The sequence below is a fragment of the Physcomitrium patens genome, chromosome 10 (genome assembly GCF_059467195.1).
Source record: "Physcomitrium patens ecotype Gransden chromosome 10, ASM5946719v1, whole genome shotgun sequence".
NCBI classification, from domain to species: domain Eukaryota; kingdom Viridiplantae; phylum Streptophyta; class Bryopsida; order Funariales; family Funariaceae; genus Physcomitrium; species Physcomitrium patens.
Window position 1 is genome coordinate 2,651,087 of NC_143419.1, and position 61,256 is coordinate 2,712,342.

At 34.5% G+C, this 61,256-nt stretch overlaps 3 protein-coding genes across 6 annotated transcripts; 2 read left to right on the forward strand and 1 right to left on the reverse strand.

The window, feature by feature from the left end:
• Positions 1 to 743: 743 nt before the first annotated feature.
• Positions 744 to 4,989, forward strand: LOC112287706 (uncharacterized). The gene is made up of 9 exons (XM_024531011.3): positions 744 to 1,412; positions 1,865 to 2,039; positions 2,216 to 2,381; positions 2,767 to 2,816; positions 2,980 to 3,202; positions 3,390 to 3,563; positions 3,710 to 4,058; positions 4,269 to 4,435; positions 4,555 to 4,989. Exons 1-9 carry the CDS (start codon positions 1,235 to 1,237, stop codon positions 4,858 to 4,860), a joined length of 1,788 nt encoding a protein of 595 aa, XP_024386779.1. The 5' UTR covers positions 744 to 1,234; the 3' UTR covers positions 4,861 to 4,989.
• A 1,389-nt stretch (positions 4,990 to 6,378) lies between these two features.
• On the forward strand, positions 6,379 to 10,387 carry LOC112287707 (putative lipid-A-disaccharide synthase, mitochondrial). 3 transcript variants are annotated; one of them, XM_024531013.3, is made up of 10 exons: positions 6,379 to 6,631; positions 6,852 to 6,925; positions 7,296 to 7,575; positions 7,744 to 7,843; positions 8,063 to 8,168; positions 8,379 to 8,602; positions 8,765 to 8,834; positions 8,969 to 9,207; positions 9,485 to 9,711; positions 9,877 to 10,387. In XM_024531013.3, the coding sequence occupies exons 3-10, from the start codon at positions 7,316 to 7,318 to the stop codon at positions 10,094 to 10,096; spliced, it is 1,446 nt and encodes a 481-aa protein (XP_024386781.1). In that variant the 5' UTR covers positions 6,379 to 6,631; positions 6,852 to 6,925; positions 7,296 to 7,315; the 3' UTR covers positions 10,097 to 10,387. The 3 variants fall into 3 exon arrangements, with proteins under 3 accessions (XP_024386781.1, XP_024386780.1, XP_090109546.1); XM_024531012.3 differs by having other exon boundaries at positions 6,479 to 6,631; positions 8,765 to 8,846; XM_090253420.1 differs by having other exon boundaries at positions 6,479 to 6,631; positions 7,346 to 7,575; positions 8,765 to 8,846.
• Positions 10,388 to 17,850: 7,463 nt separating this feature from the next.
• Positions 17,851 to 22,026, reverse strand: LOC112287271 (uncharacterized). 2 transcript variants are annotated; one of them, XM_024530128.3, is made up of 10 exons: positions 21,295 to 22,026; positions 20,906 to 20,972; positions 20,464 to 20,529; positions 20,079 to 20,172; positions 19,839 to 19,964; positions 19,608 to 19,708; positions 19,329 to 19,403; positions 19,124 to 19,216; positions 18,835 to 18,881; positions 17,851 to 18,597 (listed from the first exon to the last, which is right to left on the reverse strand). In XM_024530128.3, the coding sequence occupies exons 1-10, from the start codon at positions 21,303 to 21,305 to the stop codon at positions 18,324 to 18,326; spliced, it is 954 nt and encodes a 317-aa protein (XP_024385896.1). In that variant the 5' UTR covers positions 21,306 to 22,026; the 3' UTR covers positions 17,851 to 18,323. The 2 variants fall into 2 exon arrangements, with proteins under 2 accessions (XP_024385896.1, XP_090109547.1); XM_090253421.1 differs by having other exon boundaries at positions 20,500 to 20,529; positions 21,295 to 21,974.
• Between the last annotated feature and the right edge of the window lie 39,230 nt (positions 22,027 to 61,256).

The following is a 61,256-nucleotide window of genomic DNA, read 5'->3' on the forward strand; positions in this document are numbered from 1 at the left end:
TGCAGACCACTTACCGGTCTGCTGTTCGATCCAGTTAGCTGCGATGTTTGACGCACTTCATCATTTTAAATGAGTGCTATATATTTAACAAATGAGGCTGTCCAATGCCAAATCAAAACCCTATGGTCTTCTCACCCTCGTCTTAGTTTTATACGAAAGCTTCGCATGGCCGTCAAATTCTACCGCGGATACTGTGTGCAGAAAGCCCAGCAGTATTGGCGAGAAGAATTGCAATGGCGCCAATGCTTGTCACAGACTATGGCCGAGCTATGACCCGTTGAATACAGTACTATTAGGGAAGCTGGGTGTTGTGGTAGACAAATTACAAATTATAGAACAAGGGAACGCCGAAGGCCAAAAGGTATGCAGTTGGAATATGTGGAAAAGAGTGGACAATGCGAGCAGTACGTTAGGGTACTGTTGGAGGTGCGTCATTGGACTGTCTGCCGAGCTGACTTTTTGCTTGTGCATTTGTTGGGGGGGGGGGAGATGTGTAGCCACTCGCTGGGGGGGGTTTGGGGCCTCCACCCGGTCATAAATCATGTCATTCTACACTTCAATACCAATACTAATTAAATTTATGAAAACATTAGAACTCAACATTGATATTTATTAAAGCATTCATTCACTCTTCATTCACTTCTTGTGGCCCCTTTCTTTCAACAAACGTAAAAGCCAAATCAGAAATAATCACTAGATCGACTTAAACTGATGTCGCATCGGCCCATTAGCTTAGACTGAAAACAATGTCGAAAGCACTGATGCGGATTCCATCGCATCATCGCCGGACAACGTCAATGCTGCGTGGGATGTCTAAATTTAGCTTCTGAGCTGGAAGCATCTTCACTCACAAGTTGGAATCGGCATCTACGACGTGATCGTTCTGTTGCTCCGCTGAATTCACACACTCTGCGGCGAATGCGCAGTTGAGCCTGTGATGTGAGAAGTTCATTTCGTTCTCTTGTCGATGGGGAAAACGTGGGAGGTGATCTCTACTGCCGACGGGACCCAAATCTAGACTCGAAATCGTTGAATCCGTTTGGTTTAGGGTGGGCGGGGGCAGTTTTAAGCTCCCAAATCTGAAGGAGCGGGTTTCAACAACCATCTCCAATGCAGAATCACTGCAGATGCTAACCCCACTGGCTGTGTAACCGACGAGGAATAGTGATGTCTGTGTTGTGGGGTCTTTGAATAAGCAAGTTGTACAGTTTCATTTACGTCACGGAAGAACGAGATGATGAAGGCGAAGGATCAGATTCGTGTTCCGTGCTGCCTGCTTCTGTCCTGGTCTGTACTTTGTGTTGTGTTCCTTAGCGTGGATGCACAGGACGAGGGGGAGAAGTTCGTTAAGCGTTGTGAGGAGAACGTCAAAAATGTTGCTCTGAGTGCGTCGATGAACGACGGTAATTGCGGTAAATATCAATTTATCCCATCCTTTGCGTTGAAATAATTATCAATTTCATATTCCGACGAAATTTGAAGTGAATCGTAAATTTGTTCTCTCATCTCACGATGGATTGACCTGATGCATGAAGGGGGAGTCGGAACTAACTTTTTCATGTCGTGTGTGTCGGTATCCATTGGGTGGTTTTACTCAGCAACTGTGAGTACTATCAATGGTTATGTTGGACACTGTCTAGGTTTTCCAAAACTGTCAAACACTGCAGCGAGAATACTTCGATTAAAATAGGAACAGAACGGGACGCCAGCCCCTGTTTTTTAGGATGTGGCTGATTTACTTGAAAGTCGATTTCGTTACAGAAAATTCAGTTAGTTTTTCTCCCCGCCACGGTTCTCTATTGTTTGTCAAGCTGGATACAAAAAAGGCTCTAATTTTAATTCTTACTTTCTGCTGCGGCTGCAGATCTTTTAAATAATTGCAAGAGTGAGTGTTCACGAGTCGTATGCAGCCCTCTGAATGCGGATTTGCAATCATCTCTGTGCGTTCGAGTGGAAGTCAATGATATCTGTCCACCCACAGAGACCAACCAATCATGCAATCTTTATATGAAGGTCAATTACCAACGGAGTTATGTCTTGTAAGGATCAAGTTGCTTCAGTCTGATCAGTAGCCATTTCCAGTAGACATTGACAGGAGGTGATAATTACACTGTTCTTTTGAAATCTTGTTGATTGAAATACTTTTTACATGTTCAGTCTCTTGTGCAAGTGTTTAAAAGTCTGGCACAGTATTCATATTGAAAACGGTGTGCAGGCTTGCTCCACCTGCTTCAAGTCAACAGTTGTTGCCTGGGATGACTCGAGATATTTGCCTCCAAAGAAACCTCGATGGTTTATTCAAGAGTATTTCTCCGAACACGTCATACACATCCACTTTTTTCGGATCTATGAGCGGAGTCTTCAGATCTTTTCCAGGAAGGGTCTGTTCTCTTTCAGCCTTCTGTTGAATGCCTATGCATATTTAATGGTTTTCCTACATTCAATTGAGCCTAGAATGTCGACACACCATTATCTGTGGTTGAGTAACCGGGGCTCACTCAGGCCTGGGATGTTTGCAGCATTTTCTAAGCCGAAGTCAAATTAGAATCAAAGTAATCATGTCCGCTATGTCACAAAATTCATGTACAGACTGGATGTAGACTGTGATCGTCGAATTATTTCTGATGCTCTATCTTCTCATGCCCTTGTTAGACTTTTCCATCGTAGGCGGGAACCAGGTGATAATTGAACAAGCTGTAACGCTCTAGCGAGACGTTTGGATATAATGAGGATTTAATTGACGGTCTGGGAGTGTTGCAACTGCAGGAAGAACCGCCCGATAAGTGCATCACTTTCGAAACTCGTCGACGGCCCTGGTGCGTTTAAGCGTTCCTAAATCTACTTCCTAATTGTATGGTTGTTGATGATCCTACAGTTTGCGATTGAACCATGCCATGAAATTAGCCGCAAATCGGGAGGGAGGTGTGGCATGTATGCTTTCTTACTTGTCTCTAAATGTACGTCTGATTTCCAATGCAGGTTTAAGGGCGGCATTTCTGTTCAAAAGCATCTCAAGCTCATAGTGGATACTGGAAACAGTATGGGTAATGCAGTGCCTCCAGACTATCCTTTAGCCAGTGGCAAAACCTTTCTGGAAGTGACGTCAAAAATTATTCTAAAACTTTTCAAGACGGTGTCACCAGATGATTTGATCAGTGTTGGTTCATTCAACAGTAGTGGGTACTACCAACTCGGTTCCCAGGTAATACCACAACCAGGCGCCGAGGCCTTTCAGAAAGAAATGTGCTGTGAACACGTGTATGGCCGCACAATTTTTCTTCTGTATGTTCAAGCTTCAAAATCCACATGACTTTCATGCTACGTATACTCACTACACCTGGCTTGTCCAGCGCAGATGATCCAAAATTGGTGGAATTGGTTGTGTCTAGGTCCAAATTTCAAACGCTTATGATGAAAGTGAAGAATCGAACGAATTGGCGGGGCTGGAGAACATTGTGAAAACGAATCTCATACGATCTTTGCCCGGCTCCCCCTCGAACCTCACTGCTGCAATCTTGAGCGCAGTGCAAGCATTTAATGACACGCCTAGGGACACTTTGAAGGTAAGTGTCCCGGGGTGGTTCTGATATTGGCGTTACAATATGATTTCTGGACCTGATTATTTGAGGCATGAGACGAGAGTTGTGGTTTGCAAGCTTTTCTCTCGCTGGTCAGCTGCACTTGACTACAAAGTTAACATATAATGCAGGTAATTATAATCTTTACAGATGGGCAGTTTGCAGCCCTGGATGCAACCATTTTCCCTTCAGCTCAACTGCTGGCGCTGCGTATCAAGATCTTCATCTTCAAGTTGCCCCGGAACTCCGATCTAGATACTTTTTTGCGGAACACAACGCTTCCCGACGTCCTCTGCAGTGTGCATGGCACCTTTGAAGTGCTGGAACCATATTCCACCAGTAACCCACTGTTGGCCATTCGAAGCTTCTACACATTCTTAGCAACCACACATCTTGCTGTTGCCAAGAACCAATCGACTTGGAGCAGTATATATCCAAGCTTTTCTCAACGTTCCAACGGCACCACTGTTACATATCCAGGTTGGTGATTGCGATGACTAAATTCCAGCTAATCAAGGTAGTCCTGTAGATGGATTAATTTGATCTCATCGAGTCCTTTGTCTTCGAAGGCTCATGTTTAAATGACCTGTCTATTTGATCTTGATCATGGTACTGTTGGAGACAAATTGCCAAGACTTTATTCGTCTGTCTTGGAGCACTAACACACGAACTTTTATGGCTTCTGAACAGCATTTGGAAGTGATGGGCGGCTGATCGGAGTGGCAGGCATTGATGTCTTCCCCGACCAACTCGAGGGCAGCTTAAGAGATCTTGTGTACAAAGCTCTCGGAAGCCGGAGCGCCAAAGGGAATTTGCCTGCGCCATTCGAAAGCGTCAACTTAGTGTGCGATTATCAGGTGAACACCTCGGCACCTCGTCTACCACTCGTAACGCACACTGTTTTGGGCTGAAATGTCGGCACATAGTTCAGCGTGGAATACAATTTCCTAGATTGTGACACACGGGGCCATTGCAGACAGCGATGAGGAGTGAGCAGCAGCCGTGCAACAATGCAACCAGTGTTGCAAATGGTGGGATTTGTCAAGTAGAAGACACGGGGACGCCTTTGAAACAAAGAGTATGTTGCAGTGGTTGCGGAGGAACAACCGATGGGGTCAACAATGGAAAACATTGGGTGGTTGTGCTTGCTTCAGTCCTGGGAGTAGTGGGTGCTGTTGCAATTGGATTGGCTTTATGTTGTTGCTGTGTTAGCTGCAAGACGGGTGATGAACAAAACACCGACATACCTAAAAATCCCTTTGATCAAAACTCCAGCTGGTAGAAAATCATGAAACCCTTCGATCACCTCGCTGTTAATGTCAAGTTGGATCTCTTCCTGATCGTTGTCATTTTCAACTTTGAGTTTCCCGAAAATGAACGAGAACCTATTTGGGGTTCAACTTCTTAAAAACTTGGATTCTGCTGCGCATTGAAACTTGAAGTTGCATGCCAAGCAAGAGATTTGGGTAGGAAATGAAATGTGGTGTCAGGAGAAGACAAACCCCAGACGGTGTTCGTTTACACTCGATGAAGCTTCGTGAAATCTTCTGTAAGATGGAGTGGTCTCTCATTTTGTATCATGAACATTCACGAGTAAGCTTGAGATGTTTAACTTTTTTCACGGGAATTGAAGTAATTTTAGTCACTGACTTCAAGTCGAAGGGTAAGTAGTTCGGAGACATTAATTTTGATAGTTGATACAACCCAATCATCTTGTGTGGATGCTCACGAGCGAGCCCCAGAAGATTCAATATCTTGTCGGGAGGGTTTTAGGGCACACAGATTCCGCTGGTTCATCATCTTTGGGAAATGGGTTTTGTTTGCTTCTTGTTAACAAAATGCCAAGTGGAACAGGATCACAATTGTGCGTCAAAAACCTTTCGACTTTGCACACGAACCTTGAATCAAATGAGCTTCAAGCCTTGATGAATTTGATAGAGAAATGTTGCAAATTTTAACCAGCACTAGTTCAAGTCTGGGCCCCTTCAATTTCTTGAGAAGGTGATGTTTTCATCGACTCACTCAATGCACACGTCGTTGGATTTCTCTACACTAAGAGGAAGAGGTATGTTCGCAGCCGTAATGGCCATCTTCTAGCCAACAACATAATCAACACACGCATGAAGACATTGGCCAGCATTTGGGTATTTCAGAGGGGTATTAAATACGTGGGTCTCGAAGTCTGCATGCGTTTTCATGAACCATAAGCCCGATAAATTTTCATTCCACGCCATATCCCGTACGCCAAAATTCTTTCGTTAAAACCATTTCTAAACTGCTTGTTGAAACCAAATCAATAAAATAAATTCCACAAGTAGTTACACACCTTGTTGAAGACATATCTGCAACCGCATGTTCCGCGCCAAGGAACATCGAGATTGCAGTTTAGTCACAACTAAGTCAACTTGTTGAAGAGTAGACAAGAATAGAGGAGAACAGGGAATTTGTAACCAGGCTCTATACAACTCAAGCCTGATCGGTTGGATCGATGGCTTGTACTTCACACACGTGTGCCTTCTCAGGTAGGAAACTCCTGCAATTTCATGACGTCTCTTGGTTCATCAGAGGTCTAGGGAAACATCTGCTCAAGAAAACCCTGAATTAAAAATCATAATTTTGTACATCGGAGTAGACCTCCCAAAACTCACCACCGAAGATCGTCACAGACATCCCAAAAAACAGGAGTTAAATTTGGGTTGCGAATCGTCCAATATGACGAACTACAGAAGGAAATGATTGACACTGAATGTGTACCATGACTTCATCTCTTGCGATCCAATTGACTGATGGTGTAGAATTTAGTCTCTGAGGTACGGAACTGAATAATTGCAGAATATTGGCAGAAAACTTCTATCGCGTGGATGAATGCTATATTCAACGAGGCAAGGCCAGCGTGAAACACCATTCAGCTCTACCCCGCGGCTGGCTTTCTAGTGCATCTATTCGCCATTTGCTTGAGAAGTTATGATCCCTTCTGCTCAAATTTGAAATTTGGGTTGCTTTCCAACTGTGGGGGACTATCAAAGCTGTTTTACCTCCTGCGATTTCGAGCTGTAAGTGTAGGGATCCTCATGTGAAGTGTGTCAAAGAGTAGAATTAATGTTCCTTTTTCTGTGTTCGACATTGAGGCGTTTTAAAAAAAAATTGGTCTTGTGTGAGCTCTGTTGCGACTGATTTTGCGTACAAGGTTTATGCCTTGGGATGCAGTGATGATGGATTCCTCATGTGGTAATAAAATGTTGACAAATTATTACTGTTTTGAATGTTGTTCAGGGTTTTGCTCTGCGGCTATTCAATTTTGGCACTCTTGATGAGGTGTTGCTAGCGTTGGCACACAGCGAGGCTGAGTGAGAATCCATAGCTAAATCTTTATTCGTTGTTTCGTGATTTAGGGTTTGAAAGCTCCACATCGCCAAGTTGCATTCCTTACAACTACTATAGCAATTGAATGGAATCAGATAACTTCGTCACACATGCTTGATTAGTTCAGGACCATTACGCTCCGTTCAGACAAATTCAATTAACTAGACGCAACAGGAAACATCACTGTGGTGCAAGAAGAGCTGGTTTAAGTTCAGCATATTATCAAGATTTCTGATGTCAATCATCGCTATGTATGAGTAATGATCGTTGAGCAACGGATTGGTTGTAAAGTACTTTGCAATTCGGGCGATTAGGTTGAGGGCTGATTTTGGGGACGGGTTTTCATGAACATAGGAAGGAATCGGGGGTTCCTCATGTTGCGGCAGGGGTTGCTGTTTGTGAAGAGGTCGCTTGGAGGTGCTGCCGAATGGAGGATCTCAGATGCAGTTGGTCAGAAGTATCCGCGATTTGCATCTCCCTTGTCGAATGTGGCATCGGATGCGGGGGATAGTGAAGAAGATCTTCGGGTTTTTATTGTGGCAGGGGAGCCTTCTGGAGATGTCATTGGAAGTCGACTCATGGGGTCCTTGCGCCGCTTGTCACCAAAGCCATTGCGTTTTGCAGGAGTAGGCGGGTAATGGTTCTTTGGCGTCCTGGTGTATGCATACTTTTCGCATGCAGTTACGTTAAGATATATTATGTTCAAGAATCCTACCAGGGATTTTCCTTCTTTCTTCTTTTTCCATTCTCGTAGTCTTTCTCGATGATTTCATTTTGACAAGAGGTTTGGTAATGGAAGCAGAGCTAATATGGAGAAAGAGGGGTTGGATTCTGTGTTCAAGATGGAAGACATCACTGTCATGGGCGCAGCTGAGCTCTTTCCTCACATGTTTCGCATATGGGTACACCTTCTGCACTTATCGATTTCCATTAGGTCTGAACCATGTGAGCTGAGACGCAGCTATTTGGTGCTCGCTTAATATTCTAGCCTACCCTTTGGACGCTGCTCACCAGAGTATCTAATATTCTAGTGTGGATTTAGTCCGTTAGTGCAACCAATTTGCTTGTCGACGTGTTCATCGACTTATCATGCATGTTGTATGTGCTGTGTCATGGATTAGCGGCGGCTCCGTCAGACTGTTGCAGAAGCTGTAGATTTCGAGCCGCATGTAGTTGTCACAGTGGACGCGAAAGGATTCTCTTTTCGTGTGCTTCGAAGCCTGACAGGTAATGGATATTCTATGATTCGGGGTTCGGACACTTCGAGATTGGTACTGCTTGCAAGCATTGTGCCTGTTGAATTATAGCATTGTAAGAGACATGTCTTATACATCAGTTTTTATTCCATGTTCGAACAACGAGAGATTTCTTCCTCATATTCCTGTTCTTCTGCATCATGAAATTAATAAGGACCAGCGTGTGCCTTCTGTGGTGCAGCCATATACGAGAAAAAAAAAGAGCAGCCGCCCTTCTTGGTGCACTACGTAGCACCATCATACTGGGCATGGAAAGGGGGTGATGCGAGGTTGGATAGTATGAAAGAATTTGTTGACCACCTTTTGTGTATCTTGCCCTTCGAAGCTCCGATGTGTAAAGCTCATGGACTGGGAGCAACTTTTGTGGGACATCCTGTACTGGAAGACGCCTACATGAATGTACCTGTATGGGCCTTCTGGTACCTAAGCCCTCATGCATGAATTCATCCGATTGCTAGTTCTAGTAAGGCTCCTTAATTTCTAGTTCTTTTTCTTGCACATCATATTTCTGTGTTGTTTTGTTTCAGCTCACGAAGTAATTTTGAGGATGAGTAATGTCATGTGCAGAGTGCAGAGCATAGCGCACCAAGGAACTGGGAGATTCAAGGATTTGGGACCAATTTTCGAGAAAAACACGGTGTGCAGTCTGGTATGCTTTATATTTTCAACAATGTTCTCTTAATAGGCCTTAAATAAATGCCTGCCAGTTCTGGAGAAATTTTGAGTTTAGTCATTTCGAGTGTTCACTGAAGTAGATCTAATCATTTGCAGGGACAAAAATTATTAGTGTGTTGCCTGGGAGTCGCGTTCAAGAAGTGAAGCGCATGCTGCCACTGTTCAGAATCGCCATGCACCGTCTAGCTGAAGATTATCCGCATATCAAAGCTGTCGTACCAACTGCACAAAGTTCTGTTGTCACAAACATGGTACAAGAATCCGTATCCAGATGGGAAATCCCTGCCATAGTTGTTCCAGCTGCTTCAGATCTCGAAAAATATGATGCGTTTGCAGTAAGTTTCAAGCTCTCCTTTCATATTTTTGTCTGTGAAACCGACGGTGTAGTGGCTTAGACCTTCGTTTAAATTACTTGCTGCAGCTGTTCATTGTAAATGTAAATGTTTCGTGTGTTGTTTCATTTAAGAACCCTAAACCTGGTGTTTCAAGATTTAGGAGGACCTCAGATTTTGCTTCCACAGGTTGTCTAGATTGATTTGAACTTCTGCTGTTTTACAAAGCTTATCTGGTGTGTATATAATCTTATTTTAATGTATTTTCTTTCTTTGCAAGGCAAGCGATGCAGGGTTGTGTACATCGGGAACAGCGAGCATGCAATTGTTGTTAGCAAGGGTTCCAAGTGTGGTGGCGTACCGTGCCAATCCAATTACGGAGTGGCTGATCAAATCACGCACAAAGTTGGAGTACATCTCGCTTCCTAACATCTTATTGAATTCACCCGTAGTTCCGGAAGCTCTTTTTGGCGAATGCACACCTGAGCGACTCGCTTCTCTTCTGAAGTAAGTGGAATTTACCTCAACCTGGGACTTGGAGCCTAGATTCACGCGTTTCTAAACTACACTCCTGATTTTCAAAGTGCTTGTGCTTCTAGATAACTTAAAGAACTCGTAGCTGTTGGATTGTTGAGGTTGAGTAAACAAAACAAGAGTTTTGTTTCTGTACAGGCAAGTCCTTGAAGACCACCAGATGCAGGAACTGCAGCGGACTTCGGCAGACCAGGTGCTGTCCATGTTATCTCCTCCAAGTAGCAGTTTGCTGCATTCTAGTGGCGCATTGCTTATAGAAGATGAACATAGTGAGAAGCCAAGCATGGCTGCTGCAGCAACTATTTTAGAGTTTTTTGGTCTCATGAATAGCCCTAAGAAATCACCCATTTCGTACTGAGAAATAGCCATTTGAGTCACTTGAGTCGTTGTTCGGACTAATTTGTGCATCTCTTTGCCTGTTTGAGGAGCAAGAATTTTTTGTGCCGACACCCCATCATGTTCCTTGTGCTGAGTTGCTTGTAGATAAATCTGCAAACCTCAAATTTATTCTGTACTGTGTGGAGCAGTGGAAGGCATTTTCTTCAGTGCAGTATTTGAAGATTTGGGTCAAAGAGCTGGAGTGATATGAACATTGGTTTGTCAGGAAAATCGATTAATAAAAATAAATGTATGACTTACAATTAAAAAATGTTACAAGATGAGATCAAATAATGTAGTGTTACAAGAAATTGTTTGAACTCAGAAATGTAAGAAATCTTAGTAAAATGGTAATCTTTGATATCTTATTGGTAAAAAGAATGAGTTGTCTGTTTCCGAATGAAATCCAGAAATCGAGATGCGAAGGACACATGGGGTGGTGGTGTATTATCATCCAGAACCAAGTCCAAGTTGTCGACGTGTGATATCAATCAAGGATACCATTTTGTGTCGATTTCTGTGTGGTTGGTTCTGCGACGACGTCAACTTTTATTTATTATAGTTCGACGCGGTTCCAGGGCTGTATACAACGTGGTGCACGCGGCTACTTCGGGGCTGATGCCATGCAGTGAATGTTTTCTCGCCTGGACTGGCCTCACCCTAACTTTCTTGCTTTCCGCTCGCTGAAAGCTGTGTGTCCTCTCTTCTCGTTTCCACGCATCCTCACATTCTGTGACATTGCTCTCTTTGGCTAGAGCAGGTGAAACAGGCTTCTGTGCTCTCCGTGCTTCTCCAGAAAGTAGTTAGTTATCTCTAATCACACACCTCTAGTGCAAAAATTCCCAAAAGAAGATAGCTTCTTCAGACGATCAACTATGTGACATCCAACAGCACCTGCTCCGCCATGGTGCTTGAGCTGGTTGATCGAGGAACGAAGCGGAGGATGCACGACGAAGGCGAAGGTGCAAAATGCGAAAGAGTGATTGAAGAGCTTTTACGGCTCTAGGGGCAGTTGAAGCTGCACGAGATTTAGGGCACCACCATTCTTCCACAGAACATGACCACTTCCACGACCATTCTGTGAAGGAATTACTGCTGTATTTTCGTTAGTATAGGAGAAGTCTCCTCATTATTGCCCTTTTCACACGGGACTTGCGGCTCAGTCACGGGACGCCGGCGAGTTTGCTGTTGACGACGGTCTCGCTCCGGAAGTCGAATTTGAGCTCTGGAGTCGTTGTTTGTGTTGCAGAGGAGCGAGGGAGATGACCACTGCACATGTAGAGATCATCTCTTAACGATGAGTGGGCTTAATGTGTTATTTCCGGTGCAAAATAGCTTTTACTTGGTTGAGTTTCAAGGAGCAATTAACGACAACCGCGTGTAGAAGAAACTAAGCACGGCGGATGTTGTGGACAAGCGTTGCATGGTTTATTGTTCCTACGACACCCATGGTTATGCAGTAGCAGGTAACACATGTGCTGACACAGCTTTGTGGGTTGTGGAATAGAGTGATGGTATTTATGTATATAGAGATTTTTTTGATGTGGAGTGTAAAATAAGAAAACATTTCTTTTACTTAAGAAAACACTTCTTTTACTTAAGAAAATGATTTTAAGAATAGTTTAATAGTAATAATATTATCTTGGTGTAAATTATATGAGGTAAATTATATGATAGTTGTGTTTGTTATCATCATTGAAGTCTTGATTTGTTTAGAATGTTGTATTAAAAAGGATATGAACATGTTGGCATGGAATTAACATTGAGAGTGATTTTAGATTGGAATTTTTTTAGTTTTTGGAATTAGAAATTTTTGAAGAATATTAACTTTGCCTATCAAGGTTAGATTCAAGAAGTGTAGGATGTCATTGATTAGAAGTTTTTACTTAGTTATATCTTTTTTTCTTTACTTTGAATTTTATTCATATTTGCCATTATTTTTTATTCTTTGTATAGTTTCAATGCCACTATTAGTAAGCATAGCTTTCTAATGGTGTGTAAATAATCTTAATTATTTAAGAATTATTTGGTTTTTTATTGGTCAAATTGATTTTAAAAGTGTAATGGAGAGAAATCAAGCTAATTCTCGAAATGAGGAATTTGTGGAGATGTATGTTCAAGATTAGAGTACTTTGGTTGTTATAGTTTATTGATATATATTACATTTTTTTAATTAATATAAAAAAATTAGATGATATGTCTTAGGATATAATTTTTTTTTAACAATTACAATTTATTGAGCTTTGTTACACATGAACATGACTATTAAATTGTGAAGTATTTGTAGAATATTCAATTTGCAAGAATTTATCTATTCTATGTGGATGTTGTTAAAAAAAGATAGTGATGATGAAGGCCTTCTTTGGCCTTTATAGAACCATCTTACTTGTATTGTGTAGTTAGATCATTAGATCATTGTATTGCTACAACATTGTTAGTTTTATATTATATATAAAAGTCTTACAAATATTAATTGAGACTATAAAATAATTTAGAGCAAGATTATTACAATACATCTAAATTTGTAAGGGAATTGTATTGTGTGGTTTATTAAGTTGATAATGGTTTAGTTTTGACATCTAATGATGCTTAACTTTGTGAACAACAAGTATACAATTACACCAACTTGGAATATTCTAAATTATAAAGATGAATATATATTTTTTTAAAAGCTCTTACTTGAAGTTGCTTTTGGAAGAAATGGAATTCTTATGGACTTTACATTGGAATAATTCTTCAAATTACTTAAGATATTTATTTTCTTTTATGTGCCTTATGATTTTGTATTTTGACGTTAATATTTATGATGGTTAGGCACAATATATTATATTATTGATTAAGAGTCATTGATCTTGTCATACTTGCAAGTTTTTATTATATTGTGAGTAGTTTGGTAATGACATAGATTATTAGAGTACTACAGCTAAGTGTTGAAAGCATTATTATGTTAATAGTATATTCTAGTTAAATATTTAATGGTTTTTGCTAAGATTGTTTCTAAGAATTAAAATGATTCAAGATTAAAGCTAGGTGGTGGATTAAAGAATTCTTTTTTGGATATTAAAAGAGATATTGTGCAATCCCAATTATTTTCAAATTTTATATTGATGCAATTTCTAATTAAATCAATTAAGGTTGTTAAAGTATTATAAAATAGATTTTTTACAATTATCAATAGAAATTATAACAAAAAATATAATACCATTGAGAGAAGGGGCATTGAATGAAAGACAATATAAGATTCTATTGCAAAACTTTTCAAAGGATATTGAAAGAATTCATAGCATTATTGGTGCATCTTACACAAATGTATTTGATGGAGTAAAAAAAGACTTGTTTCAAATTGTATGCTAAGCAAGAGCCTTGATTGAAGAATGTTGTAAGGAAGATTGGCTTAAGATTGTAGTGTTGCACATTAATAACAAAGAAACTTTCAAAGATCTTCTTATGGACTTTGAATGTTGTTTTGATACCATTTGTGGTATCTCTCAATATTATTACCTTGCTCAAAGTGAAGAGATTATTGAAATTAAAAGATGTACGACATTTTTTCCAACATGCACTGATGAAGTTGATCAAGATTTATTATCATTGCTTAAGATGCTTAATGGAATTTTACTACATCAACTACTTGGAAGTAAAGATGTGAAACTTGCACATTATCTTATAGGACGATTAAGAGGTATTGAAAAGGCTAAAGGAGGTGGATTGGATATTATTGTTTTTCTTGATGAGTATCTTTATCATAATTATTGAAGACAACCTATTCTATTGAGTGGAAAAGGACAAGGAGATGTAGTAGTGTATTCAACAAAATGGTTGGATTTGGAGAGTGCAACTAAGGTTATTCTTATTGTTGATTTATCAAATGAATATAAAAAAGTTTTTTAAAAGTTGGCATTTTGGATGGATTAAGTCATCCAAACATCATCAAGTTTTTTTGTTGTGATTTTTTTGAAGAAAAAAAAGAGTTTGAATATGATATGGAACAAAAAAAGATGATTATATATATATATATATATATATATATATATCAATTAAAGAAAGAGGGCCACTTCTAAAAGTAATTGCAATACATATTATGCTACAAATTGCATGTGGAATGTGTTACATGTATGACATGAAGATAGCACATCGAGACTTAAAGCCTGAGAATATTATTGTTAATTTAATTGATGTTCCAAACTTAAATGACATGACATATGTATATGTGAAGTTACTTGATTTTGATAATTCAAAGGTAGAAGTGAAGGATAATCCAGAAATATGTATAGGAGGAAGAAATTTAAGTATAATTAGATATATGGCCCCAAAGGTTATAAAAAAGAATATAATTAGAAAATCTTAGCTAGATGTAAATGCTTTGAAAGTGGATGTGTTTAGTTTTGGCATGATGTGTAATGAGATTATTTTGGGAACAAAATCTTTTGGTGGTGAATACAAACTTAAAATTTATGAAATAAATATAGAGAGTGGTAAAAGACCAAATTTGCAAAATGCTTGTTCATAAGAATTACAATTGTTGATAATTGTTGGTCTTTGGATCCATAAAAATTTGAAAAAATTGACAACCAACTTATGCAACAAGACATCCTTGGTTGCTCTTTATTTTGAAAATTATCCAATATTAGAAGCACTTCCTAAAAGATGGATAAATTTTATTTCTTTGAAGGAGCTAATAATCAATAAGTATACTAGCTTGAAGATAATATCACTTGAGATCACAAGCTTAACATCTCTAAAGAAGTTAGACATATGTAGATGTGAGGCTTTGGAAGAGTTTTTAAGTAGATTGGAAATTCTAATTGCATTAGAAGTATTAGATTTCTCAAAATGTAGAAAGTTAAAAAAATTACAAAGGTTTGGAAACTTGACATGTTTAAAGAAGCTAATCATGCATGAATGTGAAGCTTTGGAGGAGTTACTAAGTAGATTGAGATATCTTATTGCATTAAAAGAATTAGATTTCTCAAAGTGTAGAAAATTTTAAAAATCCATGAAGAGTTTGGAAACTTGACATGTGTGAAGAAACTAGCCATGATTGAATATGAGGCTTTGGAGGAGTTTTCAAGTAGATTGAAAAATCATATTGCATTAAAAGAATTGTACTTATGGAAGTGCACAGAGCTAAAGAAGTTGCAAGAAGGATTTGGAAACTTAAAATGTTTGAAAAAGCTTAGCATGTAGGGATGTGATGCTTTGGAAGAGTTTCTAAGTGGATTAAGTAATCTTATTGCATTAGAAGAATTGTACTTCTATAAATGCACAAAGATAAAGATGTTACAAGAAGGATATGGAAACTTGACATGTTTGAAGAACCTAATCATGTTGGAATGTGAGACTTTGGATGAGTTTCCAAGTGGATTGGATAATCTTATTACATTACAAGAATTAGATTTTTCAAAATGTAGAAAATTAAAAAAAATCCAAGAAGGGTTTGAAAACTTAACATGTTTAAAGAAGCTAGTAATGATTGAATGTGAGGCTTTGGAGGAGTTCAAGTAGATTAGAAAATCTTATTGCATTAGAATTGTAGTTCTATAAATACACAAAGATAAAGAAGTTGCAAGAAGGATTTGGAAACTTGTCATGTTTGAAGATGCTTAACATGTGGGGATGTAATACTTTGGAAGAGTTTCCATTGGATTGGATAATTTTAATGCATTAGAAGAATTGAATTTCTCAAAGTGTAGAAATTTGAAAAACTTAAAAGAAGGGTTTGGAAACTTGACATATTTAAAGAAGCTAGTCATAAGTAAATATGAGGCTTTGGAGGAGTTTCTAAGTAGATTGAGAAATCTTATTGCATTAGAAGAATTGTGGTTCTATAAATGTACAAAGATAAAGAAGTTGCAAGAAGGGTTTGGAAACTTGTCATGTTTGAAGATGCTTAACATGTGGGGGTGTGATGCTTTGGAAGAGTTTCTATTAGATTGGATAATTTTAATGCATTACAAGAATTGAATTTCTCAAAGTGTAGAAATCTGAAAAATTTACAAGAAGGGTTTGGAAACTTGACATATTTAAAGAAGCTAGTCATAAGTAAATATGAGGCTTTGGAGGAGTTTCTAAGTAGATTGGGAAATCTTATTGCATTAGAAGAATTGTGGTTCTGTAAATGTACAAAGATAAAGAAGTTGTAAGAAGGGTTTGGAAACTTGACTTGTTTGAAGAAACTAATCATGTAGAGATTTGATGCTTTAGAAGAGTTTCCAAGTGGATTGGAAAATCTAATTGCATTAGAAGTATTAGATTTCTCAAAGTGTAAAAAGATAAAGAAGTTACAAGGGTTTGAAAACTTGGCATATCTGAAGAAGCTTAATATGTCAGAATGTGAGGATTTGGAAGAGTTTCCTAATGGATTGGGAAATCTAATTACATTGAAAGAATTGGATTTCTCAAAGTATAGAAAATTAATAAGCTTGGAAGAAGAGTTCAAAAACTTGACATATTTGAAGATGCTCAATATGTTAGAATGTGAGGATTTGGAGGAGTTTCCAAGTAGATTATGAAATTTAATTACTTTGGAAACTCAATATGTTTGAAGAAGTTTACGATTAAAGAATGTGAGACTTTAGAGGAGTTTTGGAGTAGATTGGAAATTATAATTACATTAGAAGTGTTGGATTTTTAGAAGTGTAGAATATTGTAGAACTTTAAAATTAAATCTTATAAGTTGTTACGTTTAAAGAAGATTGACACGTAAGAATGTGAATAGCTTCTAAATAATTAAGATATGATTTATATAGGAGTGAAGTTTTTTAATATTTTTATTTTTTAAAATTGACTTAACTTATCTGTATTTTTAGTATGTAGGATTCTAATGGTGTAAGAAAACATATTCTACAAGTTTTTAGTTTAAAAATCATAGTTGCTTTGATTTTAGGATTTTGAATTTATTTATAGGAATATTTTTGTAAATTTTGAATTCACCAACTTCTTTATTTTAAGATTGTCAATTCCAAATGTCTAACCAAATTATTCTAAAAAGTTATAAGTAGTAGATATTAGAATATTGGCTATTTTAGTTTTTAAGTTGAGTTTGTAATAGTTAGTTTTTTGTGGATTTTTTTTGACCAATTCATTTATTATTGAAATCTATATATCTAATGATGGATTTTGAATGTTTTACAAGTATTCATCTAAGACAATTCAAAAGTTTTTATATTAAACAAATTTATTTATTTTTTAAACTAAAAAAAGTCTAAAATATGAATACTATTATGTATGTTTGTATTGAAAGGAAAAGAATGATGAATGCAATTATAAGACATGATGATAAAAGAGATGTTGCCTAGCAAAGAGCATGCTAAAAATGTAGAGAAGAAAAAAACATGTACATCTTCCAAATAAAAAAGTTTATCTACAAAGATTTGATTCTAAGAACTAATGTGTACAAATCAATTCTTTCTTTACTACTTCTAATGTCTCCTATGTTTGCATCCTACAAATAGTAGTCCATTGAAAAAATTCATCTAAAACTCCCTACACTTCGAAGAGCTTTACAAAATTGATATTAACAATGCTCTATTGTACATAAATACTTTTACATTTTCAATATATATCATTTGCTACAAAACCTCTTCTTCATGATAAAATAAAAAAATTATATACACCTAAAAAAATTAGATCCTTCTTTGGCCAGCGATACATGCATTTGGCTTTACTATGTACTAATTATCAGATTTAGTTTAGAACCACTTCATCTTTCCATGCACTTTTCACCCCAAGGCATTTTCTCATCTATATTTCTCAGGACTTTGATTACTTTCATTCCCTTCAAACCCCCAAATTAATTATTTACATTAAAAAAAAGTCAAACCTGTCCAAACTCTTCATTTGGATGAATACTAATTTCAAATGAATTTCAAATATTTATTCTAAGCAACACTGCCTAAGATTGATTCTTACTAACCACATCCATTAATCCAGTGAGTGCAAGGCTTGACATGGAATTCACGCACCAAATGTTTCTCTACCCATGATGGCTGTACAAAAAAACATTCTACAATGTACAACCCCAAGTGTCGAGCCACTTTGCATGTTTTCATTCTTCCACGTAAAGATGATAGAAGGGACATGGCTCACCAACACTAACACGCCCCTCTAAGACTGTGAATTACATTTCAAGAGAGCAATTTGAACGTCATCGCCGACGCCAGCAACATCCACACCTTGAAACAGAAAACCAAAGCCGGTGTGTGGCTTTAAGTAGGTGATATTTGTACATCACGCAGAAGCCTTGCTGCCATTGCTCCAACCCTTCCTGCTTCCCAACGTTTGCTGAACGAAGCCTCGCTCCCATCAACGCCGCTAGTTGCTTTCGATGGCTTTCCTTCGACATTAGTTGAGGCAATTAACTTAGTTTCAAAGTCTTGGACAGTACTGCAATCTACTTCGTCAGAAGTTGATTGTTGCGAATTTGGGAACCGTTGCTCGAGTAATGATTTGTCATCATGTGTTGAATCATACCGATTCAATCTGAAGAAAGTGGCAATACGTAAAAGTTACATAGTTTGGAAAGTTTAAATACACAATCTACATAAAAGCCTACAAAGAGATTCACAGCCGCTTTGTATCCCAATTCTATTGCATCAAACTTAGCAAGACCAATCAAACCATTTCCAAACTCTCGCATTGTGCTATAAATGAACGAACATCTAAAATCTAGATTGCAAGCCACATCCGAGCATCGATCATAGAGACAAAGATAAAAACCGCATGATGTAAAGTTCGATGTTGCTGTGCTGATACTTCGCATCCATCTGCAGTTGTTCGATTCAAGTTCAGTACAAACGAAAGTACGTCGGAAGAACTATCTCAAGCAGAACTTGCATTTCTATACCAAAGTCGGACGACACCTGAGCCAAGGCCCCTGTGTGCTGATTACAGTATTATCTGTCAAGTCTATATACACTTGAAATGTAACAGGACTATGCACGCAACATTGCACCAAAAGCTCAGGATTATTCCTCACATGAACATGGATAGATACTTAGTAACCGACCTTTGAAGGGGATATCTTCTTGATTGAAAAATGACATGAAAATAGCTTCTGAAGCTGTTCCTTGACACCGCTGTCCCGAAACTCATACCCCAACTGTCAAATCCACATCGCACTAAAAGTTAAAGAACCAGGTGTGAAACCTTTGTAAAAATTGATGCAACTTCAAACTGCATAAGAATAACACCAGGCGAACAAGTGAACATACCACCAGGGTTGTCTTGGGACCTGAAAGAGCTAATACCGATTCGAGCAAAGGTGGTACTAAATGCTCCTTGTACACCTTCATACAACCAGAATTTATTATAAATATATTCTCTGCCCGGATCCCAATTTAAATGCTTTTGCAATGCAGTAGCCCACGAATTTTCATTTATATTTGTGTATGAAATTGTCTACATAATTCATACATAGACGACACATGGAGCTTCCAAGACATGCCAGAACCATGAAGAGCACAATTCTTAAGATAAGTCGAACCACGTACGACGTCTGTGCCGATTATGTAATCAAAGGGAGGCTTTAAGGCCTCAGCTTGCTGTTGGTTACCCCAGTCCAGCTCAGCTACTTCCACTGACCCAATAGGACCTGCATACATCCACCAAGAGCTATGAAAACCTGCAATAACCAAACTTCAGCGTCTGAAAACGTAAGTACATTCAGAAGCTAAGAAGGTTACAAGCAGTTATGAACTTTGAAAGCAAGACTCAAGTGATACCTAAATGAGAATATTCTGAGGCAGAGTATTTAGCCCGGGACATGTTACTTTCCATGTTTCTTCGTAGTAAGGGCAACACTTCTGCCTGGTCCGTCACCACCACCTCGCAACCAAGCAGGGCCATCCCTGCAAATATTCACTACGATCCTTCAAAACCAATTCAGAATCCATTAAGTAATCTCCACCTGTAGAGATGATCTGAACTTATCATCATACATGACCACACGAAGTATGTCCAACCTAATCCTGATAAACCGCAACCAGCTCCAAGTTCAACAACGCGCTTATTTTGAAGCTTTGCCCTGCTGAACTCTCCTTTCTTGCTGTTTTTCTCCTGCAGAGATCCAATCGACAGTACATTAGCCAAGTTTGATTTTCAAAGGCACACAACCATGGGACAGAACACCAAAGACGTAGCTTGGCTCTAACCCGCTTCCACAGTATTCTAAGCATAGATAGGAACGCAGACAATGAACCATTTATAATAAAATAATAAGCAATCGACATTTCATGTAGCACTTTCAAGAGATACACGGCAAGAACCGAAAAGGCTCGTAATGATTCCTACACGAAAGCCTGATAATTCACTATGAACCATGATCTGAAGGTAATGATGGAAATTCACCAGAAACTTGGCGAATACAATCGAGGAGTCCCATACCGTGGTACCATGATGTTGAGAATTTGGGTCCTGCACTAGTAAGCACCAAACACACACCGAAATCGCTGTAAGCTTCAAAAAAACTTGTCAAAGACGAACAATGATTCCGATCAGGTTGAGCACAGATGTAATGGAAGTCCCCAAGGGCACAACTTCCACAAATATGACTTAATTGAACTTATAAATCAGGACACGGATAGTAACATTGCCTTAAAAAAAATATGTTCTCAAAAGAACAAGCTGCAACAAATTTTGATGTACAGGACCATGTTTTAAGTGTGAAAAGTTGTTTGACAGAAGATGTGTTCATCAATCCGCTTCAAATTACAACCCAAAACATTTGAAACGCCTCGATGCAGTTTACTAGATCCTTCAGACTGTAAAGGAAGAGGACTATGTAGCGAACCTGAGCAAGAAGAAGCTTATGGCCCAGAACCTCCAGCTCAACTTTGCATGTCTGAGGGGTATTAAATCTGTAAACGTCGAAGACTGGATTTAAGTGACAACATAAGCATCTACTGGATATTACACGACTTCATTACAAACGCACCAATTTCAATGATACGAAAACTAGTGAAAAAATAGACATTGAGAGATGGTTAAATATTGGGGTCTAACAATGAGAATGCAACACAAAATAATGTGACATGGCGCAAATAATCATGTTCGTATTCCTCATACAAAATCTCAGCAAATGTCTCAACGCATTTAATGCACGGCATTGCGCTACACAAGAGCAATATAGAACATAACCCAAATTCTGAACAACACATTAAAAAAATAAAAAAAACCTACACATCCTCCATGACGGCTGGTGACCCGTTGCTCCTGTCTTTCAAATCTCTTCAGAATAAACCTTTACAAAAAACCGCCTGATCGAGTGGCTATAAGAAGCACAGACGAACCACCTCAACCCCTAAACCCTACATTGGCTAAGACCATCGACCCTGACCCGCGCAACTAGAATCCCTTGTTCGCGGTGACAGAAGCAGCACGTTCTCACGATGATCAGGCAATTGCTTCGGCTGCTCGATTTGCTTCTCCTCCTCGAAAACAACAGCAGAATCTCTGCACATCAGCTGCACTGCGCTACTTTTTTCCTCTCTACCCAACACAAATATCCACGCGAAACTCCACGAAATGCGTCATCGAGTGGCATACAAGTCACAGATGCTTCTCAAGGAACAGACTGCACAACCCAGCTCCGCAAATCTCAGGGGAAATAGAGAACACTGCCAAATCAAAGCAGAGCAACTGGAAACATGAACAGATCAGAAATTATTTGAAGCAGTGCTCTGCTGCACGACCCAGCTCGACAATGACTTCACAGACGCAACAATCCGTCTTACAAAATCACAAACCCAAGAACAAAAACTAACCCAACAACATCACACAAAATTGGCTCGAAACACAAAAAGAGATGTCTCCGAAAAAAGCATTTCTGTAGATTGGAAAACATAATTTGTTGGGTTTTTTCAATCAGCAACTGTGGGCGGCGCTTTGGCTTGGTTATGGATTTTATTTCTGTGAGTTGATGTGTGGATTTGTTTAGTTTTCCAACACTAGCACTTAACACTGGGAAAGGTCTTGGTAGTTTTTTTTTCTTCTATACATCTCGGTGATTAAGTTTTATTTGAAGCTTTTTTACTGAATTTGTGTTGAAATTGTATAACTTATTATTAGGCTATGTTTGGTTTTGAGAATATTGTTGATAAAACTCATGAATGCTTTTAGATGAATTAAGAAATTTTTCAACTTTGTGTATTAGTTTATTTTCAATTTTAGAAAATATTCCAGTTTCCAAAAAGTATTTCTTAATTTTCTTATTTTGTGTGAAATCCATTTCTTCCAGTTATGCATGCAAATGCAGTAGCAACCTTTAATTGAAAAAATTTAAATGAAATTTGCAAAATTTGTACAAAACTTGCAAATTTATAGAATCATTGCATTTGTTTATTTTGATGAACGAATTCTACTTCAAAATGCTGTATATATCTTCTTTTTATCTATATAATTTTGTTCTATTCTGAAGTGATGCAAGCTAAAAATTCAACAAAGAATTTGTACAAAAGTTTGGCAAAAAGTTTTTACTTATATTATTATTCTAGAACGTAATGTACACAATCCTTGAAAAATATCATCCAAATAAACAATTATAAAACTTATGTGAATGTTATTAAAAAATGTAATGCATCAATTGCTAAGAAATCACAAGAGTGTTGGAAGGATAAATGGCAATACATTGCATTTAAAGTAGTTACACCTTATACAATAGGTTACCTTTTTATTTGTTTCTTTTAAAAATTCAAATAAAAGTATTGTTCTTTAATAAACTATTTTGATCTTTAAAAATTAGAAATAAAAAATATATAAAAATATAAGTAATAAATAATTGTAATTTTTTACAACATAGTTAAACTATCAATAACCTACATACATGCTTGAAGATTCTTTTAAAATTTATATGAAAATTACAATTGATTAGTAACAAAAAAATCCAAAAATAGTATGATTATAAGTTTGAAGAAATTTAAAATAAAACAAGATAAAATAAATATTTTGTAGCATATATAATTGTTTTTGTGTGTACATTCTTCAAGGTATTTGAATGGTTTTACTCGAGTAGAATTTGTAGGCACCTTGTTTAAGGATATTGTGCTAACTTTATTTATACCTTTGTTAAAGAATTTTTTTAAATATTTCTTAAACTTTAAAGATTTTCTAATGGAAACTTTAGAAACCTAAGAAGAATAATAATAGATAAAAGGTTATAGAAATAAAATCACAAAATCCACAATATATAATACATTATATGCTACTAAATTTTAATAACTTGCATGCAATATTGATTGAAATAATAAAAACCAAAACAACTGAATTTGATATTATCTTAACAATGATGTACAAGATTTGATGCTTACATTCATTTTAGATTGTTCAAAAAGATTTGATTGAGGGAATCAACTCCATGTTTTCCAACAATTACTGATCTTGCCTACTTCAAAATTGTATGCACATGTGCATGTGTGACATGAGTTTTTCTCCACATTTTGGTTTGCACATGATATAGGAGCACAAGATATAGCATAGTGGTCAAATTTGGCATGTGCAAAAATGATTGTGTTAATAACAACAACAAGAGAAAGTTTGATAAATATCTATGTGATTACAAATATTTTGAAAAATACCCTTGAATGGGTATTTCCACAATTTCCAAAATTAGAAGGGTAATTTTTAAAATAATGCAAAGTACCATGATATTCATATTTTTTTCTCTTATTTATTTAAAATAGAAACATGGATTATTATAGATTGATATCAATTATGAAACTTTTATAAGAAGTTTATAAGAATTCTCTATCAAATTTTTGAATCGAATATATATATATATATATATATACATAGTTTCAATACCTATTCAAAGATTAAATTAAGAGGTGTGTACAAATATATTATTAATAAGAGAAATCTGTCAAAGATGTTATTTAATACAAAATATAAGTAAATTAAATATAGAATTGTATTTTTCAACTTGAAAATATATCTATAACATTCTAATATATAAAAAATGATATATTTTTTTTAAAAATTAAATAACTTTATAATCATCTATTCAAATGACATTTCAATATATTAAAAACAAAACAAAACATTATTTCAATTGGTAATGAAAAAATTACAAGAACTAGGACCACACACTATATTAAAATTATATATAACTTATGAACATGTAATTGATGTTTTGGATTATATTGCATCAATAAATAAATATATATATATATATATATATATATATAAATATATATATATATATATATATATATATATCAAAGATATAGAAATGTGTTTTGGAGTGTGAGGTTTTTGAAAATAACTCTATTAGAAAATATTTTTTAATTTTAATTTTTTTTCTTATTATATATATATATATAAATAATAGGTGAAAATATTGCCATATCATCCAAAATATTAAGATTTTTTTAAATAATGATATCAATATGACTACATTTAACTCTAAGAAAACAATTCATTTTTAAAGCACAAGAATTAATTTTCAACTTGATTCACCACTTTCACAAGATGATAATGATAAGAAATCTTTATTTCAATGAACATCTCTTTTACATATTTATTTTATAAAAATAAATATTCAATTTACTATAGGTATATTTTTGTAGTTATTAGTACTTTTATAGAGAAAGTAATAGTTACAAGAATTTAAAACATTTTATGAGTATATAATTTTCAAATTAACAAAATGTTATGTAAATTATTTCATTATCTCAATTTCATTTTTAAACATACATATTGTCTTTGTAATTTCTTCAAAATAAAATTTTAAAAAATAAAATAAAATATAAAATTCTGTAGAATATATGTAGTGCACAAAGTATATTAGGTATGTCAAAGGAAAAATAAAATAAAATAAAAATCATTATCTTCTAATAAAAAAATAAATTAAAATTATATTTTTATATGAAGTTTTTCAAACATAAGAAAAAAATATTTTTTTTCAAGTATTGAAAAAAAATGGGTTATTTTATAAAATATAAAAATAAATAAATAAATAAATAAATAAATAAACTAGTTCCTGAAGATAATTTATACTTTATAAATTTGGAAGTATAAAAAGAAATTTATTTGGTCTTCTAGTATACGTGCAAATATTAAGAATATATGGCATTAACTATGTGATTTGTTTTAATCTTTTTTATTTACAAAAGATTATAGTAATTGTAACAAATAAATGTTATTATTGTTCTTTTAATTTGTAAAGATGAAAAATAAAAAATTGGTTGTTTCAAACAGAATGTTCTTAGCCTCTGATGATTCTTGTTTAAATTCAGTTCTAAAATATATTTAGTTTTTTTAACATTTAATAAAAAAAGAAAAAAAAAAAAAGGAAAAAAGAAAAATATTTATTTACTTTTTTTTTAAGAGAGAAAATCGAGTAATATTCAAATAAATTGTTGAATTATTTAGTCTTTATTATTCATTGCTATATCTCTATGATATATCAGCCATATTAACATAGTTTTTTTTATTTTGAAGTAAAAGACTTTATAGTCAAGCTTATAATTTGGTTCTAAAATTTATTTATGTTTTTAGAATGCCATGCTTCTTAGTGAATATAAAGATTAGAAGAGATTTTTCTATTTTTACCAAATAAGCTATTATTTCTCCTGATGACTACTATTTGTTTATCAAAGAATGAAATGTTACATTTTCAACTAATCCACAGAATAGCTTCAAAATCTTAAGAATATTTTTCTTTGTTTCAACCAAATTAACAATTGTAAAAAATTCACCTTTTTATTTTTTATTTTTTTTTATGTTTGGCTATAAATTTTTACCTACTTGCTACTTTCTCTCAGAGGGATTTAGTTTTTAGTTTTTTATATACTTCCATATTCCAATGTAGTCGTCTTCATTAGGCCCCTGTACTATAATGTTTATTAACAACAATTAAGAACAACTAAAAAAAACAAAAAAAACAAAAAAAACAAAAACAAAAACAAAACACACACACACACACACAAAGTAACTTATAGCATCATAATTTGGAGAATTAAAAATTCACTTTATAAACACAATAGAAACCTAAGTAAAAAAGTAAACAAAAAAAAAAAAAAAAAAAAAAAAAATTATAAGAGCATCAATTAAAAATGGCCAATCAATAAATAATGCTCTAAAGATTTCTCATTCATATTTGACAGGGTCATACATAAATAGTATTCATAAATACTCAAAATAGAACAGTATAATTCTATAAATACCTTTCACTATGTATCACAAACATGCCCACAATCAAAGAGTCAATAAATTCTTTCCAGCAAGCTGGGTACTAATTCAAGTCTACTTCCCAACTCATTTCCTGCTTTGTTTTGTGCAATCCACATCCATCCATACCTGACAATTGGTAACACTTTTCATAGAATAATACCAACAAACTGATCACAATGTAAATAAATAGATTTTATTTATTTATTTATTTATTTATTATTATTATTATTTTGGCACAAATGAAACAAAGATTTTATTGTAGGCAGACATCACAAATGTTTGGTCTAATAGGGATTCAAAAATCCCAATTAGAACACAAAACTTCTTGGATCCTAAAGTATAAGGTTATAACCTCACTAATGAGGAGCTACTCAGTTACAATTGTAGTGTGTGTTGGAATTCCATCTTATTTTCCTACCTTACTTACTTCATATGATACTATTGTTTTTTCAACTTGTATTAAATGCTTTGTACCAATTGTTGAAGGCTTCATTTAGAATGTTTATTAGGCTCTTGTTCTACGAAATGTGGGCATGGTCTGTGTCTCTTTGTCATATTTGAGTTGTTATCTTTTCTAATGGCTAGTTTTTGTTGTAGAATACTTAGTCATTCCTTTCTAGCCACATCTCCAATATTGCAACGTCTTGCAAGAGAGCTCACATTGTATTAAATTCACTGAACCATTAAGGAAGTTTGTTGGCAAAGATGCATTTGGCCTATGCAAAGCTAGACATTGAATTTGAAATAAATGGTTTAATTTGTATAGCATGGATGAGTCCTATATACCATTTTTTATATTTTTTTTGGCTTGTGGATACATCCAAAATTGATAAAAGATTGATTATTGCATTCTTCAATAGAAGGAATAGAATGTATTGATGTCCTTAGTGAACTTACATAGCTAGTTGTTTATTGTAATTACTTTTTGCTATATGCTCTATATGAATGTTCTATAAGAATGCAAGACATTAAGCCAATTTATGAGGACTTTATTTGGGAGTTCATTCCTTTGTCTGGTAGAACAAAAAGATATCAAATTGTCCAAATTAATAATTCACATCTTCATTTTTTATATTGTGAATTGAAAAAATGGTGTAGATCCAATCCAACTATATCTTTCAAGATTGAAAGAGAGGTGCTTATTAGATCCATAGAAGAATTGGATTTGACTTTTTTTATTGTAACTTTCTATCATTCTCAGTTAGATAGTTTCTATTTTATACACAATGATGTCAACTCTTGCAATGTTGATGGAATAAGCCTTGTGTCACGAACATATACATGTAAGCTAATAATTACATGTATAAATAGGTAGAAGTAATTAAAAGTAGGTAAAAGTAAGTTAATTCTATAATATTTGATATAAAAGCTTCCTAAAAGCTTCATAGATACTGCTTTGACTTTATAGGTATCTTTAATTGACTTTTTGGATTAGAAATGTAGTCAATAAGTTGGCCATGTGCCACACATGTTGTTAGCTTGAAGACCAAGCTAACTATGTGGCCCACATATAGAAAAACTTGCCTTGTAAATCAAAGCATATGTCCTACAAAGTCAAACCATATTGAAGGTCCTATAGGACGTCGCCACATAGCCTCTAGTTAGATATTATATATAGAGACAAGAATGAAGCCGTCTTCACTCTTGTCAACTCTTTTCTTGCTTCTAGTCTACTTTCAAGGGTCTCTAGTTTTCTCGGCTTTTGGCAATAGCCATTTTAGTTTCTTTTTTTAATATATATATCAAGTTATTTCTATTTTGTCATCTTTCTATCAGAGAAGTCTCACTTTTTTATTTATCTTTATCATGTTTTTTTCCTTGAAAAATTGACAAGAGTATACTTACAATATCAGAGCTTTGTCTAATCTTCATTAAGAGTAGATTATCATTTTTTCTTGATAAAACATAAGCATATTAGAAGTTACGGATTACCCTCTTCTAAACTGATATTGTCCTTAGTATTTTCTTTGTTCTCAAGTCCTCTCTTATATTTATCTTGAGAAATATTAGACATCTTCTCTTTTCTAAGTGTTATCATGGCAGAACTTACTGAAATGAAGAGTCCAATGGCACAAATGCAAGAGCAATTGAGGGAGTTAATGCTTGCGATGCATCAACTCAATTTACCACCACAAGGAACAACAAGATTGGCAGGAAGTGAAGATATAGAAATGATTGGAGCTGCTTCAACATCTCTACCAAATCATGTCCCTCATCCTATGGTGGAATGCCCTTCTAGTGTTAGAAAACCAAGAATTGTCCTAATCGAGAAGTTTGATGGCACCAGATCAAAGTTTAGAGGATTTATCAATTAAGTATAACTTGTGATTGAACTTCAATCCCAAAGCTATCCAACTCTAGGATCGTAAGTTAGATTCATTGGTACGCTTCTTTCAAGTTGAGCATTATCATGATTTTCATCTTTTCTTGAACGACGAGATCCACTATAAGATAATTTAGTGGCTTTTTTGGCGGATTTTTGATCTATGTATGGAGAATATGATGCAATTTGTGTTGCAACCAATAAGTTCCATATTTTACGACAAAGTAATCGATCAGTAATGTTGTATACTTCACAATTTTGATAACTTGTAACTGATATCAAGTCGAATGATGTTGCACTAATTAGCCAATTTTTCTACGGATCACAATATGAGGTAAAAAAATTAATGTTCAACTTACCTGATCCTCAAAGATTGAGTCAAGGAATTGACTTTGTTGTGAAGTAGGACAATTATCTATTTGAATTTCAATCTGAGAACTGTACAAGTGGACCTCAACGTAACTATAATTCAATAGCAACACCAACATCTCTTCAACACATACATTCGGAAGTAGAGGATATACAAATTGATGCAGTACGTTTCAAACTTCTTACTGAGCAAGAAAAGACTCGTCGTCATCAAGAAGGATTGTGCTTATATTGTGGAGAACCTAAACACACTACTCAACATTATCCAAAGAAACAATGTAATTGTAAAATAAGGAGTACGGTGATCAAAGAAGATAGCATGTTAAAAAATGAATTTGTCCAGCTACAATAGGGACTGTGCGGCTTGAACCTTGTACAACGACTAGTGTCACGGACACAGAAATACAAACTCGAGATCTAACAAGAAGTTCAAGAAGAACTGGCAAGAACTAGATTAATCAGATGAATACAAGAACAACACCAGAGAGGTGAGCTAGAGCTCCAAGAGATGTGTTGTCGAGATTGAAGAACTCTTCAGCCTCGATTCCAATATATACTCCTATTTAGGAAGCTTCTCAAGCAACTTCTATCAACTAAGAAGCTTCTAGAAGGTTTCAGAGACTTGCTTCTAGAAGATTCTAGAAAATTTATCTCTAGAAGGTTCTAAGGACTATGTCCCTAATATCTTCTATCAACTAAGAAGCTTCTAGAAGGTTTTAGAGACTTGCTTCTAGAAGATTCTAAAAACTTGTTTCTAAAAGGTTCTAGAAACTTGTCTCTAGAAGGTTCTAAGGATTATGTCCCTAACATCACTCCTTCTTTTAGCTTCGAGGTCTCTGAGAAGCAATGTTGTTGTTAATCAGTACCAACGCAAGAAAATGAAGATCTATCACATAACGTCTGCTATAAATTTCAACTATTATTCATGAGGCAAGTGGTTCATCGGTCCTTAAAGCCAACGGTAGTGGCTCACTCCTTCAACTTCTAACCAAGCATGAACTTCCGTATCCTCATTGTGAAATTGTCTTGCAAACACGCCTTCAGGCTGACCATCTTAAGCAGGCTCGGACTCAAATACAATCACTAGTGATCGGTTACTCGGTATCCTCCATTGTCGTCGTAGTGTAGGCAGTTCTTTATCTCGGGGTCGCCTTCGTGAGCTTGTCAGTTGAGATAATCTGACTGGCATGGTATCTATCTCTTGGCTATCCATATCAAAAGACCAAATTATGGCTACTGAAAAAATTCTATTTTATCTTGGAAAAAATAACTACATCAACTACGAATTTTGATAATGCTCTCCCCCTTTCTTATATTCTTAGGTGAGCAAGCTTCAGAAGGAAGCTATCGTCAAACCGGCTTAGGTTTATGAGGATGTTGTTGATGAAACTCTTGTATCTTTTGCGGCGCATTGGCGAGATTTTTAGTTGGCTCCCACGTTTGCTCATTAATGTTGTAGCCGCACCAATGAATAAGATACTCCAACTTGCTCAACCTTCGTCGTGAATCCAGCACCTTTTCAACCTCATATTCCTCGTGGTTCTTGATCTCAATATTAGGTGGCAGACATTACAGTCTTCGAAGAAAAGACGACTCTCGATAAAGCTCCAACAGAGAAACATGAAAGACTGGATGTACCTTAATAGAAGCCGGTAATTCTAGACCGTATGCCACTCGATTGATTTGCTTCTGGATGATAAATGGTCCCAATCTTCGATAGTCCAACTTATCACATGATCGCTTGGTCTTGATATTCCATCGAAGAAGCCATGCTTTATCTCCAATTTTGAAAGTAGGTGCTTGATTCTGAAATCTATCTACAAACGCCTTGTAGGATTCTTGAGTGGATTATAATTGAAGCTTCAATGTATTTTAAAGCTCTGATAGTTGTTTCACAAATCGTTCAGCTGTTGGATTGTTATTTGTTGACGGACTTAATAAATCAAGCTTCGGATGATACCCATAGTTAGAAAAGAATGGTTTGTATTGAGTCGATGCATGGAGGGTATTGTTATATGCAAACTCGACTAGCGATAGATATGTGGTCCAATCGTCTTGCTAATAGTTGATGCTGCATCGTAAGTATTGTTTCAAGACTTGGTTCACCCGTTCCGTTTGGCCATCAGTTTGAGGATGAAAAGTCGAAGAAAGGTTGATATTCACCTTCAGTATCTCAAAGAGAAATCTCCAAAACTTTGATACGAACTGGGTTCCTCGATCTGATACGATATCATCTGGTAGTCCATGATATCGATACACATTATCGAGAAAGAGCCTTGCTGTGACTTCATTGGACGATGTCTTCTTGCAAGGGACATAGTGTGCTATCTTTGTAAGCCAATCTACCACGACAAAGATGTTGTCAAATGAGTTTGATGATGGCAGATCCATAATGAAGTCCATAGAAATTGAAGACCATGGTCGACGTGGAATCGATAATGGCTGTAAGAATCCATAAAGGCGATGTCGAGGATTCTTGGATTTTGAACAGATGTCACAGGAGAAGACAAAATCTTTCACATCCTTCCACATTTGGGGCCACCAAAAATCTTGAGAAATAAGCTCCAAGGTCTTGTTGAATCCAAAATGTCACGCAGCTGGAAAATCGTGGCGAGATTGAAGAACTCGGAATCGTGCTGGTTCTTTTGAGATATATAACCGCTCCTCAAAGTATAAAAGATCTCCCTCCACCTTGAACTTGTCGTCATTGGTATGCTCCTTAATATCAATAGCTACTGAATCTTCAATGGTCATGGCACGTACCTGATTTAGGAAGTCAGCATCAATTGGTACAATAGTAGCGCAAAGCTGAAATTGCTCTGGCTTCAACAATGTCATACATTGTTAATCAAACGCTGCTTCTCCAGCCTTTGGTATAAGATACGATCTCCTCTATAAGGCATCATATAGTCCTTGCTACTTTCCAAGTCGATAAGTGATAACAAAATCAAACCTAAATAGCAACATACTCCATTGAGCTTAACGTCGATTTAGAACTCGAGCCGATATGAAATATTCCAAATTCTTGTGATCTATGTATATGGTCACTGGGTATGTAGCTCCTTCAAGAAAGTGACGCCATTCTTGAAAAGAATCCACTATAGCAAGAAGTTCCTTATCTTGGATCTCATAATTGATTTCAGCAGCAGAGAACTTTCAAGAATAGAATGCAACCGGATGGAGCTTCTTGTCTTCTCCCATTTGTGAAAGTACAGTTCCCAAAGCAAAATCCGAAGCATCAGTTTCTAAATAAAAGGCCTTTGTAAAGTCTGGATGTATCAAGATTGGAGCCATAGTAAATGCAGTCTTCAGGTCTTGAAACACCTTCTCCGCTAGAGGTCCCCATTCCAGCTTATCCTTGCATGTCAACCGAGTGAGAGGAGCAGCAATTTGAGAGTAATTCTTGATGAAGATCCGATAGAAGTTCTTGATGACAAAACCAAGAAAGCATTGTACATCTCTAATCGTCTTTGGAACCTCCCAGGACACGATTGCTTCCACCTTCTTGGGGTCCATCTTCAAGCCTTCCGTAGTCGCAATGAACTCCAGAAACTCCATCTCTATTTAGTGAAATAAACACTTCTCCAACTTGGCATATAGTCCTCGCTTGCATAGTTTCTTCAAGACCAAACGAACGTGCTTTCCATGCTCTTCCTCATTTTTGGAGAAGATCAGAATATCATCCAAATAGATGACAACAAAATCATCAAGGTGCTCTCGGAAAATGTCATTCATCATATGTTGAAAGACCATCGGAGCATTGGTAAGACCAAAGGGCATGACATTATATTCAAAATGGCCATACCTTGTACGGAACGCTGTCTTCCACTCATCTCCTTTCTTGATTCGTACGAGGTTGTAAGCTCCCCTTAGATCAATTTTTGTAAAGATCCTTGCACGTCCAAGTTGTTCTAAGAGACTAAAAATCAAGGGTAATGGGTAACAATTCTTCTTTGTTATCTTATTGAGGCCTCGATAGTCCACGTACATTCGCAACAAGCCATCTTTCTTCTTCACAAATAAGATTGATGCTCCAACTGACGATTTTGAATGATGGATGAAGTTCTTGGCTAGATTCTCGTCGATGTAATTCTGCAACTCCACCAACTCTATCTGCGATAGATTATAGATTGGGCCAAAAGGCGGTTGTGCTCTTTCCTGTAAGTCTATGGTGTAATCATATGGTCGATGTTCCGGTATCATGTTGGCATTCTTCTTTTGAAACACGTCTTTAAAATCTTTATATTGCTCAGGTATACTTATTGTCAAGATCTTCTCTCCAGTAGTTGGAGCTGCATAAATGACAAACGGTGTACTTTCTTTGGACGATCTTATAAACGCTCTTGCTCCAATGAATAAGGATTTCTCTATTCGAGGTTTTCTACTAGGCTTGCTCTTGGATGGTTTTGTGGGAAAGGTCATCTTCTGCAACCTCCAATCTATGGATGGGTTATGCTTTTTCAACCAAGAAAGACCAAGAATAACAAGATTTGATGGAGTTCTAATAATATTGAAAATAATATGACTACTATGGCCCTTAAACGTCACTTCTATAGGTTTTGATTCATGGGTGACACTACAAGACAATAAAGGACGTCCATCTATGACCTCAAGGTGAACAGGTTTGGATTTTTGTACTAAAGGGATCTTATGACACTTCGCAAATTCTTCGTCTAAGAAACAAGTAGATGCTTTTGAATCTAATAATGCTAAAATTCTCAATTTTTGAGGGCCAATAAGCAAAGGGATTGTAAAGCAAAGGACAGGTTGAGCAAAAAGAAAGGAAACTGGTTGTTGTTGTGATATTTCACTGTCTAGTCGCACAGTTCCTATTGTGGTTGGGCATCCTCGTTTTCCTGAATAAATGCGCCCCTAGTCCTAACAATACGTTGATTTTGCTTCTTGGGATAGTTTCCAACTTTGTGGCCTTCTTCACCACAATACAAGCATAGACCTTCTTCCATACGCCACTTTTTTTCTTCGAGGGTAAAGGATTTGACACGTACCGCATCAATTTGCATGTCTTCTACCTCTGAATGTGTATTCACACTGCTTGCGAATATAGTTGGAGCATAGCGAATCGTATGTTGTCTTAAACGTTGGTCTTGGCGACATTGGAATAGGCAATTATTGTACTTTACAGCTTGGCTACTAGCTTCGTTGAGCGTTTGTGGATCAGGAAGAGTTAATAGCAAATCCTTCACATCATCCCTTAAATTCCAATAGAATTGACTCATCAATGCTTCTTTGTCCCAATTGATGTCGCATACTAATTACCTGAAGTCCAATGCATAGACTGATATAGAACGCATCCCTTGTCGTAGTGACTGGATCTTTGTTGTAGCCCATCGAACCTTGTCATATTCACCAAATGCTTGTGCAAACGCCTCCAAAAAGGTTTCAAAGTTGTTTAGTATGGACGATCGTTTTTCAAACAAAGGAGCAAACCATGATAGAGCTTGCCCTATAAGTAAGGTTCCAACAAGCCCAACACGTGACTCCTCCGTTGAATAGCGTTTGGACTGTACAATTGTTATCAACCTGATTTGATTGACGAATCCTTGAAACTTGGAACACGTACCATTGAACTTTACCAGAAGGCTAACTTGAGACTCTTTATATTGTAGAACTAGCGGTGCTTGTCGAACCTGAGGCAAAGTTGCTTCTCCAAGTGCAGAAGTTTGAGGCTGCTGCAACCTAGATTGTGCCATCCCAGATGCTCCATCATTATGAAGCCTTGCCACGACTCCTTCAATCTCTGCAGTTCTTTGCGATAACGTAGCGAAGGCATTCATGATAGCATCTAACTTGGACTCCGAACTTTTTGTTATACTAATGTCTTGGCCTCCGGCCATTCTAAGAGAAGGACAGAAATGACTCTACAAGAAGACAATATTGGTTTAGAGGAGGGTACTCCGCAACCTCTAAAATGCCTTAAGAGCTTCAAGAAAAGGGGTAATCCACTCTCTCCAAGAAGAATAAGATTCCAATATTATAAAAAAAGAAGTATCAGTTTAGAGGAGGGTAATCCGCAACCTCTAAACTGCTAGTACACTTCCAAGCAAAGGGGTAATCTACACTCTAACAAAGAAGAAACTAGCTCTGATAACTGAGGTGAGTGAAGTCTCGACAAACTGTCATGGACACAGAAATACAGACTCGAGATCTAACAAGAAGTTCAAGAAGAACTGACAAGAACTAGATTAATCAGATGAATACAAGAACAACACCAGAGAGGTAAGCTAGAGCTCCAAGAGATGTGTTGTCGAGATCGAAGAACTCTTCAGTCTCGATTCCAATATATATTCATATTTAGAAAGCTTCTCAAGCAACTTCTACTAACTAAGAAGCTTCTAAAAGGTTCCAAAGACTTGCTTCTAGAAGGTTCTAGAAAACTTATCTCTCGAAGGTTCTAAGGACTATGTCCCTAACATCTTCTATCAACTAAGAAGCTTCTAAAAGGTTCTAGAGACTTACTTCTAGAAGGTTCTAGAAACTTGTCTCTAGAAGGTTCTAAGGATTATGTTCCTAACATCTAGTGAAGGTCCTATCCTCTCCTCAGAACCCTCTCTATGTTTTACGATAAATATTATTCTAGGACCTAAATATCTCAAAGCCTCTGCCTTGTTAGATTCAGGAGCCTCAGCATGTTTCTTAGATGAAAAATTTGCTAAAAGACGTAGTATATTTTTAATAAAGAAAACTAAACATGTTCATATAGAAGTCATAAATGGTTGTCCGTTGTCTTCAAAAAATGTTATTTATTAAACCCTTCCTATAGAAATAGCAACTAATGGTCATAGTAGCTTTATAATATTTAATATCATTAGATCTTCTTCTAATCTAGTCATTTTAGATTTATCATGGTTAGAAAATATAATCCTAAAATAGATTGAACTTCTCGTAGTCTTGACTTTTTTGAAAGTATAACTAAGAATATAGTTAATTAAGTAGAAAGTCATAAGTCTAGTATAATTAAACCTATATTTGTAGATTCAAGTGCTTTCTTGCATGTGGCAAAAGAAGGATCACCTTGTGTCATTTATGCCACACCTATTTCTATTGGTGGAAAGACTTCAAGTGGCATTCCAAGCCAATATCAAGATTTTCAACATGTATTTGATTAAAAGAATACAGATACTCTTCCAGAACATCGTTCCTATGACTACTCAATTGACCTTTAAGAACAAGTACAACCGCCTTTTGGACCAATCTATAATTTATTTCAATATGAATTGGCTGAACTCAAGGAATATATTGAAGAGAATTTGTCAAGAACTTCATACGCTATTCCAAATCTCCAATAGGAGCTCCAATTTTATTTGTGAAGAAAAAAGATGGATCATTGCGGATGTGTATTGATTATCGAGGACTCAACAAAATCACTATCAAAAATAGGTATCTGCTACCTTTGATATCTGGACTTCTTGATCACTTGAATCAAGCTAAGATCTATACAAAAATAGATCTACGAGGAGCATACAATTTGGTACGCATCAAAGAAGGAGATGAATGGAAGATTACATTTAGAACAAGGTATGGATATTTTGAATACAACATCATGCCTTTTGGACATACAAATGCACCCACATCATTCCAATATCTAATGAATGATGTCTTTTGAGAGATTTTAGATGATTTTGTTGTCTGTTACCTAGACGACATCTTAATCTATTCTAAAAACTCAAAAGAATATGAACTTCATGTTCGCCAAGTATTACAAAAGCTAAGAGATGGAGGACTCTATGTCAAGATAGAAAAGTGTCGATTTCACAATACTCAAGTGGACTTCTTAGGATACAACATTTCAAATGATAGACTTATGATGGATCCTAAAAAAGTTCAAACTACTATAGATTAGAAGATCCCAAAAACGATAAGAGATGTTCAATGCTTTTTGGAATTTGCCAACTAATATCGGATCTTCATCAAAGATTTCTTTCAAGTTGCAGCTCCACTTACACGTTGTCGTATTGTAACACGTCTATATGATGAAAATATAAATGAAGGAGACTTATTAATATTTAGTCACCTTGGATGTTAGAAGCGCTGGCCAATTCTAGTGTAAATACTGAGAGGCCAGGTTCAGTCACTCCGTAACAGTCAGCCAGGGCATACTCACCAGTAACGAAATGCTCTGTTCGATTCCAATAATGGGAGTCAACAGAAAGAAAAAGGACCAATTCAACGATGGGTGAGCCTGGTTTGAAGAGCCAATTGGATCCAATTTCAGAAGACCTCGAATCCAGGTCCTATTACAAGCCTCTTATCCAATATGAGACCTGACTTGGTCGGGTAATCCAATGTGGTCCGATTACGGGCTTCGATTTTATTTCAGGTTGTTCCGATTCTTTGTACCATTCCAGGAATGTCCTTTCAGTAAAAAGATCTCTTAAAGGCGAAAATGGGAGGGAAAAAGCTCCATCAGTTGTTCCAATTCGGGGAATCTAAGACGGAAGAATAGGATCTTCTCAAGGTTAAAGGAGAGGATAGGTTAAGAAATGACGAAGGGGAGAATCAAGGTTTTAAGGGCCGGAGAGCTAGCTTCACGCTCAAAAAGATAGAGAGTTGGAGATTTTTTTTTTTCATAGGGTTTTGGGAAGATTGACACAATCATTGCTGAAAGTCAGTGATATATTGGTGAACTAGATTTTCCGTAAGAGAGAAAAAGGCTCGTACTCTTGATTGTTGTTGGAATGGGAGATACTTCTGTGGTTGAAATTCAGAGTTGTCTAGAAGGTTGAATATGCTGAATGCATGCGTGGTTGTATTAATCTAACTGTACAGATAGAGGATATCTGCCAACAGTTTAAAGAAGTTTTGGAAGTTGGCAAATTGGGGTTTGTTTAGGGTTTCTATGATAACTGGGGACCTACCAACAGGGATAAGAGGAGTATTGACGAGCGGCCAAGGGACATCAGTGCGGATTGCAGCATAGCCTCACAATTTGTAAGCGGGGTTGAACTGGAACTTCTTGAGCATTCAAAAAGGCTTGCAGAGATACTAGTGATAGATATTTCACAACAAGTCGGAAGGGCACATTGAGGATCACAGCTTGTCGAAGTTCACGATCTAAGATTAAAGTAATTAACGATAAAGATAAAATAAAATAAAATAAAAATAATAAAATAAAATAAAAATAACAAAAGAGATTGAAGTTATATAGGGTCTCTAGGCATTTTATATTGGAATTAAGCTTTTATATTGCAATCTGATATAGATTGTATTTGGGTAGTCAAGAATCCGATAGACTGCTTGAGTACTAGCGAAACACCATACTACCTCCTACAACCAGACGCCCAGTGCATTTTCAAGTAAGTTAGCACATAATACGACATAAGTGGTGAATCCGACGTAAAAGCTTGAGGTGGAAGGTATTGGATTTCGTTTGATTTTATTTTTATGGAGAACAAAAATAAAAATTTTGAAGGATCTTTGGGAGGAGTTTTTGGTGGGGGTTCTTTTAAAGGACAAGGTATGTACATGGATCCGTCTATTGCTAGTATGTTTCAAGCCTTCGCATTATCAATGCAGAAATAGTAAAGCAATGATCGAAAAGAAGCTTTGGCAACCAAAGCATTACAAGCAGTGGTCAATAAAATTGATCAATTTGATGGAAGGAATATTTCAAGGTATTTAAGATGTTATGTTCGTGAAATGGAATTAAATTGGATTTCAGAGAAGAAAATGGTTGAATTATTAAGACTTGTCAGGATATCGGAGATAAGAGACCATATTACATTGATTACGGATCGTTATGGGAATTCATGGGAGGATTTTTTACATGCATTGAAAGACGAATATTTCTTGGAAGATGCTGATCGCGTTATTAAGAAGCTGTTTTTGGAATGGATTGAACGGCCTAATAAGAATTTGCAAGCAACAGAGCTACTAAGGGAATTTGAGAGGCAGTACTCTCAATTATCGAAGGTAGAAAAATTGACATTGGAGCTGAACAAAGTTGATCTATTTCTTTAAGCTGCTGATGGAGAATTGCAAAGGAAATTAGAACTCCTTCTTGAAGACAAAAAAAAAAGATGAAGGATTGACAACAAAGTGGAAGAACGTTGAAGATGCGGTGGGGTTGCTTACAAAAAGAGAAAGGAGGAAGGATAGGAGCAATATTCTGAAAATAGTACAAGCACCCAAAACTCCAGTACATACAACACCACCAACAATGCCTACAGTTCAACCTTTGACATCCTTATCAAAGAAAGCGGATATGGGGATGGAAGAAATTATACGAGGGATACAAGATCTTTAAATCAAATTGGCAAGACTTGAAGAGAATACTTCTACAAACAATTTGAAGAATGTTTCAAAATAAAGATATGTACAAAGATGCATTTAGTGTGATGACGCTTCACATACTAAGAAAGATTGCAATAAATTTAATAATATGATACGGCAAGGAATTATTTGCTGAAAAGATGGAAAGATAGCATTAAAAGATAGGGAGGATCTTTTTCAAACCAATTTTGACAAGGGAGGAATGAGAGCATTGGTTCAAGATTACTTAAAAGAGCATGAAATAGCAACACGAGAAAGTGCAAGTTATGGTGCTAGAGTAGATGATGACCTGGGTGGAAGTACGGAAACTAGTGAGTTTTGGGCTTTTGCCATTTCTACAATGCAAGAAGGAAAATTACCTCGAGAAGCATTATTGAGGACTGCAGCTACAATACAAGGTGCAACAGGTTGGTAGGATCCCGTTGAGTCTCTTTCAGTTCATGCATATATTGCTAAGATCCAACATCAAGCTTTGATGGAAGAAAAGACACGAGGAAATTTTGATGATACGAGAGAAGGAAATTCTTCTAAGAAGCAAACTCGAGGAGACAAGGCTTGGGAGGCAGCTTCATAAGAATTGCCTATAAATGATACCTCAGCATCATTGGAAGAAAAAGCAAGGGAGACAAAAGATAAGGGCAAATCAATTACTTATAAGCTACTTTCTGACACTGAAGCGGCAACAAATTTGAAAGGGGTATTGGAAGAATGTATATTAAATGCTAAGGTGGAATTCACATTGAAAGAAGTTTTGGGAATTACAAAGAAGGAGTTTCTTGATGTTATCATTGACAGCATTAAGCGAAAGAGGTAATTAATGGGTAAAAGTAGAATGAGTCATGCTATTGATGCAAGAATATATAGAAATGAAGAAGAGGTTGATATTGGTTACAAGCAACCAACAAATCAAAAGAATGGGTATAATCAACGAGTATGTTTCGAAGATTATAGTGATAAGGAAATAGAAACTTTGAGCCATTATACTCAAAAGCATTGGGCAAGGGTAACTATTGAGGTATTGGTGAAAGTAAGAGATATAGAACAACCAATTGTTGTTTTAGTCGACCATGGTTCTGAAATAAATCTTATGTCTAAAGATCTTTATAAGAAGCAATAATGGCCAATTGATATAGAACATGGATGGATAATATAAGTAGCTAATAACACACAGAGTGAATTATATGGAGCTTATCCAGATGTCAAAATTCGGATTGGGGATGTTGCGACGGAGCAACATTTCTTTGTTCAAGATATAATGTCTTATCCGTTGATTTTAGGACAACCTTATATTACAGCAACATGGATGGAAACAAAAGTACTTGACAATGGTTCTACTTATGTAAGAGTATGTAGTGAAGATGGGAGGAAAGCTGTACAATTTCTTATAGTACCTCCTAACCATGAACGGAATCGAGATACGTTGAGGGAAAAACCATTGCTAAAGATTGTTGAAGGATTTAAGGATTTTGGGGAGGTACCACTATAAAACAAGATTATGGAGGTATAAAAGAGGAGGTACTCTCGCGACATGAAGGTACCTTTGATGCGAGTTTTATTGGTATTTTGGAGAATGGAAATATTATGTAAAAGAAAGTTGATGATTTTAAAAGAAAAGAAAGAAAAAGATTATATAATATTGAAGGAGAATTAAGCAAGTTAGGTACATTACAAGATGATGAGAGGATTTTAGGTGTTTATGAAGAAAATGGACTGGAAGATTCATTGGAATTGATTACATCTATTGGATTAGGAGATAATGATAAGATTGTTGAGATTCATTCAAGAGAGGTTTATACCATACTTGAATCTTTTCAAGCACCAGAAGTCATTGTAGAGACGAGATATAAAACGATAGATAAGAAGGTAAAGCTCGTTGCCGGACCATTACCAGAAGATTTTAAGGAACAAATGAGAAAAGCATCAAAAGAAGCAAGTTTAAGAGATCCAATGAGTATTGGACATCAGTTTACTAAAGAGACTTTTAAAGAATTGAAGATTGGTTCTGATGGTTCTTTATTGCCGGAGGAAATTACTTGCTTCAAAAAGTTGTTGGCTAAACAAGGTAGATCATTTGCCTTCGAATCTTATGAAATTAGGTTTGTAGATCCAAATATTATAACACCTATGGTTATCTTCACAGTACCGCATGTACCTTGGAATCTAAGACCGATTCCAATACCGAGGACATATTTACCTAAATTATTGGAACTATTAAAAGAAAAGATGAAGATGAAAATATTGGAACCCTCATTTGTGCCGTATTCTAGTTGATGGTTTACGGTACCTAAGAAGAATGGGTCACTACGGTTTATTCAAGATATGCAATCAGTGAATGCAGTAACTGTCAAGAATGCAGGAATTGGACTTATTATGGATGAATTTGCTGAGGCGTTTGAAGGAAGGACAATCTATTCAATGGGTGACTTGTATTTAGGTTATGATTAATTTTAACTTTTCGAAGGAAGTAGAGATATGACAACGATGAGGACACCACTTGGATTGGTTAGAATGTACACTCTTTGTCAAGGCGCGGCGAACTCAGTTGCGCACATGATGAATGGGATGAATAAGATATTAAGAGATTTTATTTCGGAGAAGACTATGCCTTTATTGGATGATGTTCCTATAAAAGGGTGCAGAGAAGGAGACAAAGATGAAACTTTAGATAAGATGGGATGTCGCAAATATGTTGTTGATCATATACAAGATTGTGAAAAGATTTTAACTTGGCTTGGAGAAGTTCATCTTACATTATCGGATATGAAGTCCGTATTTGGAGTACAAGAGGTTGCGATTGTTAGACATTTATGTGGATCTTACGGAAGAAAACCAGATCCGATTAAAGTTGATGCAATTGAAAGGATGAAAGAGGATTGTGATTCTTTAATAGAGGTTCGCAGATTTTTAGGTGCATGTATATTTTATCGAATCTGAATCCCTCATTATGCTCACATAGCAGATCCATTATATGAATTGTTATGCAAGGGCTACCGATTTAAATGGGAAGAAAGGCATATTCAGGCAATACAAAGATTGAAGAAATTATTGATATCACCTCCAATATTGAGGAAGGTTGATTATAAGTGCAATAGACGAGTGATTTTTACTGTGGACACTAGTCTAATTGCCATTGGATGGACTCTGGATCAAGATGATTCAAGTGGGAATAGATTTGCAGTTCGATTTGGAGCTAAAGTTTTAAGTATTCGTAAGCGTGCATATTCGCAAGTCAAAAGAGAACTTTGGAGAGTTGTTTCGACTATGAAAGCTGAAAAGGACTATTTGATTGGGGCAGTAATAGTAATTGAAATAGATTGCTTGCCATTGCTTAGAATGATTACTAACTGTTCAATGCCAGGTATTGCAATGTTGAGATGGATTGCTTATATCAAGTCACTAAATCCAGAATTTAAGCATGTTACTGGGAAGGACAATTTAGTAGCAGACATGCTATCTCAAGTAAGATATGAGAGGGAGGATGAAATGGTTGAAGACATTGATGATGTCAGATTGAAATTCTATTCAATATCAAATCTCAATAGAGAAGACAAGCTATTTCTTGAAGAATCTTATGAAGGAGAATTATTGGATATTGGTCATTACTTGAATACCTTGACTAAGCAGGGGAATTGGTCTACAGAAAAATTCAAATAAATAAGAAAAAAAGCATATGGATTTTTGCTTCGAGATGGATTCTTATAGAAGAGACCAAAGAAAGGAATTGGGATGCCACAACGAGTGATAGGCAAAAAGGAAGAAAAACTAAAATTATTAAAAGAGTTTCATGATAGTTTATGGGCAGGGCATAGAGGAATCTGGGTTACTTTTGCTAAACTCAAGAAATGATATTGGTCGAAAAATATGTATCAAGATGTGCTCTCATTTGTAGAATCATGTGAAATCTGTCCATCGTATTCCAATATTCGACATTGAGATGGTCTTCATCCTACGTATCCTCTAACTATTCATTTTAAATGGATTGTTGATTTGGTTACTATGCCAGTTGGGTTATGGCAGATGAGATATTTGGTCTTAACTCGTGAAGATTTATCAAATCAAGTAGAAGGAAGAGCATTGAGGACAAAATCTACAGAAGGGATTTGTAGGTTTTTGCTTGAAGATGTCATTTGCTGCTACGGAATACGTAGAAAAAATCATTGCAGATCGTGGAGAATTAAATGTACAAGAAGCTCGTAAGTTCTTTGAAAGATGTGGAATCAAACTATCACTGACTACTGCTTATAATCCAGAAGGGAATGCAAAAAGTGAACGTCGTCATCCACCGATTGTGAAAGCATTAGTTAAAGCTTGTAATGGGAAAGTTAGAGAGTGGCCATGGTTTTTGTCATTTGCATTATGGGCTGATCGAACAACACATAGTTCGGTGACAGGATATATGCCAGTAGAACTTATGACAGGTTGAAAACCAATTATGTCGATTGAAGAAAGGGTACTTACTTGGAGTATGCTACCATGGGAAGATGGATTAACAAGGGAAGATTTTTTGGCTATTAGGATTCGACAATTGGAGCAAAGATCGGAAGATGTCCAAATAGCATTGGAAAGGTTTAAAAGAACAAGGTTACAAAACAAGGTGCGATTCGATAAGCAACATCGATTGAGACCTAAAGCAATTGAAGAAGGTGATTAGGTACTTGTTTATGATAGTAGTTTGGACAACCAATATAACACTTTACGAAAGTTTTCGAAACATTGGTTTAGACCGTATGTGGTAACAACTGTTCATGATAATGCGACTTACTCATTGTGGGAGTTCGATGGCACAAGGTTAAAAATACCAATTACAGAGAAGAAAGTGAAATTATTTAAACAAAGATATGCAGAAATAAATATAGAAGACCTTAATGAAGATATAGATATTTCGCACTGGGAAGATGAAATTGATTTGGATAGTAGACGTGGTGGAAATGGACTAGACGAAGATTTGGAGAATATATTATGAATCAAATGGCAATTACGTTAATTGGTACATATCGGAGGATGTACAGGTTCAGAGGGGATGGATGTCGTATTGTAACACATCTATATGATGAAAATATAAATAAAGAAGACTTATTAATATTTAGTCACCTTTGGTGTTAGTAGTGGTGGCCAATTCTAGTGTAAATACTAAGAGGCCAGGTTCAGTCACTTCGTTACAGTCAACTAGGGCATACTCACTCCACTTGTCCTTGTGACAAGTTGGACTATCAAAGGCTTGGACCATTTTCTATTTCTACACAAATCAATCCAGTTGCATATCGTTTACATTTACCGGAGTCAATAAAAATCCATCCAGTATTCCATGTGTCTCTTCTTAAACCATTCAAGATAGTAGACATACCAAGAAGAAGACAAGCTCCACCTCCTCCTATGGAAGTGGACAATAATGAAGAGTTTGAAATGGAAGAAGTCTTAGATTCAAGGGAGCACCAAAATAAATTAGAATATCTTGTCCATTGGCGTGGATATGGTATTAGTGAACGCACATGGGAGCCAGTAAAAAATCTTGCAAATGCAGTAAAGGTGGTGGAGGCTTTTTATCAACGACATCCATTAAAATTAAGATGAAAGCCTTCTATATAAAAGAAACAAGATCTAGGCAAGATATCATTCTACTTCCAATCCTTATTTGTAGCTTCTTTGTAGTTGTGATGCTCAAGAGATGGAGAACCAACAACCAGTGGATTTGACTCAAGAACCTTTGTTTGATGACCTGCCAAATAAGACATTACGATTGTCTCAACCTTCAATACAATGCAATCGAGATGAAGATCTTTAAGAATGACATGTTCTTCCTTGAATAGATGGCAATATATAATGCATTTGGTATCACGACCTTAGAAGGGACTCTCGATGTTTGGTAATTTTACTAGAGGTAGGAACAACTCCTGATGGTGTTCCAAATGTTTTATTCGAAGGAATTTATGAAGGCCTCAACAATGATCAAATAACTAGGTGGTCTTCCCGTCCTAGTATGAGACACTATCGATGGTTGAGAGGCCCTAGCAATCATCTTCGAAGAGAACAAAGATCAAAGTATGTGGTGAATATAATTCGTCGCATCATAGATTTTTTCAACATATGATTACTCCTCTTCATAGAACTCATCCCTAGAAGGGGGGGTAATGTCACAGACATACATATGTAAGCCAATAATTACATGTATAAATAAGTAGAAGTAAGTAAAAATAAATTAATTCTATAGTATTTGGTATGGAAGCTTTTTAGAAGCTTTATAGACGCTGCTTTGATTTTATAGGTTTCTTTAATTGACTTTTTTGATTAAAAATTGGTCAATAAGTTGGTCATGTGCCACACATGTTGTTAGCTTGAAGACCAAGCTAACTATGTGGCCCACACGTAGAAAAACTTGCCTTGTAAGTCAAGGCATGTGTCCTACAAAGTCAACACATATTGAATGTCCTATAGAAGGTCGCCACATAGCCTCTAGTTAGATAGTATATATAGAGACAAGAGTGAAGCCTTCTTCATTCTTGTCAACTCTTTTCTTGCTTCCAGTCTAGTTTCAAGGGTCTCTAGTTTTCTTGGCTTTTGGCAATAGCCATTTCAGTTTCTTTCTTAATATATATATCAAGTTATTTTTATTTTGTCATCTTTCTATGAGAAAAGTCTCACTTGTTTATTTATCTTTATCATGTTCTTGTCCTTGACACCTTGTGAATGTATAGAGATGTAAGGATCTACCAAGTGATGTTAGATATGAGTTGCAAGATTTGATCTATATGTACAAAAATGTAATTTTTGGTGCTTATTTTTGTAACCAAAATATTTATTTTATATCCGATTGGAAGACAAAACAACAATATTGCTTGATTAACAATAGCTAGAGATTGTATGGATTTGATTATATGTAATCTTAACCACTCTTTAGCTTTATTCTTCAAAAAATTAATTTGCATTCAGATTCCAAATTTATCTTTTATGATAGATGTGATGGTGTGTCAACCTTGTTTTTCATCTTTTGCCATGTTGAATTGGATTTTGGCTTCTATCCACATTAGGTAATGCTTTTGGTTAATTACTTTAAAATTAAAAATGTATTTAAATCTATATTTAAATAATATGGCTATTCTTGCTACTACAAATGTTAAATAGATTGATATAATAAAATTTGGATTAAGCCACGTGTGAATATTATTTACTTTTAAATATAATTGTGGTCTTTATTACTACATGATCTTTGACATCTTTTGCCATACCGTCTCAAATTAGGCCTATATTTTGGAGCGCACCAATCTTCAATGCTCCTTAACCATAGCCTAATTAATATTACATTGTTATTTCCTACTTTCTTATAATTCATAAGCTATTAACTTATAGGATAGCATGGTTATCACGTTAGATCAATTAGGCTCAACTACCTTAATGATCTTTTTATTAAAAATGCAATCTATTATGTCCATTAGATCAATGAGGCTTAATTTGCTTACATTCTTTTTTGAAATATATATTGACCATGTTATTCTAGTATATGTTTGGCTTCTTTATTTATCTATAAATAATTTTAAAAAAAACTTTTATTTGTCCTATTAAACGTGTCTAGTTTGGCTACTATTTTGTTCGCTTCTATTTCATTGGCACAAACTAAGCATGAGGTGTCATTTTTATATTGCAAGGTCACTTGCTATACTATAGTACCTAAAAGACTGATATCACAAATGCAACTATTATCGACATTGCAACATTGTTGTATTATGTAAAGACTTTCTTGAGATTACATTGGATACTTATTTATTGAAGGTAAATTGGAAATTTCTACAACTAGGTCCTAATAACTCTAATAGAATCCTAAATAATCTCCAATTAAACCTTAATAATTCTAACTAAATTTTAAATAAATTCAAAAGAAGTCTTAAAAAAATCATAAAAGAAACAAAAATAAATCATAAAGAATTTTTAAAGAAACTATAGAGAATTATATAAAAAAAATTCTAAATAAATAAAATAAAAATCCTAAAAAATACTAAAATAGAAATTTTAACCAAATCCTAATAAAATCCTTAAATAATTACAATAAAATCTTTACAAAATTCTTAGAAATTCCTAATTAAATCATAATTAAATCCTATAGAAAATTAAAATCTCATTAATTAGTAATTAAATTCTTAATTTATACTTAAATTTTACACTTCTGAATTATTTATTTAAAAATAAATACAAAAAAATTCAAAAAAATCAAACTTATCAAATAGGAGATAAATTTCAAAGTCTAATTGAATGTTGACCAACCACCTTCTATAATCTTAATTCCAAACTCTTAGTGATAATATTTCTTGAATTCATTGTCTAATTACTTTCAAATATTTTATAATTATTAGAAATTAAATTTGCTACAAGTATGAAAAATTTAATTTCAATCTAATTGGTAAGTTGTTAGAAATCTTAGAAATCTTTGTTAGTCTCTAAATTCCAATTTTTGAGACTCTAATATACTTGAATTTTAATAGTTTTTAAATAATTTTTTAAATCAATCTCAAATTTATAATAAAATTTAATATAATTATAATTATATAATTACATAATTTCATCAATAGATCAACTATCAATCTCACATAATTCTCAAAAGTATAAACCTTTCATATTTTTCAAAAATCCAATGTCATTTCAAAACAACCTTGACTTTGCAAATCCATTACAAAGTCATCACAAATCAAATCACTCAAAATCATCACCCAAAGAATCTAATTCTTCTTTTTTTGTAAATTCTACTCTCTAATTAACAAAAAAGAATCCTAGAATTTCCATGAATGTGTGGTATTATACCCTCAAGGTTTACTTTTGGCCCTAATTCAAAATTAGTCCTCTTTGAATATCAATTCTTGATTTTTCAAGGTAAATTTTACTAAAAACTATTCTTAATTCTATCTTAAAGATACTTTTATTATTATTTTTTTCTATTTTTTATTTTTATTTATAGCTATACAAAGTAAATAATTTTTTTTATAAAAGATAATATTTATATTAAAAGTATTTACTACTTACTTATTTATTATCTATATTTTTTATTATATTTTTTAATTAGACTCTTTTATTTTAAAACTCATATTTTTGTCTTTTACCTAATAGATGTGTCACAACATGATACTAGATTCTAGCATTGAATGCCTTTTCAACCATAATGAACAAATAGGATGCAATTTGGTACTTCTTATCAAATAAGAAAAGATTTGGTAGACTTTTTGTTGAAGTTGAGAGTTGCCTCTTTCCCTTCAAAAGTTTATTTTATCATATATATAAATTTTAGTAGAAATTCTACTCTATGCATGGTATTGAAAAAAAAATATTGATTAAACTAATTATATGCCTTGGAGAAGTTGAGCTTCAAAAAGATGATATTTTAGTTGGATTTTCTTGCCTATGTCAATGCTTTGTGTATTAGAAGAATATTATCTTAAATGGATATGTTGCTTAAGAAGGTACTCTAATCCTAGTTAATAAGATTTGTTAAAGATCTTTGTAGTCACAATTGAATAGTTTTAATAAAAATCGTGTACATGACATTCAACAATATTATCAATAGTCAATTGCTTAATTGTATAAAATCACTAATTTTTGGAAGAAATGTAATAAGACCTTTAGTGACCTTGTATGGAAATATTCCTTATTCTATTGATTCCTAAATCATCTAATAATAATTGAAGCCAATCTATTCTTAATACAATATAAAAAATTGAATGACTATTTTATTTGGATTCAACGCTTTGACCTTTGTCATTTTGCTTACGAATACTAAAAGGTTCTCATTAGTAATATATGTATTAAGAATTTAGGTGGTATATAATAAGATTAAAGACTAGATTGTTCCAAGGATTTTAGATTTTAGATTTTTATTTCTATCGCCTAAACATTAAGCTATATATAAGGTGCTAAAATAATTGAACATATGATTTTTTTTATAGCTTGGAGATTGATAACATGAATTTCAACCATATTTTTAATTCTAATAATTCTATTTTTTATAAAAAAAATTCTAAATACTTAGAAAATATCTTTTTTTATATTATTATTAATTACTATACTTTGAATTTGTGGTCTAATTCTTTAGCCTTTTAATTCTCTCTTCTTAATTCTATTAAGTATATTACAACATTCTTCTACTTGCATTTGATGATGCTCATCATATAAGATTGCTTGCAGATTTTATTAGGTTTCTTCAATATTAATTCTAATCACTCTTTCAATTCTCTACTTCTATAGTATACTTTATAGTACTTCATGAACTTACAAAGACAAGAAATGAAAAAAGACATTGCACCTCTTAAGCCATCCAAATTTTTTATTATTATTATTTTCACTTAGTTATTTTCTAAGAATTAAAAATTTATCTGATATATAGATTGGTGTAGTTTTTATTCCTATAATATTAGATCAATTATTATGAATAAGTGATTTGAAATTATAGTATCTCTTTAAATCTTATATTTGTGGATTACTTTGTGTAAGTTTTTATAAAGACCAAATACATTGACTTTATTTAATTAGTCCAATATCCTTATTTCATTGTATTATTGATTATTCTATAAGAATTTTAATAAATTGGTATAATTAAACAAGTCGTGTAGCTATAAGTTTGCCTTGGATTATGCTCAAATCAATTTTTCATCTTTTGCAAGTAGGTAGCCATATTAAAAGGATTTATCTTATGGCCTTTCAACCATATTGAAATTCCCACATAGCAAATAATGGTAGTCCATTGGCAAAGATAAGATAAATTTTTGCTATAGTCAATTCCAATCTTTAGTCTTGTTTGAGCATAAAGAAATCAAAAATTATAAGATCTCATCCTCCAACTCTACTTAAGCATATCCATATGACTCTATTCATAATTAAGCATGTGCTTATCACCATATCAATTAACTTGTCTATAAAAAATATATCTACTCTCCTTTTTATAGCATCTTCCATGCCATTAATATTGTATCTTATGATTATCTTTGCAATCTAGTTGGTATATCTAAGCCAAAGAAATTTACTTAGTGTTTAAGTTTTGAATCTATGGATCTTGTGTTCATGAAAGAGTAGTATAATTTCTGCATGTTATGGATATACTATCATACACATATATACTTATTCTAATAATTACCTATATGATTAGGTAGTAGTAAGTAAAAATAAATAAAAATAAATTAATTTCATAATACCTTCTAAAGAAGCTTCTTAAAAGCTTCATAGACATGGTTTTGACTTTACACATATTTATAGTTGATTTTTAAATTAGAAACTTAATCAATAATTTAGCCACGTATCACATGTATAAATAACTTATAGAATAAGTTAATTATGTAGTACAAATATAGAAAACTTACCTTATAAGTTAAGACATGAGGCTTCCAAAGTCAACACATGTTGGAGGTCTAACAAAATGTTGCCATATAATTTTTAGATAGATAGTATATATAAAAGCAAGAGTGAAGCCATCTTCATTCTTGTGAACTCTTTTTTTACTGCTAGTCTAGTTTCAAGATTTTGTAGTCTTTTGGCAATAGCCATTTTAGTTTCCTTTTTAATACACATACTTTTTTATTTCTATTTTGTCATATTTTTTAGAAAAAGTTTTATTTCTTTATTTGCTTTCACTAGATTCTTGTCTTTGACAGATTAACAAGAATATACTTATAATATTAGAGCTTTTTTTATTTTTGATTAACAGTAGATTACTTCTTTTTTTTAATAAGATATAAGCATATTAAAAGTTGCAAATTATCCTCTTCTAAATTGATATTATTCTTAGTACTTTCTTTATTCTCAAATCTTTTTTTCTATTTATCTTAAGCAATATCAAACATCTTTTTTTTCTAAGTATTATTATGACAAAGCTTTTTAAAATAAAGAGTACAATGGCATAAATAAAAAAGTAATTAAGGAAGTTAATACTTGCGATGCATCAACTCAATTTACCACCACAATGAGTAGTAAGAATGGCAGAGAGCAAAGATATAGAAATGATTAGAACTACTTTAATATCTGTACCAAATCATGTTCCTTTTCTTATGGTAGAATATTCTTTTAGTGTTTGAGGACCAAAGATTATATTATCCAAAAAATTTATGGCAAAAGATCTAAGTTTTGAGGATTTATCAATCAAATACAACTTGTGATTGAACTTCAACCTCAAAGCTATTCAATTACAAGATCACAAGTTAGATTCATTGATATATTTCTTTCAAGTTTAGTATTATTATGGTTTTTATCTTTTTTGAACAATGAGATCCAAAATTAGATAATCTATAGGCTTTTTTGGTAAAATTTTGATCCATGTATGGAGAATATGATGCAATTTATATGTAATCAATAAGATCTATATATTCTAATAAGGCAATTATTTAATAATATTATATGCTTCATAGTCTCAATAACTTGCAACTGATATTAAGTGAGATGATGCTGCACTTATTAACTAATTTTTCTATAGATTATAATATGAAGTAAAGAAATTACTTGATCTTCAAATATTGAGTCAAGCCATTGACTTTGCTGTGAAGTGTAACAATCAATTTTTTGAATTTTAATCTATGAATCATACAAGTATACTTCAACATTACTATAATTCAATGGCAATACCAATATTTCTTTAATATATATATTTAAAAATAGAAGCTATGCAAATTGATGTAATATGTTTCAAATCTCTTACTAATCAAAAAAAAATTATCATTATCAAAAAGGATTATGCTTATATTGTAGAAAATTTAAGCATATTGCTCAGCATTGTCCAAAAAAGTGATGCAACCACAAAATGAGAAGTATGGCTGTTAAAAAAGATAATATGTCAAAAAATAATTTTTTTAAACTATAATAGGGACCATGTGGCTAAAACCTTATACAACACCTAATGAAGTTCCTATTCTTTCTTCAAAAACCTCTCTTTATTTCACAATAAATGTCATTTTAGAATCTAAACATTACAAAGTGTCTACCTTGTTAGATTCATGAGCCTCAATGTGTTTTTTAGATGAAGAATTTGCTAAAAGATATAGCATACTTTTAATAAAGAAAATTAAACCTATTCACTTAAAAGTCATAGATGGTTGTCTATTGACTTCAAAAAATATTATTCATGAAATCCTTCTTATAGAAGTAACAATTAATAGTTATAGTAGCTTTATAATATTTAATATCATTAGATCTCCCTCTAATCTAATTATTTTAGATTTATCATGGTTAAAAAAATATAACTTCAAAAATAGATTAAATTTCTTCTAGTCTTGTCTTTTTTCAAAATATAATTAAGAGTATAGTTAATCAAATAGAAAGTCTAGTATAACTAAATCTGTATTTGTAGATAAAAAAAACTTTATTGTATGTTGCAAAAGAAGAATTATCTTGTGTTACTTATGTCACACCTGTTTTTAATCGTCATAAGACTTCAAGTAGTATTCCAAGCCAATATCAAGATTTTCAAGATATATTTGAAAAAAAAAATACAAATATTCTTTTAAAATGTTGTTCTTATAATTACTCAATTCACCTTCAAGAAAGAGCTCAATTGCCATTTGGATCAATTTACAGTTTATCACAAAATGAGTTGGCTAAACTCAAAAAATATATTGAAAAAAATATAGCCAAGAACTTCATGTGCCATTCCAAATTTCTAACAGAAGCTCTAATTTTATTTCTAAAGAAAATAAATGGATTGTTGTGGATATGTGTCAATTATCAAGAACTCAACAAAATCACCATTAAGAATAAGTATCTGCTACTTTTAATATTTGGACTTTTTGATTAGTTGAATCAAGATAAGATCTATACAAAAATAGATCTAAAATGAGCATATAATCAAGTATATATCAAAGAAAGAGAAGAATGGAAGATTATATTTTGAATTAGATGTAAATATTTCAAATACAATGTCATGCCTTTTGGACTTACAAATACACCAACAGTTTTTCAACATCTATTAAATGATGTTTTTCAAATGTTTTTAGATGACTTTATTTTTTGTTACCTAAATGGCATCTTAATCTATACTAAAAATACAAACAAACATGAACTTCATATTTTTTGTGTGTTACAAAAACTAAGAGATGTAGGACTCTATGCCAAGATAAAAAAAAAGTATATATTCTATACCATTCAAGTCAACTTCTTAGGATATATCATTTCAAATGATAAACTTATCATGATTTATAAGAAAATTCAATCAATTATGGATTGAAAAATCTTAGAAATGGTAAGAAATATCCAATATTTTTTGGAATTTTTCAACTACTATCAGATCTTCATTAAGGACATCTTTCAAGTTGCAGCTCCACTTACATATTTGACTTGTAAAGACAAACTTCAATAGAATCAAGAAGTAGAAGTAACATTTGAAGCTTTAAAGAAAGTATTTATTTTTGTACCAATCTTATATTGCGTCAACATTTTTAAGCCATTTTTTATAGAAAAAAATACATTGGACTTTATTTTGAGTGCCATATTATTAAAAATGGAAACAAATGATAAACTTCACCTAATAGCTTTTTATTCAAGAAATTTTTTAATATTCAAGATCAACTACAAGATTCACAACAAAGAACTTTTTATTATTATAGATTTATTTAAAAATAGACCTATTATCTAGATTTTACTTCTAATCTACTCATTATTTATATGGATCATAAAAAACTTAAATATTTTATGTTTCCATGTGTTTTGAATCATCGCCAAGTCCATTTGAGCATATCTTTGTTAAGATTTGATTTCAAGATCACTTATTGACTTGAAAAATAATAAGGTTGTTAGATGTCCTTTCTAGACATTCTTATTTTGTACCAAAAGAAAAAGATACATCTTTTGATGAAAAAAGAATGATTTTCTTGAAGCCGAAGCATTTTCATCTTTGAACAATAAATTTAATATCAATTGTTGATTCAATCTTTGTAAAACAAATTCAATTAAGTATGTCATTTAATCTTCTTGTTTATAATATCAAGAATCCTTCTTCTAAGTCTCATGATGCTTCTAAATTCAAGTTCAAAAATGATCCATTCTATTTTGAAGGATGCCTATATATTCCAAAAAGAGAAGTACATTTACGTATTCTTTGAGTATGTCATGACTTTTTAGCAACTAGACATCTTCGATACAATAAGTCTTTGGAGCTTATATCTAGAGATTTTTGGTGGCTGCTAATGTCAAAGATAATGAAAGACTTTCTCCAATCATATGATATTTGTTCAAGTTCAAAAACTCCTTGTCATTGATCCTATAGACTTCTCCAACCATTATCCATAGTTGAACAACCATGGTCTTTTATTTCTATAGATTTTATCATGGATCTTCTAGTCTCAAGTTTGTATGATTCTATATTTGTGATAATAGTTTATTTTATCAAGATAGTATATTTTGTACCATGTACAAAATCTATCACATGTGAAAAAATAGTAATTTTTTTTTTCAAAATATTTATTGCTCTCATAGATTATCCAAGGATATTATATTGAATAGGAAGACTCAATTTGTATCAAGATTTTAAAAAATCTTTTTCAAGATTCTAAAGAAAGATATAAACTTATCTTTGATCTTTCATCTTCAAATTGATGGACAGACAAAGCGTATTAATCAAATTTTGGAGCAATATATGACGTATATCTTCAACTACTAAGAAGATTATTAGACAACTTTTTGCCATTGGTAGATTTGCCAATAATAATATGATACACTCTTCTACTCATCAAATATCTTTCTTTGCTAATTGTGGTTATCATCTACAACTTGATACTTTTGACTTTTTAAGAGTTAATAAACATGTGGCAAAAGATTTGGCAAATCATTTATCAAAGCTACATACAACAATGAAGGCACAATTAAAAGAAGTTCAAAAACAATAAATGAGAAATGCAAATGTTTATTAAAAAGAACAACCACAATTCAATGTAGATGATAAAATATGATTATTTTGTCGTAATATTAAGACTACTTGCTCTTATGACAAATCACACTATCGTAAGCTTGGACTCTTTTCTATTTGTAAAAAAATCAATCTAGTTGCTTATCAATTATACATATTAAAGTCAATGAAGATCCATTTTTTATTCCACGTGTCTCTTTTTGAACCATATAAGACAATGAACATACTAAGAAGAAAATAGGTGCTACTTCTTCTTATAGAAGTAGACAATAATGAAGAATTTGAAGCGGAAGAAGTCTTAGACTCAAAATAGTACCAAAATAGGTTGAAATATCTTGTTCATTGGCACACATATAATATTAATAAATGCTTATAGAAGCCAATAAAGAATCTTGCAAATACAACAAAAAAAAATGGAGGCTTTTCATCAACAATATCTATCAAAATCTAGATGAAGAATAGCAAATCTTTGCTATAAAAGAAATAAGATCAAAAGAAGATAATATCCTACCTTCTATTATTGTTTGTAGCTTATGTGTATATTGTGGCATTAAGGAGATGGAATACCAACAACCAACAGATTCAATTTAAGAGTTATCATTTGCTAATTTGTTAAATGAGACATTGTGATTGTTTTAATCTTCAAGACGATATAATCAAGATGAAGATCTTCAAGAATGACATGTTTTTCTTTGAATAGATGGTAAAATATAATGTGTTTGGTATCACGACCTTAGAAGAGACTTCTAATGTTTGGTAATTTTGACGATGTTTCAAATATTTTATTTAAAAGAAGTTATGAAGGCCTCAAGAATAATCAAATAATAGGGTGGTCTTTTCCCCCTAATATGGAACATTATCAATGGATAAGACAATCTATCAATCATCTTCAAAGAGAACAAAGATCACAATATGTGGCAAATACAATTTGTTGCATCTTAGACTTCTTCAATCTATAATGACCACGTCTTGTAGAACTCGTCTCTAAAAAGGGGAATAATGTCATGGACACATTGTCATAGATATACATACTTATTATAATAATTATATATATAATTAGATAGAAATAGATAAAAATAAATAAAAGTAGATTAATTTCATAATATTTTTTAAAAAAACTTCCTAAAAGCTTCATAGACACAATTTTGACTTTACACGTGTTTATAGTTGATTTTTAGGTTAGAAACTTAGTTAACAAGTTAGCCACATATCACATGTGTGGATAGCTTATGGAACAAGCTAACTATGTGGCACACACATAGAAAACTTGTTTTATAAGTTAAGACATGTGGCTTGCAAAGTCAATACATGTTGGAGGTCCAATAAAACATTGGTACATAGCTCTTAGGTAGATAGTAAATGTAAAGGCAAGAGTGATTTTGACAAGTTGAAAGAATCCATCTTTAGCATTTTTACGGTAGCCATTCTAAATACTCATCTGTTTGGTGCATTGATAATCCAAGTCTCTTCTACACCATGGTAGAATTAATATTAAAGTCAATAATTAAAAAAAGTAGAAATATCAAGGATGTAATTTTGAATCTATTAAAAAAGTCCATTTTAGTTTTGCTCTTAGTGAATCCTATCTTATTGGGTTTTTTGAAATACATTCCATGTTGGCATATTATAATTTGTGTGATATTTCTTTGCATTTTTGTATCTTAAGAATTGATTCAATTGTTGTTATTATAGTCTTGGATCCTAAGTTTGTTGTTAAGGCATAGAACATTACATTTGGTAGATGGTCCCGACTTTGATTTTATATCACCTCCAAATATGCCATTATTGAGAGGTAGATCTCAATAGGAAGTATATCTAATTATATCCATGGTTTACTATGCCTAATTGTAAATTTGGCTACAAAAGGATTTAAGTGTATGTTAGCATTAGTTGAATCTTTTAGATTTGGATTCAAATTACTTAGACAAATATGCTTAAAAGTAAAGTTTGTATTGTATATTTTTCCATTTGGAGCAATATTAAATTTATTGATAGCATTTTTATTGTTTTTTCTTGTTTGATCTTTCTTTCTTCTATTGGTGTCAGTTGAGGATGTTTGATTACTTTGAAGCTATTATGGCCCTCAAGTTGTCTTTTGTCCCCTTTCTACTAATATGAAACCTTTTGCATGAAGTTATAATAATACTTGTTTTTTGTATGTTGTGGTAGACCTTTCATTGTATAGATGCACCTAATCATCTTTGTTGTCAATATATTGTTGTTGTGTTTGATGGTATTACAATCTCAAGTGCCTATCTCTTTGATTAATTATATTTAAACTTTGCATATGTATTCCTTGTAGCTACAGGCAATCCCTTACTCAATGATCTATTTCTAGATAGAACTTGCATTGAATTAGGAGGTTTGAATAATCTACCAATTTACTTGTCAGCTTTTTGGATTGTCTATCTTCAATCTTGATTTCAATTTCTCAACCTTGCTTTCCAATGCTATACAAAATCTAGATTAAGTGGACATGCTATTTTGTGCATCCTTCCCAAGTACTTTTTCAAGAGAGCATGCTATTTCTATGGCAACTGCATTGAATTGCCATGATAAATTCTTGAGAACTGTCCAGGTGGGAATTAGCATACCTTTGCTGCTTTTAGGGTTGGAACTCAGTGTCCACTATTGAAAAATGCATAGTAGTCAGTTATGTCGATATGATGTGAGTACCAACACTTGCTGGGCTACAGCCCATCTCAGTGTTGGATGTGAGCCCCTCATTCACTAGCTTGGAGTTGAGTTATTCAAGCTATACAGTAAAAGTTGATTAGTTGGGTTTGCTCCCAATGAAGCATGCAAGGATAACTTGTTCTTGCATATATTGCTCCTCACCTGCCACCACGTTTGATATGTGGATGTGATTCAGTTGTGTCTTGATTAAAAAAAACTTGCATAGTTTCTTGGATACCCTGCCGGAAGAGCTTCGCCTATTGTCGGTTTGGTCGGGTTGATCTGTGCCTGGCCTCCTTGTGTATGAGTCGACTCTGCGAGGTCCACTTTGGATGCATTCGTCATAGTCTCGTCTCTCTGGGTGTTTGATGTCTCACATGTCATCGCAGTGTGGGTCATCGCAAAACACCATCGCTCCGCAACGTTGAACTCTCGTACCGAAGAACGCGGAGCTCACATCGTGACCGCTCCTACTCTCCTTTCGCTCACGAGTTCATGCAAGGAATAACCAGACACACAGATGGATTGTTGCTGCTGCTGCTGATAGTGTTCACGGCGTTTGCAGGAACAGGAGATACTGTGAAGCATCAGACATGGAGTTTGAAGTTGGACTGAGCAACTCTCGCCGCAACGCCGAACAACCTTCGAAGTCCAACCTGCAGGAGCTGGAAGTCGATCGAAACACAGCGTCGACATCAGAATCTTTGCCCGTAGCGCGGCAGAGCCGCGCTACACAACGAAAGCAGGTAGAAAGAGGAAAGAGGTCCACCGTTGCAGAACAGAAAATCGAACAGAGCCGTCAATGACGAGCGATCTGGGGGACGACTAGTGAATGAGCGCTTGCCCTGGCAGCACCCACACCGCCTACGTCACGTCGGAACGTGGGCAGGAGGCGCAAGGGTGGGCGATTCGGCGGACATGGATCAGATGGCCAGCCTGCAGATCCAACCTGGAATTAGAAAAGCATGCGGGGCGTTGTGGGAGTGGAAACACCACCAGTTGCCATGCTCCAAGGATATGATTCCATCGAGAGGCTGCCCATGCTCATGCCGTGTAGCTGGTGGGCAGGGCCCATGTGGCTGCGGCGTGACATTGCACTGCTCGCCCAGTCTGTCCACTCCCTACCCATGTGAGCCCCTCTCCCCTCTCCCACTCTTGTCCGCCCCCATGCTTCCTCGTATTCTTGCTACTTCCAAACCCATGAGCTCGTGAGCTCGTGACAGACCTCGCATCGCCGTTTGCCATGCAAATCCCGGAGTGTTCTTATCCCAGTGCAGCGAAGCCATCGATACGGCAATCGCCTTATCATCAGTCTAAAAACACACACAAGCACCCACATACACACATCATAGAACTGTGTGTAGCTGACCACGTGGTGACATGCTAGTGTTGATCGAAGCACATGACGAGGGCGTCGTCGCTGCCTTTATGGCAGGCATGTATTCATGAGGGACAATTATTGTCGTGCAGAAGATCCAAACAAGTGTGTGTGTGTGTGTATGTGTTTTACAGATCCTTTGGCTGTGATGTCCATTGCTTGCCTTCTAGAACTTGTGCAACTTGTGGTAGTCGTTGCCTGGATTCATGTCCATTACACCTTGTCCATGTTTTCTTCTATTCCGTTGGGGACATGAATGCAATCGAGGGTGATCCTTTGAGGTTGCATGAACTGAATTTGATTTTCGCATTGGACCCTTGTAGAGGGTTCATATTTTCTTCTGTTCATAGAAGGGAATATGTTCTTTGTCCTACTACTACTTCTCCTCTTTTTGTGTTTTTTTTGTGTGTGTATTTTTTTCTTTTCTTTTCTTTTCTTTTCTATCTCCCATGACCACACCTTGTGTGTCTCACAAATTTGTTGTGCTAGGATCAATTAATTTGTTTGTGTTTATTTGATGGTATTGACCTTATGAAATAAAGTGCATCTTATCCTTAATTTGTTTGGTAAGAAATATGACACGAAGCTTCTCTTTGTGTTATGATGCCAAAATTGTACGACCAAATACTTCTGTGCATAAGAATAAAAAAAATTCTTGAGTACAAAAACTTGAGTACAAAAACTACATTCAAATTTTTAACTTTTGAAATATAAAAGGTTGCTAAAACAAGTTCCAACCCACATATATAACCAACCAATAAAACTTTATACTCTTAAAAACACACTTTCTTTTTTAAGTATGCAACATGATATTCACTAATGTGTAAAATTTCATTACATGTTGTATTCTTTTTTTCATATAAAGCATATAAGATTTTAAATAATTCGGGATATATGATGCAGTAATGGATTCAGATGATCATGTTATAAAAATCATTCATTTTATCTTGTAGTTGTTGTTAGGCAATGATTGTGAGGAAAAAATAAAAAAAATTATCGCTGCCTTAGCAACTTCACGAACCATCTTGTGTAAATTTGAAAATGAATGATCAATTTCTTTTACAAATATACCCCTTATCTTCACCACTGAAAAATATCAAAACATCAACACTCGTTGTATCAAAAATATCAAATTAAAAGCATTAAAATAAATAAATAACTAAATAAATAAATAAATAACTAAATACTCTGAAGGTTTTGGAAGTACATCCAAGTCATCATTGTTTTTGGGAAAAAAAATAAAAATAAAAGTCAGTATCTACTGTGTTGACCTCCAAGAAATAAAATAAAATAAAATAAAAGTATTCTAATTGTTTTGGGGAGTTTCTCCACTTTATGCACCTATTTTTACTGTTTAAAGTTTTAAATAAATCAATATTGTCCAAAAATAAGTAAATTAAAGAGTAATTGAGGTAGATATTTATTTCTCAAAGGTAATCTAAAATAAAATTTGTATTTTTTGTGTCCCTTTCGGCACAAACTTTTTATATATATCATACAATACAACCTCGATGTGATACAAAGCTGCACTAAGCGAAATCTCACGGTGATCTCAGACCATTCATGCTTGTTTGCATGGGATTGCAACTAGGGATGTAACGATCCTCACAGCCATACACCAGGTTGCACAGATGCTCGCTAAAGCCGCTTTTATCCACATTCGAGGCCTCGAAGAGACCTTGTCAAATCTATCCCCCTTTGGACCGGCTTCGTATGATAGAATCCTGGACTTGGTTCTAGACTCCTTCGAGGAACGGTTGCTCATTCATGGAGGATTCTCTTAAGAAACGGTTAATCACATCGATGTCGACACCTGGTGTACTAGCTCATCACCCTCCCTCTCACCCTCTCGCCTGCACGGAACCTTCATGCAAGGGCCGTGACGGTGAACTATAAATTCGTGCCGGAGAGGTTAGTGAATCATAGGTGAGGGAAACCGAGTTCGTCAAAGTGCGAGTGCACGCACAGAATCCTTTGGAAAAGAAAACACTGTTAACAAGGTCATGACGAAGATCTGGACAAGCTGAAGTCGAAAAAGGGAGCGGTGTAAGCAGGCATGAAGACGTCCTGCGCGTACAACT

Bases quoted from the DNA above. Each gene is read 5' to 3' on its own strand.
- LOC112287706 (XM_024531011.3), top strand. From the start codon at position 1,235: ATGATGAAGGCGAAGGATCAGATTCGTGTTCCGTGCTGCCTGCTTCTG. The intron at 2,817-2,979 runs GTGCGTTTAAGC...TTTCCAATGCAG, and splicing joins GAAACTCGTCGACGGCCCTG to GTTTAAGGGCGGCATTTCTG. The intron at 3,564-3,709 runs GTAAGTGTCCCG...CATATAATGCAG, and splicing joins CGCCTAGGGACACTTTGAAG to GTAATTATAATCTTTACAGA.
- LOC112287271 (XM_024530128.3), bottom strand. The intron at 20,173-20,463 runs GTGAATTTCCAT...GGATCTCTGCAG, and splicing joins TTGTATTCGCCAAGTTTCTG to GAGAAAAACAGCAAGAAAGG. The intron at 18,598-18,834 runs GTTTTTATCTTT...CACTTTCTTCAG, and splicing joins ATCGAACTTTACATCATGCG to ATTGAATCGGTATGATTCAA.
- LOC112287707 (XM_024531012.3), top strand. From the start codon at position 7,316: ATGTTGCGGCAGGGGTTGCTGTTTGTGAAGAGGTCGCTTGGAGGTGCT. The intron at 7,576-7,743 runs GTAATGGTTCTT...TAATGGAAGCAG, and splicing joins CGTTTTGCAGGAGTAGGCGG to AGCTAATATGGAGAAAGAGG. The intron at 8,847-8,968 runs GTATGCTTTATA...AATCATTTGCAG, and splicing joins AAAACACGGTGTGCAGTCTG to GGACAAAAATTATTAGTGTG.